Raw genomic sequence first — 72,089 nt, forward strand, 5'->3', positions numbered from 1 at the left:
CTACACTGTCCTTTATAAAACTCCTAAAACTGGCGCACATAAAGCGATGTACGCAATGAAACGTTAACAATATAAAATGATGATCACATGAAAAATAAATAATGAATGAGTTCCAGAACAATGTCTGTTACGCAGCCATCTTCTCTTGTTTTGTAGTCGCCTGTTATTCCTGTTATTCCATTGTTGATCTAGTAAGGCAATGTAAGCGGTTTTCTTACATTCCTGCGGGCAGTATCTTAAATTCCTTCTGAGGAAACCAAGGGTTGAACTTGCCTTTTTCGCAACATTTGTTATGTGCGTGCTCCACTTCAGGTCTTCTGATATCAGCACTCCTAGAAATGGGTTGTTCTGAACTTGTTGGAGTATCTGGCCGTTGAGTGTGTAGAATCTCTGGCTTTTGTTTTTTATGCTCAGGATGTAGTTATATATCTGCGTTATAGACTGAGGTAAATGATATTAAGTAAGTTGTGCCGAAAATTGCAAAATTTGGTTGAATAGATGGGATTGAGTTAATGGTGGTATGACAACCTGAAACGTTCGCTCACAGACAGAAAGAAAACAAAGTTTATCGGAAAATTGCGACATAGTGAACATAAGCCGTGTCTGAAGCGATTTTGATCATTAAAATGTTTACCAAAAAGTGTATAAATACAAATCCATATACAAATATTTTTATTGGCACACACTCATTAACAATAAATGATTAAGACCTATGGCATTGCATATAATTATATTAATTGACATGGTATAAGGAAAGGTTAAATGACAACATATGTTGTCGGGTTGTTGTCTCTTTGACACATTCCCCATTTCCATTCTCAATTTTATATATATATATATATGAATAAAGTATCCGGCACATCTGAAACATACTTCTCATCACACATACATACATACTTATGGTTTATTTAAGCTTAAATGTAATAAACTTCTGTCCAAATTAATGCAGTTCTATTTCACAAACGCATTTCGAACTGTCTTGGATCAAACTTTTGCAGACAGCATATGCCCTTGGTCTATTTTACAATATAATGGGACAAAGGAACATTATCTTAAACATCTCCTATTGATATCTCGAATATTGTTGAAAAGCACAACGTTATCAACAGGTCTCATGGCATACGTTTACCAATCAAATGAATTAACCAACGAATGGATCGTTATCTTGATGATATTTTTTTATAATCAAGATTAGAGTTTCTAATAATGCTGCCGAAATCTAACAAAAGCAACTTACTTTAAATATACCAAAAATGAACGGTAATAACTGTCCATTCTTAGATTTAGATATTAAAATTTTACGCAGGAAACTCTACACCAAAAAATGAACGATAATAACTGTCCATTCTGAGATTTAGCTATTACAATTTTAAACAGGAAACTATACACTAACTTTTACGACAAAAGGAACGATTTTTCTTTTTTCACAATTGTTAATTTTCCTTTTTGAAATGGTGATATATTTTTTGGCATTATCTTACGGTGTTTATTTTCCCACAAATAGTTCGCTATGTCCGTGTCTGTTGTGACGTTTTGGATTTCAATTAACGTAATCTATGTATTCCTTGTAAATGACTAATTAATTAAAATCTTTACTAAATTTTTCCATATTTTAAAAGATTTGGTTTCTAAGTTTGTCAGTACATTTAGAAAACTTATTTCCAATGAGAAAGCACATCCGAATGTGTACGGATACGTTGTTTATTCACCCCGGAAATTTAGATACGATCCTTGTAAACTAATCGATACGTTAAATTGTAGGACTCTAAAGTGCAATGGGGATGCTAAAGTACGATGGTCACGCTAAAGTGCGATGGTCTACGCCAAAGTCCGATGCCTCCATACGCCAAAGTGCGATGGTCCGCGAAAGTATAGACGTACCAAACTAAACGTGGTTTCATATTTTAAGATGAAAATGATGTTATTAATTTATTTTATTTTGTACGTTATGATTATTTACACTATTTTATTTTTTACGTTATGATTATTTGCCTTCAGAGCCTACGATTGCGCTAATCTTGAAAATTCGCACCTTTCTCGAAAATTTCAGGCACAAAACCATGTTGCAATGTTCCCTTCAGACTTTCAAGGAACATATTAATGAAAGTGATAGTGAAAATTCACAGGCACTTGTCTCAGAAAAAAAACTCTGAGACAAGTGCCTATGTGAACACTTTGTGATGACATCGTCCACGAAGTAGGATATAAACCAGTGGGATGAGTTGAGAACGTCACTAGAATAAAAATATGACAGAAGCTTGTTACGGTGATATCTTTAAAAAATTGTTAAACTATGTGGAAAATAATCGTACAAAAAGGACCGAACCAGATGTTGCCAAGGGCACGATGTCATGGTGAAACATCTTCCATTTACCCTTGATTTTAATATACTATACTATTAAGGCTTACGCACACTAGTTATCGCTTTATATTCTGTTTATTTACATGATATGTTCAATCTTTCATTTATGTCCTATCTGTAGCCCATACTGTCTGTTAACTGAATTGTTTCATTCAAACATGTAAAAAAAAAACCAAAACAAAACAACCTGGAAAGCAAAAATACATGCATATACAAATTTTATAACAAAGATGCTATTTAAGTCAGGAATTGAACCAGTAAATCAGCTAATAATGATAGGGATTATAGTTTGACCTTTGCAGTCTGCACATATATCGCTCATGAATCATGTAGGCTTATACTTTAAATACATTAACTCCATGGAAAGCTTACAAAAAATATTTTAATATGTATTGAAAACTCATGGAGATGAAAGCGTCTTAAAAATAAGTTATGCATGAATGTACAAGTATGTTGCTTGTAAATTTAAATTAAATTTGTCAAAATCAAACCATGAATAAATCATTTAACGAAAAAAACTCTTTATGATGTCAAATTAGCATTGATTTACATATAGAATGCTCTTAAGCTTGTTTTGTTATTTCACTATACTAACCATTGGGATATCTCATAAAATTTCGGAATACAACCAACATTTGAGGAAGTTCTGTGACATGACGTTTACCATTCTTAGATAAATGACAATACAAAGTAAGAAACTTATTCAAATGTGCATATATAGTCACTGTGGATTTATTATCATTAATACATTATAGACTGTGCAAAATTTCCTTCCCTAACAGTAACCGACAGAGAGAAAAACAATACGATAGTAGTATGTTTATGCACGTAAAGTTTATTGTGGAAATGATAATACTGATTTTGTGTTTAATTAGAACAACTGTTTACGGTTGTAGAAATTATAATTTTTTAGGATATAATACATTAAAAGACTGGACTAATTGTTCATATGATGAGTTGAACCAGATTAACACAACGGAACAGCTGCCTGTCAATCTAAATATGAGCAATGTGATCACTGAAGGGAATGGACAACAAAATAAACAGACTGGTGTAAGAGATATTCGGAGTATATGGGATATAGGGAAAGGAGACAGAGTACTACAGCAACTGTCGCATGGAAAACATCAGGACGGCCTGTCCCCGACAAAACACATTTGGTTAGAATGGGGTCCTTCATTCTGGGGTATAAGAAAAGGAACAGACACGTTTCGTCAGTGTGATGTACACAAATGTAATATACTGTCAAGAAACCACAATAATTCTCAGGTTAATGCTCGCTTATTTTCTGATGGTGTGAGTTTTCTTGATTTGCAAGCACTCAGGGCAATCAATAGGACGTCATCTGAAATCTGGATAATTCATACATTAGAAAGTCCAATGGCAGCAAATAATTTCCAAACTTTAGATAATATGTTTAACTGGACTGCTACATATAGAACAGATTCTACAATAGTAACACCTTATGCAAAGTGGACGTCTTTCAGGGACCATATCAATTCCGACTTCAGTAAAATCAATTATGCAGAAAACAAAACAAAGAAAGTAGCAATGTATGTTTCTAATTGTCACACTTCAAACAACAGACTGGTATATGCAGAGGAGTTGGCGAAACACATACACGTTGATATTTATGGCGAATGTGGTAATCTAAGTTGCTCTAAAAACGACAATAAACATTGTATGCACATTTTAAGAAAGGATTATAAATTTTACTTGGCATTTGAAAATAGCAATTGCCGGGACTACATTACTGAGAAATTTTACACGAATGCACTTCGGTAAGTAAATGGTACTAATGACATTAATTTAATTCATGAAAGTTAAGACAAACATAAAAAAAGATCTAAAATAATGCCCAAAATGGCCTTATATTTACAGGGTTGCATCTAAATTAATGACGGGTTTCAGTAGAGCAGGAGGATCTGCTTACCCTTCAGTAGCATCTGAGATAACCTCTGTGTTTATTGGAGGGCATTTTGTTCAGTCCATTTTTATTTGTGTTTTTTGTGAATATGTTCGTCTTTTTGGTGTCTTCCGTCTATTGCCTTGGCGTTCAAAGTCTTTTCTTGTTTACTTTTTTGTAAATGGAGCATAAAAACTAAATAAAACGATATTAGAACATAAAATATGGTACATAAACCTAAACCTAAACATGTTACTGTCATCGTATTGTTAAACATGTTACTGTCATCGTCTTGTTAAACATGTTACTGTCATCGTCTTGTTAAACATGTTACTGTCATCGTCTTGTTAAAATTTCGAATGCCTCATTAAATATGCTAAATTCTCATGTTCGAAATTGAGTGCCGATTTATTTTCATTTTCCGAAAAATAGATGTAACCTCTGTCCAATAATACGTTCTAACTAGATCAGATTTTCAGAACCTTATATATTTACTTTGCAAATGAATGTTTTTCAAAGAATAATTTTCCTATTTTTTTTTTTTTTAACTTTATGGTAAATCAAAGTTCAAACCTGCATGTGTGTCGTTACTTTTGTTGACTAGTATACATATAAAGGCTAACATGGAATAATTCGTGACAAATTGAAAAAAAAAATGTTAGATAACAAGAGTATCAGCAGTCAACAGCATAGTATAATATTTAGCAGGTTGAGTTTCCGATGAAGTGTGTAAAGTCATTAAAGATCAATTTGAATTTATTAGTTACATGATTTTTAGAAATGTTGTTCTATAGAAGGCTATGATTGTTTGACTGTTGGTCACTTTCACAGGAACCTTAATACTATAGTATTGTTCACTGGTATAAGTATCCTTGACATTCCTTAAATGATGCATGCTGTTGTCGCGCGAAATGTCAACACACAATTAATCAAAGAACCATAAAATAATAAATGTGTAAGTAAAGCACACAAAAAAGATGCACAATGCAGGGTTAAAACCCTACGGATAAAAGAATCCACATCTGTTGTTAAAATACTGGCGCTCAATAAATCAGAAAACATCGGAGACAACACCCCTATAACAGGTTTCGTGAAGTCTTGCCATAAAATTTAACTGCATTCGACATTATTTATGAGAGATTAGTAATAATTTTAATCATCAGTACATGTAGCCTATATGTAAGACTTTCGTTATTTTCCTGAATCTAAATAAATCATTTTTTCAAGGATATTGAGAAATATCGTGGAATATATTTGTTACAAGAATTATACAATAGTATTAAATTATGAGTACATTTATCTGTTTAGCTTGCTTATTAGTTTCATGCATTTGGGGAATTTTTTTTTATGAAATACAATTGCACGTGCATGGTACTCTACATTGCGTCTCGTAGTTTCGAGTTATTGGGGATACTATTAAATTGTACCCTTAAACTAAACAGAAACTTAAATGGCTGTAAGGCAACACGATTTACCAATTTGTTATATCAGAGTATATATCTGAAACAACTCCTGATAGTCGAATTAATCACATGATCACATATAATCCATAAAACTGGGAATCACACACCATCAACGATTGTGCAAGTGAATATGGTAACAGCTATTAAACCATTGTTTCCTGTTATCTATATCTCGTCTAGTTTTAGTATAAACAGATTTAACTAATTCTCCTATTAGTTAAGTTTTACTGGAGTCTAAGCTTTTTCCATTGATTGATATAAATGGTTTTCTGATGTTTTATCGTTTTATTCATTGTGCATAAGGTGAACTATTTATTGACAAAACTATATTTAGACAACTTTTTATCAATTTAAATTTCCGTCAACCTCGAACGAGTACCTTTACATTTTATCTGTGTACAAATTTTTATCAGCGCACCTGTGTGTGTAGGAATCGGAATGGAAAGGCTATATAGAGACTTTTTGTTGATAGTTCTCATATTTTTAGCAATTACTGTGGTGATCAACTTTTCTCCAAGTAACATTTTGGTTCGGAATGAACAGGATGTTGGTATGCAATGCAACGTGAAAGGGACCTTTGAACAACCAGTAAAATCGACTATTAAATCTCATTTGTCAACAAAAGTTAAAATACCTGATATTTACAATACAGACAAAGGTGACAGGATAGTTGAACAAATGAATTTTGTACCCAAAGGAGAAATTATTGGAACAAAATATATTCTAATACCCGACATAGGAAGTTTCGGTATTGATGAAGGACAAGTGCCATTCGAAAAAAGTGAATGTAAGGTAAAGAACTGTTTTGTGACATCAATGAGAAAATCCGGCGTCAGATACGATGCTCGTATTGTGTACCAGCAGATCTTTAATACAGACGTTCAGACAATGCAGGACGAAGTACAGCGACACCCAGAGCAAATTTGGATTTATTACAATTTAGAAAGTCCAGTTGTATCCCCGGATTATTTTATGATTGGTCAGGTTTTTAACTGGACGGCTACATACAGACATGATTCTACAATTGTCGCGCCTTACGAGAAATGGAGTGTAACTGATGATTCTCTGTTAATATCCAGGAATTATGCTTATGGGAAAACTAAAAAAGTAGCTATATTTGTATCAAACTGTGACACTACCAACCAGAGAATTCAATACGTTAATGAATTGTCTAAACACATTGTAGTAGATATTTATGGTGCTTGTGGGAATTATACATGTGGTAGAGAAATAGAACAGGAATGCTTTGATATACTTAAAAAGGACTATAAATTTTATTTAGCATTTGAGAATGCAAATTGTAGGGATTATATTACAGAAAAATTCTTCAGAAATGCCCTCTTGTAAGTTTTATATACACTTTGTTTTATCACAGTAGATAACATGAAGGAAAATCTCCAGGTATTATGAAAGATAATAGATAACCATATACATGTATTAGTCTAATGAATATATTTATCAGTTTAATACATGTAGGTTATAACGTGTCCTATTATTACCGGATTGCCTATGTAACATACATTGTCAAATATATATCATTGTTTACACTAACCACACTCGGTTTACATGTACTGTGCATACATCAGTCCTGTATATGGGTGAGGACTATATATTGCACTCTATATGTCATTAGGTCAATTATTGTCGTTGGGTTGCTGTGTAGCTGACGTATACCTTCGTCACAAAATCATTTTAAAATATATTCTACTATAGCTTTTCAAATGTTCCATCGGTTAGTCTAGTTGTCTAGAGCATGCATTTAAATAACACGAGAAATAACTATATATATATGCATTTCTGTACAAATTAACAAGTTACAAATGATATTTCCCTGCAGGATGTAACAATACATTAAGATTAATGCCTAAATTTGCACATACTCGTATATCAAATGCACTGTAACTGATATTTGCTACAGTATTAATGCATTACTGTGCAATTGACGTACGACACTCAAGGCATTATATAAATTTTATTTTATTATTTTACATGATAGAGGTTCCGTATAAATCCGGTTACAAAGCAGTAAATTGTAAAAATATACATGCATGTATATATATGTATACACATAAACCTTATTTTGTAAAAACAAACAAACAAGTTTAGGATGACACATATACAACAATCAAACAAAATTAATTCCATGCAATTGTCTTCAAGAACACCAAAGCTTCAAGACAAACACAAGCTGGAAAGAACAGTTGCACGTACGAGCACGTACGTGTATGCAGTGTTATGGTTGTTTTCATGAGTATTGAATACTATGATTTCAATGATGTGATGTACATACATGATCACTTATAGATTTTTTTCTAAAATTATCAGAATAGGGTATCATCAATTTATTTGAAACTTTTATAAAAGAGTTATGCATGTACAAGTCATTAGTTTTCTCGTTTTAATTGTTTACATTTGTCATTTCCGGGCCTTGTGCAGCTGAACTGCGGTTTGGGTTTTGCCAATTACCGTACGATGACCTATACAGTTGTTAATTTCTACGTCATTGGGTCTCTGTTGGAGAGTTGTCTAATTAGCTAATACCACACCTTCTTATTTTTATATTGAATTATGCAGGAATGAATTGCAAAAAAATAAAAATAAAAATTGACAGATACTGCAAAATGATTAAACTGGGATGAAATTCAAGACGTTTTTACTGCCAACAAATCATGATTAATTTAGATTAAAAAAAACCCAGCTAAATGGTAAAAAAAATAATTATCAGAGCCTTCATATCATTTCTTGATTTAAGAATACTGTCCTTTGGTCTTTACTTAATAACATTTCTATGTACATGTATGTAAATTCTGTCTTATCACCCAGTTTAAATCAATATTCATTTCCATTTGTACATAATAATTTCCATTTGTACATAATAATATATGTAAAATATTTGGATTACATAATGACCATATTAGTTTCATTGTAAGAGGTCTTTAATGTATTCTTTCTTTTTCAGGAATAATGTTTTGCCTGTTGTAATGGGAGCACATCCAGATGATTACAAAAGATCAGCTCCGCATCATTCATACATACATGTGGAAGATTTCCAATCTCCCAAACATTTAGCAGAATATTTACATACATTAGACAAAAATGACCAATTATATAATCAGTATTTCAAATGGAAGGGAACCGGATCGTTTATAGATACTAAGTTTTGGTGTAGGCTATGTGCAATGTTAAATGACCCTTATAAACCAAATTTAATAGTAAGTGAACTGGACAGATGGTGGCGCTCAGAACGAAGTTGTATACGTGCAGATCAAAAGTGGATTACATAATTCTTATAATAAACTATTTTAATTTTAATGTCTTCCTATCAAAATATTACAGCAATAGCATAATGGTATGGTTATTACTGTTGTGTAAAATAGAGCTGCATGCATCCCGAGCTTTACCTTTGAAGGCAACACACATATATATACCCGTGCATATATATGTGCAATATGTAATTTGGTCCAGCAATACTTTACATGCACACAATGGATTGAAAATTTTCGCACTTTTCTTATCGAGATTTTGAACCCATGTTTTTTCTGCAGATCCCATCACGGCAACTCCGCCTGTATGGCTTGGAGTGTCATTCGTTCTAATTCTAATTAATTTTAAACGAAATTGTCAAAATAAACCAAAAACTACATTTGGATTCATCGGAATCAACAGTAAATGGTCAAAATCGCAGTTATCATTTTATTAGTGTTGCCTTTCCTAAATCAACCCATTACCACGGCCGACACTCGGCTAACCGAGAGATTGGTCGGTTAATCTATATTGAGTATGCGGCTATATCGGCGGTTGGTCTGTTAATCGGGTTGGCTAAAGTCTGTTAATCAGGTGTTATCGAGAAAATCATTGAAAGTTCAGCATGTTTCATGGTATAACTTTCTAAATATATTTTCATCATAAAAAGTATTCATGTCTAACAAAACAATTCAATGTACTAAATTCAGTGGTGTAATTATTATTTTTCTAGCTTCGATGTACGATCTATAAAATGAAAAGGCGGGTTACTCATCAATAAATTTATACACATTTTACACACATAAAATGTACACAAAATGACACATTGGTTAAATTTACTTGCATTCAATATTTTGAACATCGAAAAAAGAAAGGCATTATGTTTGTTAACCATATTGATATCATTGTGTGAAAAATCTACACGAAAATCTGTATTTTGGTGACATAAATCAATCTTTATTTAAAACCTGGTCTGTTAATGGGTCGGATGTATAAAACTCGGTCTGTTAATTGGTCTGTTAAGAGTTATGAATGGCAATAAAAGTATAATTTTATTGATATATGGGGTGTTATTGGATCAAATGAGTAGGCTCAAGACGAGCGGCTAAAATATACGGAAACACCACATGAGCAATGAAACATAGCATATACGGAAACAACACATGAAATTGAAAATTGATAAAAATGTTTTCAAAAAGTGTAATATTAAAGTAATATTAATTTCATCCAAGAATGATCGCATATATCATGTTGATTCTGCTTAATTGTCATGCATGACACAAATTTGTCATCTAAATTGGTAACCAATATATATAAATCAGAGATAAACGTCGTAATGTAACTAAACATCAGTAAGTAAAATATATTGGGATGACAAAATATGAAAAGAAAGAAAGAATAATGAGAAAGATAAACAAAATGTAGGAAAACAATAACATAACAATTTAAAGAGTACAGAAATCAACAAAAAACCCAATCCGGACCCTCATGGTATACACGAGAATCTGGATGGAAACGCAGAATATAGAATAATATATAAGGACAGTAGAGAGTGATACATTGCTAAAAACGAGTTAAAAATAATACTTGTTTAAGAATACACACATGAAACACCGATGGCTGTTGAAACAGTAACGGATTGCGATGTACTTATATTGGTGACAAATTCTAGAGGTTTACATGCGGACAACTATGGTGGCAGGTTAATGCCATTTTGCGTTTTAGCGCTTTAGCGTTTTCGCCTTACATATTCTATATGGCGCACTCTATATCCTCTGCACTTATGTAGAAAGGAACTAAACGGAATAAAATTAATTGAAACTTAAAATAACCAAATGTAGCTGCATTCGCTCCTTTCCGTTTACTTCTTTAGAGTGATTTGTAAACAACATATGATTAAGTAATAGAAGAAAAGAACCAATTGGATGATGCTGACGAATTAGGGTTTAACGTCCAGTGACAAATATCATGTCATATGTGAACGAGAACACGTTATATGTACCCTGTGTTGTATTAGAAAGACACATTCAGTCGGAATTGAGAACGTGCTACTTCAAACAGACACAAAACTTAAGGCTGATTGAAAACGTCAATAAAAAATGCATGCATATCGAGAGGCCAATACATATCACGCTACATTGAAGTGACACACCCTTCAATAAAATGCAAAGAAAGTCAAAATAAAAATGCTCTTTCTAGGATACTGTGGCACCGTATTGTCATTTGTGTTTACTCAGGAACATCTCATCTTAAATTTGTCGTGGCTAAATAACTCTTAACTGACACAATTTCAATTGTCCAACCCATTAACAGACTTTATTCCCATAATTTTCACTAAAACGTGGTATTATTCACGTTATTCTACAATTATGAAATATTTAATAATGTCAATTTATTTTTAGAACCACAGTACTATTTTTTGTCCTTTAAATGATATCTAAATTTGTTTGTTTCGCCTTTTATTCAAAAAATTGCTATGCGTATAAGCATAAATACTACATACTTGCGCGACGCCTTTTAGTTTTACTGAAAACTGCGCAGACTAAGAAATGTTTTTACAAATGCAAAATGTTCTATGATAGATATCATTTTGTCAGACACTTTTCTTTTTTTGATTTGGTTCTTATAACATGCCAAAAATCTGTATATCTAATAGAGTTTAACATTAAATTAAGCGTTTTACTCTTAACAGACGTATAACCAACCCGATTAACAGACCAATCGCCCATATAGCCGCATACTCAATATAGATTAACCGACCAATCTCTCGGTTAGCCGAGTGTCGGCCGTGATTACTGTTCTACAAAATATACAGTAATGGACAAAAGCACAGTAACAAGTTATAAAGATGCATTTCCTAGTTCGATCATCAAATGTTCTACAAAATATCTATAATACTTACGACCACCAAATGTTCTACAAAATATCTATAATACTTACGACCACCAAATGTTCTACAAAATATCTATAATACTTACGACCACCAAATGTTCTACAAAATATCTATAATACTTACGACCACCAAATGTTCTACAATATATCTATAATACTTACGACCACCAAATGTTCTACAATATATCTATAATACTTACGACCACCAAATGTTCTACAAAATATCTATAATACTTACGACCACCAAATGTTCTACAAAATATCTATAATACTTACGACCACCAAATGTTCTACAAAATATCTATAATACTTACGACCACCAAATGTTCTACAATATATCTATAATACATACGACCACCAAATGTTCTACAAAATATCTATAATACTTACGACCACCAAATGTTCTACAATATATCTATAATACTTAAACAGATAGACAACTTATTTTGCGAGTTTCTATGGAACAATAAAAAATGATTACATAAAACGAAGTGGTTATAAATAGTTATATGTATTACATTGGAAAACTTTTATAAATGAACAAAATAGAAAGTTACTCGGAGGGAATCGAAAGTAACAAAATAACTCCTGAATAGTAATTTAAGTAAAAATCGTCAATATCGAACTTTACCTCCATTTTGACACCAGTCACAACCTTTAGAAAGAAAAAAAATATAAAGAGAATTGTTGTTTGAATGGGTTATAAGTTATTGGACAGAACCTTCAGGTAGACGCGCTCGACTGCCGTACTTTACTATTTTCATCATATTGGCATTTTCATCCAGAAAGGCTCGACAAATAACAAAGTTATCAATTTCCAATATGAAATCTAACTAAAGATTTTATACTCAAACACTTTTATACATGTGTAAACTGTTTGAAACATAATTTTGTAAAAACAAGTTTCTGTGACAAGGACTTATTCCTGCCTTCAAAATATTTTAAATACGTTGTTTGCACTGAATTGATATTCAATTTTCTATATACCAAATACTTTACAATTAGAAAGCTTGTTTTACTTTGATTTGAGCGAACTTATTCACTCAAATACAATCCCTTATGTTACTATCCATGCTTAAGAAAGGGACTATATTCAAGTGGTCAAATTCGCACAAAACAAGGGTTCATAAATTACACGTACTATTCTCCAGCAGTGAAAAGATAGAGACCAATATCTGTTTAAAAATAATATGACCAAAGGGGAGTAACACTATCTTATAAGATAATTTAATACAAATACATCATGAATGTGACCTATCGAATTAGACTATTTACCGGATTTGTAATCACATAAGCAACACGACGGGTGCCACATGTGGAGCAGGATCGGCTTACCCTTCCGGAGCACCTGACATCACCCCTAGTTTTTGGTGGGGTTCGTGTTGGTTATTCTTTAGTTTTCTATGTTGTGTCATGTGTACTATTGTTTTTCTGTTTGTCTTTTTCATTTTTAGCCATGGCGTTGTCAGTTTGTTTTAGATTTATGAGTTTGACTGTCCCTTTGGTATCTTTCGTCCCTCTTCTATATGCATCCATGACACATGATCAAGAACACACAAAAGGCAAAGGAACAACGCTTGCATTGATGCGGTATTGGTTTTGCTCATTGTTGCAGGCCTTACGGTGATTATAGGTGTCAGTCCACCTATTCACTCGCTCAAATTTAGAACGTAAAAATAGCACTACCGTTACCATGGTTACAAATAAAATAGTGCTTTTGATGTCATTAATTGTTTACTTCAACTAACCAACAAATTTGAAGAAATCAAACTTTTTTTAAAGAGAAGTATATGAAAAAAAATTGAGCCATAATTTACTTATCCACGAACTTGCATTTACAATTGAGGTTTAATCCTCTCCACATTTTTTTATTTCGAGCGTCACTGATGAGTCTTTTGTAGACGAAACACGCGTTTGGAGTAAATATAAAATTTTAATCCTGGTATCTATGATGAGTTTATCTCCATAGTATATTAAAGATTTCCAGAAATCCCAGTTTTTTTAGCAGTACTTGTCTAGTTATCACTTTCGTACAAGACTTTCAACAAAGGTTGAAAATAAGCATGTAGAAAGATGATTGAGTACAAAAAGAGGGACGAAAGATACATGAGGGACATTCAAACTCGTATGTCGAAATATACAGAAAAACCCATGGCAAAAAAGAAACGAAATGACCAATAGACAAACAATAGTACACAGAACACAACATAAAAAACTAAAGACAAAGCAACACAAACCCCACCTAAAAACTTGGAGTGAACTAAGGTGCTCGGGAAGGGTAAGCAGACCCTGTTCCACATATGGCACCTGTCGTGTTCCTCATGTTATTGGAAATCCGGTAATAAGTAAATTCGGTTGTTGACATTCGGGAGAAGTGTACGGGATTGTAGTAACGACGTTCGGAAATTTAGGGTACACATAGTTTCTATGAGGTTAAACTTCAGGTTAAATATTTAGAAAGCTTTGAAATTTGCAAAATTTGGTTTAACAGATTCTCAAAAAGTGTCCAACTTTCAGTATATATAATAGTATGCTAAAACTTTCTGGAGGAAAATGCAGTTGTAAGTGCTTAATGAAAGTTTGTAGAATTCTTGAGTCAGAATATTAATAATATTAAACACAATTTAAATTTATTGTGATAAGATTAAAATATATTATGGTCCGATTTATGCGTAATTAATGTGCGTACAGTGTCAGGGTAACACATTTTAAATGATTATATATATATATATATTATGCTGTTCCATAAGTATAGTGTTTTGTTTGAAAACCATAACGGAGGGGGTCGGTGACGACACTTCCCGGGACGTGTAGTGGCCAGTACTTCGTCCCTATTCGACCATCGGGATACCTGATATCAGATTATGGCTGAACAACAAACAATTAATCAAATGAAAACTATATTTTATTTACAAATGTACAATAATTGCATGAATTTAAACAAAGTCGGATAAAACAGGAGTCAGAAAACTTTCTTAAATGGAGTTCAAAAATAAAGTAATTTTAAATGTAAAATGAAAAATAGAGTGTTCCCAGAGTTAGTCTTTTAAGTAAAATAAGGTAAATTTGCTTCGCGTTGTGTTTTAATGTAGAAAATTGCACCAAAAAGGGGTGACTAACTCTGGCGAACTGCACCGAAGTGGTGACTAACTCTGAACTCGGATGGGCTGCTGAGTCCGGCGAGTATTTGGAGGCCTGTGCAAGGCCGACTCCGACTGAATATCAAATGATATCCTAAACTTGTCATTAATCAGGAGAACTTTAACATAAAAGGTACTGAAGAAAAGTTAAACAAATGATTACTCTTAAAACATGATAAAAGCATCAAAAGTTAAACAATGAAACAGTTAAATTAACATTCTTTACTTTTATCCTACTATATTTAAATCAAATTTAACTTAAAATAAACATTTTAAAATACTAAATAATTAATCTGTCCAAATTAAGGGGAATTAACCTAGGCATATCAAGGCACATCTATTACACTTGAAATGACCCAAATATTGATTATGAATTGATGATCAGACAACTATAGTCACTAACTTCTACATCATTTGGTCTCTTAGACTCTAGTAGAGAGCTGTATTATTGGCAATTGATACAAGAAGTCATTTCCAATAAAATTTAGACTTAATCAGAATGGTCGATAAATCAATACAATCGAGTAAACACACTGGCCATATGTAACTTTTCCTGGTTTTGTAGTGATTTATGATTGGACATTTACTATGGAAAGCCAACGGGGTCAAAATTCTTAATTCGTAACTTGTAACTGTGCAATTTCTAAATTGTTAATTCGTAAATTGTTAATTTGTAACTTGTTATTGTGAAATTCATAATGCTTAATTCGTAAATTGTCAATTTGTAACTTGCACCTTTGTAGTTTCAACATTCTTAATCGGTAAATTGTCAGTTTGTTACTTGTAACTGTGCAATTTCATCATAATGCTTCATTCGTAAATTGTCGATTTGTAACATGTATCTTTGTATCAAAATTCAACATTCTTCATTTGTTAATTGTCAATTTGTAACTTGTAGATTTCAAAATTCTTTATTTGTCGATACCTGTATCTTGGTATTGCATAATGTCATTCTTTTCATAGAATAAATGACGTATTTAACTAAATCTATTGGATGTGTATTGACAGATATTTTAGTCTTCGGTGCATCATTTTTCTTATAAGTTGTGATTGGGTTTTTTTACTACTATCAGATCTGTACTTAAGTGTTTTTTTTTGGTTTGTTTTGGGAATGAACATGTTCCCTGTGATGTCCACTCTGTGTTTTTGTCAAATTTATTTCTGCTTTGTGTCTATCTGATGAGTTAATTTTGATTTTTTTTTCTTTTTCTATGTTGCAACAATCCAGCATGCATATGTTCCACTGTTGTTGAGATAAATGGTCACGAAGATGTTTCACTGTCTTTGTGACATATGTCCATGCATATGTTCCACTCGTTGTGACAGATGATCACGTATATGTTTCACTGTCTGTGACACATGACCATGCATATGTTCCACTCGTTGTGACAGATGGTCACGTATATGTTTCACTGTCTTTGTGACATATGACCATGCATATGTTCCAGTGTTGTTGAGACAAATGGTCACGTATATGTTTCACTGTCTTTGTGACATATGACCATGCATATGTTCCAGTGTTGTTGAGACAAATGGTCACGTATATGTTTCACTGTTGTTGTGACATATGACCATCCATATGTTCCAGTGTTGTTGAGACAAATGGTCACGTATATGTTTCACTGTCTATGTGACATATGACCATCCATATGTTCCAGTGTTGTTGAGACAAATGGTCACGTATATGTTTCACTGTCTTTGTGACATATGACCATGCATATGTTCCAGTGTTGTTGAGACAAATGGTCACGTATATGTTTCACTGTTGTTGTGACATATGACCATCCATATGTTCCAGTGTTGTTGTGACTGACGAACATGTATATGTTCCACTGTTGTTGTGACAGATTACCACGTATATGTTTAACTGTCCTTGTGACATATGACCATGCATATGTTCCAGTGTTGTTGAGATAAATGGTCACGTATATGTTTCACTGTCTTTGTGACATATGACCATGCATATGTTCCACCGTCTTTGTGACAGATGATCACGTATATGTTTCACTGTCTGTGACACATGACCATGCATATGTTTCACTGTCTTTGTGACATATGACCATCCATATGTTCCAGTGTCGTTGTGACAAATGGTCACGTATATGTTTTACTGTCTTTGTGACATATGACCATCCATATGTTCCAGTGTTGTTGTGACTGACGAACATGTATATGTTCCACTGTTGTTGTGACAGATTACCACGTATATGTTCAAGTGTTGTTGTGACTGACGAACACGTATATGTTCCACTGTCGTTGTGACAGATAAACACGCATATGTTCCACTGTTGTGACAGATAATCATGTATATGTTCCACTATCGTTGTGACAGATAACCACTCATTTGCTCCACTATTGCAGTGACAGACGACTACATATATGTTCTACTGCTGTTGTGACAGATTGTAAGGTAGAAAATGTATATGTTCTATAGTCGTTGTGACAGATAACCAAGTATATGTTCCACTGTTGTTGTGACATATACTTACTCATATGTTCCAATTTGTGACAGGCGAGCATGCACATGATCTACTGTCGTTGTGATGGATGATCACGCATAAGTTACATAATGAAAGTTAAATAGTGAAATAATACTTCGCTTTTAGCGGCCAGTTTGGTTCAATTTTGTCAAAATAAGCTTAGAAACAGTGAAGATGAATATTTTAATCTATTATATGAAATAAAAAATAGCTAGAAAAATCAAATTGCACGACTTCACTTCATATTTATCTTTATTATTTTTGTATCGCTCATATGACTATCGGAGGTCTTCGAAGGTCAACTGGATAGTTAATAAGATGGCGTCTAGACTAAATATACACGAAACAAAGCTACATATTCTCGAAACCTATAGACTGACTTTTATGCCACCAACTTTGTCCTAAATGAAACAATAACAACTGATTGTAGAAGCATGTAATGATTTTGTAACAGCAAGTTCAAAGTAAACATGAACTACCTCAGGCGGGAGAGTTAGCTATAGTCTTCGGGTAGTGCACACATCAATAATCATATATTCCAAAAAAATAATATTATTTACTGAATGTGTACCAGGTAAATTTCCAGAAAAGTAATAAATACCAATAATCTTGAAATGTATACCTTAAGTTTCCGGAACCGTAGTATTGGAACAAATATAAGCGGGAACGCAATACTGGAAACTTCAGAGTCACATGAAACGAGTGACTGGTGAAAAATAATGTTTATCTAATTCTTGAACCAATGCATGTACATATCATAAACTTAGTCTTCTGTGCACGATTTTTTCATTTCTTATGCAAAAATATCGTATAATCGTCATTTTTTTTTAAGTCTGTTTGTTATGATATAACACATATGGCAGCTCATTAATTTCCGTGTTTTGGAGCCACAATTTACCGATTGTCACCTTATAGTAAAACAATCAACAAAGAAGCATGGATATTAAGCACGTGCAGAACATGTACAATCAGATAATAGTTTATTTAAAGACAGATCCAGTCGTGTTGCGATCACCGGAATTTTACGAGAAGGGTGACGCTTAGGTTACTTGCATACGGAAAATATTTCGGGTTCCTGGAAGCAAGCAATTAAAAAATAGTAAATTTCTTCTAATTGTGGACAAATTAAAGAATTTTCTTTAAAAAAATACATCTACATAAGTTTTATAATTAAAACTATCCATTTAGTTATAAAAAACATATGCAATTTTTTTTTATTTGAGGTTTCATATGACTAAATAAGATGAGTTTATTTTTTTTAAACAAATTCTTTCGTAACGTCGATTAGGTATATGCTTCAATCAAACTATGTTTGTTCGATGCCCCACTTATCGTTAAAAGATAAGCAAGATATCTTATTCTAACAGTGGAAATTAAAGGACAGTTAGTTAGACTTTCTTTAAAGCTTGAGCACGTGACTTCATTGTATTGTTATCTCGTCTAAGACAAAAATCAGAATGTCATCAAAAGGTACGTACACAATATAAATGTATTAATTAGTAATCTATTTATATTAAAACAATAACTATTTATTTTTGTACACTTTCAAATGAACCAACTTAAAATGCCACATATAAAAATAAGGACTTGTGGTATGATTGGCAATTAAACAACTATCAATGAAATAAGACAAAGAGGGAAGCAAATTACATGGTACCATATACCCATCAACAATAATCAAAACAATTACCTCATAGTAATTTATGAAAAACCCTAGCATGAAACAGTTCAAAAGAAAAATAAACCCAACGGCATAATTTATGCTTAAACAACTATAATAAAAAAAAAAAAAAATAATTTGACCTGTTGATACTATTTGTAATGCTTTTTTGATATCTAATGTTAACATAAAAAATTATATCTGGTCCATATACAAGCTTTGATTGTTTGGAATTACTATAAATTGTTACTTCTTCGTACTATGAACATCAAAATTATTTCCTTTTTTTCTTAAATTCTGGTCCAGAACCTGTGCATAAGAACACAAAGATTTATCTATTGTATATATTCACCCAACATATAGCAAGTTTTAGATTAGTTTTATTAACATACAAGAAATTTCTTGTTATTCCTAAGCGGAATATTATATAGACAGAAGAAGTATACTTAATAACAACATTATTTCATTTACCTTTGTATCAGAACGTAGAAAGAAACTTTTTAGGCTTCAAACTGGAAATATTTTTGTCGGTATACTCCTACATGCACTGATGACATGGCTTTTATTGAAACCAATAGAGACAATCTCCAAATTATGCTCAACGTTTCGGAAAGATATTCTAATCAACATCACTACAAAATTCATCCTACAAAAACAAAAATTGTCACATGTGGAAAGGTCATAAACAAAGATTGGACTCTATATAATACGCTCGGAAATCTCTTGTAATTGTCACATGTGGAAAGGTCATAAACACTGATTGGACTCTATATGATACGCTCGGAAATCTCTTGTAATTGTTACATGTGGAAAGGTCATAAACACTGATTGGACTCTATATGATACGCTCGGAAATCTCTTGTAACGAAGTAATTGAACACCTACTGGCTAAATACTTTAAGGGACGATGCTGAATTTAAATCAACTCCAAGATATATGGAAACTATAACATCTTCTTATTAGCAAAAATCATCCAGTTTGGTCTATATTTGACAAAACATAAGCCGAAGTTCGGAAAGCTATTTTTAAAACTAAAATAGTTTCAGGAACATTTATCTTAAATTCTGATAGAGCGAAATTTAATCAATCACCTTCTCCACTATGTCAATTATGTAATCCCTTTGAGAAAAAAATATCACATTTTCTCCTGGAGTGTCCACTGTTATCCAAAAACTAGAATTCCATATTTTGAACCGACCAAGGACTATGTTACTCAACATACAACAGAAGAAGTCTGGCATTTTGTCTTTCAATTCATACCAAACATTATCAGGCTAATTATAGATTGAATTACAGGCTCTTGAATCAGAAATCAAAATAACAACCTTAGTTATGAGCATCAGAAGCGCTTTCTGCATCTTCCTATATGAGAAACGCTAAAAACCTAAACATTATCATTTATAAACCAGTGACGTATAAGACCTTTTAAACACGTGAAGATCTATATGACCTAAAGGGGCGTGAACAATGCCATACCCATCTAAGGTCAACTTTGCATGAGTGAGTTGAAATCTTAGTTTCTTAATAATGTCTTAATATTATAGTTATCAACGGTGATTTCAGGTAACGTTTTTTTTTACACGTCTGTAAAGAAGCAAAGACTTCTGAGTTATTGCGTTACATGCACATATATAATGTGGTTGGGTTTAAAATGAATGTGAGCAATCAATTTACTCCCAACATTGGTTTAACAGCACAACTGAAATGAAAGCTCAGAACAAGTTTGTTAATGTACATTTAAACACTTTTGAAAATAAATTGTATCTATAATACTAAAATTACGAGGTCCAATTTGTTAGCCGTCATCACGTAAAAACGATGAATCAAAGAATTCAACTTTATATATAACTAATATAGTACAATGGTGTTGATTAAAAATTACACCACTCTAGGCCCGTTTGTTTTCCACGTAATTAATATTGCCAATAATTAAGAAGTTCCGGATCGAGTCCGACACCGATACCAATAGTATATTCACCTGTTGCCTATTACCTTATATGTACGTTCCGCATCTGACAGGCGCACCAACAAACAGTGTATTTAGAATTTTGCTGTATACTGTTGAGTAAAAAATACTCCATTCCAGGCCCTTTTGTTTTCCAAATTATTAATATTACCAATAATTGATAGGTTCCAGGTCGACGGGTTCAAACAGAAAGATTTTGAAAGCAGAGAAAACTGTGCACCTTATACATGTTATAATCGGCATGACTTTATCAGATCTAAAATAAGGCATATGCATAGTTATATATCAGTCACGGACCCGCGATATCACGGGTGTGTTCTAGTGTTATTTAAATATCAGACAAGGCTAAACATTAAAAAAAATCAGCTCTGGTAAAACAAAATGTTTTCCTCCACTGCCTGAACTTTTGTTTAACTATCATATCATAAAAGCATATGCAACAACAATTATGTATGAGGGCTATCATTTGATTGGTAAAAGGGGGAGGCTGCTAGGATGAAATTTGAAAAAAAAGTGCTAGGATAGAATATGAAAAAAGACTGAACAGGAGTTTTGAGTTAAAAAAAAATTAAAAAAGTCAAAATAAGCTTTTTGAAAAAGGCAGTACCGAAAACTAGATAAAAAAGCAGGACAGAGATACCAACTTAAAAAAAAAGCAGTTCAAAATTTTTTCATCCTAGCCCCCCATAACAATAAACTGGTAGTTCCCTTAGATAACTATATTGATGTAAAATGTTATGATACCTACAACTACAGTGTTGTATTTAGATATCAGAAGTATTCTACAAAATGGAGGAACAATACTGAATACAAAGGGGTACATGTGGGAGTTCGGTCGACGGGGTTATCTTAAATATGGCGCATATACACCGGAAGTTGTTCTCGAACATCCCAATCTTGTAGAGAGTATGTACAGGGAATTTGTTCATGCAGGATCGGATGTTGTACAAGCATTCACTGTAAGATATTATTCTGTTTAATTAAATGTACTTTATTTGGAATCATTTGAATATTTATAAAACATTTATCACCAGCTTCATTGCAATTGTTTTTTACATTGTAACTTTCATCAAGGAATGTTATGAGCCAAACTTTTGAGAAGTATTATGCTTAAAATAAGCACAAGTCTAAAATATAAATCAGTTCACCACGTCACAGGCAGAGAATGATATTCTGCTATTCAAACCTGAAATATTTGTAATAAAGAACCAATAGCTTACACTAATTAAAATATTGTTGATATTAAAAGCAGTCTAAGAAATACCATGAAATTTAAAATTAAAAAAAAAATATCCGTAAGCTTACATCAATTACAAGAAGTGTATTTTTAATATTGAATACACAGACAGGGACTGTATTACAATGAGGTTATTTTCTGAAGTATCTATGTTTTCTTTATTTTATTTTGTTAAAAAGTATAAATTGGGATGCAACAATTTTAACACTACCGAAACAATTTCCGCGGTGTTGTAAGGGTCATAGTGGTCAAAAATCAGAAAAAAATAGAAATAAGACCTTGTTGGAAATGCAAAATCGCGTATGCCAGACTTTCAAATAGTTATAAAAAACAGATACATGTCTACAATATTTCGGTGTTTTGAGGATTGTAGGATATCTTGGAATACTTTTCATCAAGTGATCCATGTAATTACTACTACAAGTTTTCACAGTTATGTAAATTCATTCTTCAGTATTTTGGACATCGGGAAAAGTTAAAGAGTGTAGGTAGAGAGGAAGATCTTGAAACATTGAACAGAACTGCCTTAAGACTTGCGAGAAAAGTGGCAGATGACACAGACAAAATAATGGCAGCCGGAATATGTAATACTGGAGTTTGGGATCCCGATAACGAAACTACAAAAATACTTGCAAGAAAAATGTTCAAGGTTATATTCGTTTAAGTGATGAAAAACAAAACTTATTTTTGCTATTATACCACACGATTTCCTTAATTCCACGCGGTCTCTGAAAAAAAAAGATACCACGTTTATAATGTTGTACACCAGATGCGCGCATGACCTACAAAAGACTCATCAGTGATGATCGAATTTTAAGGTTAATGAAATGTTTGCCATACATAATGGCCAATAACTAATTATTTTGTCTGTAATAAATACTGACATACTAGTATGTATCTTGTACATAGCGAATACTGACATACTAGTATGTATCTTGTACATAGCGAATACTGACATACTAGTATGTATTTTGTACATAGCGAATACTGACATACTAGTATGTATTTTGTACATAGCGAATACTGACATACTAGTATGTATTTTGTACATAGCGAAGTATCGTATCATTCATTTAAATGAAATACACGTAGCTAAAATGAATGCCAACTGTCCTTTGGCAAAATGTTATCTACCGATATACTCACTGAGTAAAACTGGAAAAAACGTATCGGCATAATCCTCTCTTTATTCGACAAATTATTGTTTGATATAACATTAGAAGATGTGGTATAATTTCCAATGAGACATCTCTCCAACATAGACTAAATGACATAGAAATTAACATTTATAGATCACTGTATGGCTTTTAACAATGAGCAAAACACATACCGCATAGTCACCTATACGATGCAACAAAATAACAAATGTAAAATACTTCAAACGAAGAAACTAACGGCCTGATTTTTGTGAAATAAATTGAACGAAATACAGATATCATATACAACAATGATGGACAACCACTGAAGTATAGGCTCCTGACTAGGTACTGGCAAACGCAGTTGGGTTAAACATGTTAACGGGCTCACAACCCTTCCTTAACCTGGGACAGTTGTGTAAAAATAAAACATACAGTATGAACAAACTATAAAAAGGCTTGTACTCATTTGACGATTGCCTGACGCAGTAGCAGCAAATACCAGTGTTACTGGTTTTTTTTTATTCATCCCCAGGACCGTGCATTAGACCTCACATGTACACAGCATGATACCGTGAAACAACGTTTGAACTACGTCATATACTATTTAGCGTTTCTGATTGCACTAAATAATTCCAACAAAATTTAGAAAGTATTATTTTCATTGAAATGCATATATCAACGTTAAACTATTTTTTATGCTATATTTTTATTGTATGAATTTAAGACTACAAACTACAATTGTATAATGCGCTCTTTATGTTTTTACTTTAAGTTAATTAACATAATAGTATTCAAAACTTGAGTAGTGTCTTTACTAAACAACAGACCCGTTTGAACGTGATACACCCCTGTTTGACTTACATATTTTGTTTTATTCTTTGTATGTAATAGGAACAGGTAGAGTGGGCGGTTGAAGAAAAGGCCGATTATATCATTGGTGAAACCTACAATGATTCAGGGGAAGCCATGGCAGCGTTAGAGACAATAAAGGAATATGGGAAAGGTGAAATAAAATATGGCAATGATAATGTGATTGTTTAAAGAGGTTTGAAAAAAAAATTACATTTAAATCAAATTTAAATTATAGAAATATCCCACATGATTTTCTGATTAGTAAGTAGATTTTAATATTGTTTTTCAATATTTTATTTATATATTAGATTTCAGTTATGCTCCAAACAATACAAATGGCTGATTTTCCTGTTTGAATGGTTTTACACTAGTTATTTTAGGGCCCTTTATAGCTTGTTGTTCCATGTGAGCCAAGGCTCCGTGATTGAAACCTTACTTTGACCTGTAATGGTTTGACTATTACAAATTGTTACTTGGATGAAGCGTTGTCTCACTGGCACTCATACCACATATTCTTATATCTATAAAAGAGGGACGAAAGATACCAGAGGGACAGTCAAACTCATAAATCGAAAATAAACTGACAACGCCATGGCTAAAAAAGGGTAAGCAGATCCTACTCCACACGTGGCACCGTCGTGTTGCTTATTTTATAACACATCCGGTAAATAGTCTTATTCGGTAGGTCGCATTCGTTTAAAAGGAAAAGTATTGTAGTAACGACATATGGAAAATATCCGATATCATCTGTGAAACGGTTATTCCATAACGGTCAACCATCTCGTGATGGCGTCCGTAAAATTTACGAAAAGATGATTTCAACTTCAGCAGCAATCCTCTATCAAGGAAATCCTGATAGGAAATACAAACCCGTGAATATCGTATTAATTGGGAGATATATACTCCGTATGCAGGCGCTGCTTGAATGTTGCTACATAGAAATGGAAAGTTTACAATTGGGAAGCTGAAATCATCTCTTTTGTCGTAAAGTTTTGTTTTGAAATTTCAACCGACCATCATTGTCAATTTCTAGATGTAAGTCAAGATATACGACAGACCTAACTGTATCTGTAGTATCCTTTATCTCTAGTTCGATGGGATAGATTCGGTCAACATAGTCACCAAATTTTGTATGATTTAGTGAGAGAACAGCATCTATATAGCGGATGGTAAAGTGAAAGGTTAAGTACTTATCTTTTTCCCTAAGAAAACTATAAACGCTTGCCTATGTTTTCTAGGTTTACCTGCGGTAATAACGATGGCTGCTTATTTCCCGGACATAACTGTAGATGATATACCATTCCCACAAGCTCTGAGAAAGCTGGAAGAAGCAGGTGCTGCTGTGGTGGGGCTTAACTGCGCAAGAGGTCCAAAAACCATGTTACCTTTAATCAAAGAGATCAGAAAAGTCTGCAAGGTTAACGCATTATATATTTAAGAGACCACATAATCTAAATGGTTCTATTTAGTTTGTTTTACTCTTATGGTCAGCATAAAAAAACCAAATAAACACACTATTTACCAATCAAGGGCCCATACACATGTAAACACGAAACTTTATTAACCAGAAAAAAACTTGAAAAACATAAAAATGTAACCCGTTTTAAAGATTACAAAAAGATGTTCATTTATATTAATACTCTTATACATTTTGGCAAATTCTTGCTATGTTAATATTTAAATATACTGCATATATTCTGAAAATTGCACATGTAATTTTAAATAGGGTCCTATTGCTGCCATTCCTGTACCATTTCGTTGCACAGACGAATTCCGTACGTTCCAGTCACTTAAAGATCCAGAAACAGGTATGTAACACTGGAATATGTATAGATATACTTAAACAATCCAACGTACATATTTCATTCGCATCAAATTATAAAATACTCCGACAAACATATTTCTATTGGTCCGAGTACACAGTTATCGTCCTTTGATTTTCATAGTCCTTAGTGTGGACAATTTTTTTGATACCCCTTCAAAATTTATTTCTTCATGTTTTATGCCTCATATAGCAAGTAGGGGGTGAAATGACACTGTAAAATAATTTGGGTCATAAATATCAATGTAAAGTAGTCATTAGGTCCAGCTGAAAAAGGTAAAAAAATTAGCACTTCGGAAGCTGTTAAAAGATTTCAAGACCCCCTTAACATAAAATTATGGATATTTTGAGAATTAGAGCTAATGAAGTTTTCTATAATTGTGATATAATTTGTCCCAAAAGAAGTACAAAACACTGAAAAAATATTTTTGAGAAAGCGCAGGTGGGATTTTTTTAATTTTCCTTTATTGTCTAAAAGAAATGCACTACGAAATAACTGTGTACTCGGACCTATTGGCATCAAATTATAAAATACTCCGACAAACATATTTCTATTGGCATCAAAATATAAAATGCTCCGACATACATATTTCTTTTTGCATCAAATTATAAAATACTTCAACATACATATTTCTATTGGCATCAAATTATAAAATGCTCCAACATACATATTTCTATTGGCATCAAATTATAAAATGCTCCGACATACATATTTCTATTGGCATCAAATATAAAATGCTCCGACATACATATTTCTATTGGCATCAAATGGTATACATACATTTAGCTTGATAATCTTATTAAAAATTTCGTTGATGTTTGATGAGTGTGTACTGCTCAAACGAAAAAATACCGTTCTGTTCGTGTACGTGATAACAATTGAAAAATAATTATCATCCGGGTGTTTTCATATTATTTAATCAATCTAAATACGTCAAAAACACTTATGAATGAGTATATTAACTGGGGAAAACACAAAGAAAATAAAACTGTAATTATATCAGTAGAGGCTAGGATCATACTGGTTAAAACTACTGTAATGTTTATTGGTCGATATGCTTAATTGTAACATTGCACGTTTTACGCTTGCGAAAGAGTTGGACAGATTTAGACGTTTGACGGGAAAATAAGTGGCTTGGTTGAAGGTTATATAGGGGTGATCGTAAGGGACTCTCTATGTTTTGTAAGGGTAAAATTTAGAGAACAGCCCTATTAAGGGAATAATGTATTCGACCACGGGTATATAAGAGACTGAGAAACGGCACTGGATGCTGTCGGTTGGCTGTCGACGAGCCGTCTTAAGTCAACAGGTAGTCCTAGATTACTCTGACGTCCAACGGCTGTTTTGCCAGACAAGCTGGGGCCGTGGGACGTCAGAGCTCGTCCCATATCAAAAAGTGGATATTTGCCCACCCAAAATAGATGCGCTGCTTCGTCGCTTCTGATGCCGACTGACGGCCTTGGTATTATATAAATCGGGCATCAATCTGTTCATTTTTCATTTATCTCTTCATTTATGTAAGTTTCACCTACCTGCCAACCTTTATTTTCTGATCATTAGACAGTTTTCACAGTGACCCATCGATTTCGGCATTTTGCCTTTCATTTTCAAAGATTATCACGTGTCCACGAGAAAACAGTGATGATTTATGCACATGACTATAATGTAACACCTCGTTCATTTACGATGCAAGTTATCTAAATGTCCGAGAGCTTCCGATTGTAACGTGGTCGGAACTAAATGCCTTCATACCTATCTCCTGTAAAGGAGGGGAAAAATCATGGTTGGCTACTAAATGTTAATCATCGATCTCCTATAAAGGAGGTGAAAAAATATAAATATTTGCATATTTTGAGTCTCGAGACCACGAACTCTCTCGTAACTTGACGTCCATTTGAAAGTGAAAGTCAAAATGCCGAAATCGATGGGTCACTGTGAAAACTGTCTAATGATGAGAAAATAAAGGTTGGCAGGTATGTGAAACTTACATAAATGAAGAGATAAATGAAAAATGAACAGATTGGTGCCCGATTTATATAATTCTAAGGCCGTCAGTCGGCAGAAGAAGCGACGAAGCAGCGCATCTATTTTGGGTGGGCAAATATCCACTTTTTGATATGGGACGAGCTCTGACGTCCCACGGCCCCAGCTTGTTTGGCAAAACAGCCGTTGGACGTCAGAATAATCTCGGACTAGTCAACAGGGTGTACGTCGGTTATATTAAGTGCTAGAAGAGCTTTAATACTCAAAGGACACTTTGTACTGGGTACAAATTAAACGTACACGAACACATTGAGCAGATTGACAAGGCAGACTGTCCCACTCGGAAGACAAGCTGTACCAGCCCGCACTGTCTGGTAGTGACAGACTGTCCCTCTCGGAGGACAAGTTGTACCAGTCCGTACTGTCTAGTAGTGACAGACTGTCCCATTCGGAGGACAAGCTGTACCAGCCACATTGTCTTATAGTGACATACCGTCCCATTAGGAGGACAATCTGTTATATTGTATAGTACTTGTATATATTAGAGCTGATGGCTACTTTATATCGACAAAGAGTCAGTGTGTATATTTTAGTTCATTGTGCATAACATAGATAGAACTTTGTAGTTTTTAGTACTGTTGTATTGTTTATTTCAAGCCGGATTCAGACCAGATTACCGTACAACTTATCCATAGCCAGATTTTAGTAGTGGTTTTGCTAATTAATATTCATAATATGTAAATGAGAATTGTACCACGTGATAGTAGTTTGAACTAGACTGGCTTGATAGGGCTTGATATCATTAAAATCTTTAAAACACGGATATTATAAGTTGCCCGTCACAGAGTCCTTATTTACAATCACTTTGATATTTCCGTAAAGTTGTCAGGCGGTCAAAATCAAAACAATGAACGCGAATTTAGTGATTTTTTCGTGCTTTCGTGAGTTTATTCTTCTTGAAATAGTGTCATTTTAATTTTACGTGGGAACCTAGAGTTCAACGACTACACATACAAGGTTTGGACTTGCTTATTCTTTGGAAATTCAAGTTTCAAATTTCACCCCGGCAACCTGTTTTTGTAATGATATTGTAAGCCAATTTTCAACACGAAGTTTGCAAATTTGACGTTTCAGCGATTTTAGCCTGTATTTTACACTGCAATGTTAAAAGCCTCTCGCTTCGATTTTTAAAATAGCTCAGGAACCTGTATTTTTGAAACAACAGTCACAATGTTTCGTTTAAATGGTGTATATTGTTGTGTATATTCATTTTCTGCCCCGGCAACCTGTCTATCACTTAAATTAAAATTAAAAAGGACATTTTTTTAAAAATTCCCTATCATTTTAATGTAATTTCCGTGAACCGTATCCGATTTCTTTAGTATAATATTCAAATAAGCAAAGCGGCGTTGATTTCTGATATGCATATAATTACAAAAAAGACAATACTGAACAAATAAAATTGAGAATGGGATATATCTTTAAACGCAAAAACAGATGTATGCCTGTTTTGTAGACTTTTCCAAGCCATTTGATTCAATTTGGCATGATGGGTTATTTGAAAAACTTTTAAAACTGGGAGTCAAAGGACATTTTTTCCAATTACTTCACCATATTATGTATAATAATTTAAAATTTGTTGTAAAAAAAGATAACACTATTACTGAGCCAGCTAAATTGGAAAAGGTGTTCGACAAGGCGATATGCCGATAGGTTAAGCCCCCTCTTATTTAGTATATATGTCAATGACATTGATTCAACCCCCCCAAAGAATCATGTTTTCCAGTGCAGCTTATAGACACTAGAATGAATTGCTTATTATATGCTGATGATTTACTATTACTATCTGAAAATAAAGAAGGTCTTCAATCCTGTTTAAATTCTCTAAAACATACTGTGATAGATGGAAGCTGAATGTCAATTTAAATAATACAACAATTTATCTTCAGTAAATTTATTTTTGTAATAACAAAGAAATTGAAATTGTTGAGAAAAATAAATATCTGGGTATTATCATTTACGTTAATGGAAATTTTAAACATGCTGCAGAACACTTATACAAACAAAGCCTAAAGGCACATTTTCTCTGCATTCTAAGACATTTGGATTCAATACTATAGATCATAAACTAAAATTAAAACTATTTGATACTCTTATAAGACCCATATAAGTACTTAAAAGAGCTTTTCAAAAAATCATAATAAATTCTGTAAAAATATTTTAGGAGTTCACAAGAGAAGTTCAAATATGGCAGCGAAGTGTGAATTAGGAAGACAACCTACTTTGAATCATATACTTATCCTAGCCCTTAAATATTATGACTGACATAAACAGCTTTCCATCTGGCAGATTGCTTAGTGAAATATATAAATTAGATCATTCATTATATACTGATGGACACATATCTTGGCACAAATTCATCTCGAACTCTATTGAAAAATATAATCTAATAGACAATAATCTCAATTTAAAGAACTTAAAGGAAAATATTAATAAACAACATTCTAATAACACTTTGCATAATCTAGAAAAATTACGAGCTATTGAACAAGACAATAAATTACACTTCTATGCCAATATTTATTCAGAAGAATTTAAATTGAAAAATTATCTATCGTATAAATGTTCTAATATAACAAGAAATCTTACAAAATTAAGAATTAGTTCCCACCCTCTTTTGATTGAAAAGGGTAGATATTTCAGACAAAAACTTAAGAGAGAAAACAGAATATGCTTGAACTGCAATCAAATAGAGGATGAAAAACATTTCCTTATTTATTGCAAAAAATTTGAAAATTATAGAAAACAACTATTTAATAAACTAAATATTAATTCACAAGATCTGTGCCCTGAAAAAGTTATGAAAACCATTATTAGTTTACTTAACCCATAAAATATTGATGATACAAAAAATATATGCCATTACATACAATTATGCTTTGTATCTTTGTAATTTTATTCATTTAACCTTGATTTGATATTTTGTCATACATAATATATATTTATTTATGTGATGTAATATCATGTTAATGTGGGGGAAGACATCATTATACTTGTATTGATTTTCCTGATTTAATAAAAACTTGAAAACTTGAAAAACTTGTTTCTGATCCAAGTATGTGCTGGAACGTTCGTTTGATATATAAACGCCTGGTTACACGTTACACTAGGTACCATTGGATCAATTGACGCCAGGTTCATGCTGGTTTTAAATGTCATCAGATCAATCGAGGCCAGGTTCATACTGGTTTAAACTCATCAGATCAGTAGAGGTTAGGATCATACTGGTTTAAACTACCATTAAATCAATTGACGCCAGGTTCATGAAACTAATTTAAAGCCAGGTTCATGCCTGTTTTAGCTGTCATCAGATCTATAGAGGCCAGGATCATGCTGGTTTAATTGTTTAGATCAGTTGACGCCAGGATCATTCTGGCATAAAACTGATAAACGTTTAATTTATTTTCCCTTTAGAAATATTTGTACGGTGACAATATATCAATGAATTTGTTTTTAGGTAAACACCTTTACCCAAATAATTTAGAAAGCGTAAGATGTAATTCGGAGGACATACGGGAGTTTGCAGAAGAAGCCAAGAGAATTGGTGTTCAGTATATTGGTCTGTGTTGTGGAAATTGTTCAGCTTTATTCCGAGAGCTGGCTGAAAGTTACGAGCGAAAACCACCAGCATCTAAATATGCTCCTGATATATCTCTTAGTAGTGTGTTTGGGGAACCATCTGGCAAGAAATATGGACGTGCTGACAAAATTAGGGCGTTTATGCTAAATTTGAAATATTAAAAAAAAAATCGTCAATTATGACGTCATAGCATTGAGTTTGTTTGAAATATGAGTGTTATCCTGAATAATACAGTGAAAGTATACTTTCTTTAAGATACTCTTACAACTTTTAGCTCTCCTTCTAGTACTGTGACAACATGCATTTTTTCGAATATTATTTTAATTATAGTTCGGGATATCTATTTTTCCTGTTTTAATCAACCAGTAGTACGGGGTTTTGTAAGATTCAAAATGTAAGGAAACTGGTAACACACATCACCATTCAATAATGTAAAATGAAATGACACAAAAAGAAGTGAATGCTGTATCACTAAACGTGATTTTCATCGTATGTTCTCCAACAAGACAATGGATACATTTGTTTATATGCAATTTGGCTATCAATAGTAAAGCTCAAATGTTATTCCACTGTATGTATATAAGGACTACCACTTAAAACAATTGTTACAGTAGTACAATTTTTAGTTTTATGTGGACAAACCCCAGTAGGAAATGACCACCCTAAAGCAAAATAAATAGAACCATACAAATGTTACATGCATGCAGATTATCGGACACCATCTCGTAAACTACAATTACATGTACATCATGCAAAAATGCATCTTATGTGGTCCTTTTCTACTATTAAGTTTTTGCAGCTATCCAGATTCAAATTTTGTGTTCCTTTAACAGATTATTTAAAATTTATAATGTATTCACATAGAAGTTATTTCAAAGTTAAATTTTTGAAAGGAAATCCTACCATGTAACGTTGAACGTGCACACAATTTATTTACAGGAATGTACATAGTATATACAGGAAGCACTCGAGTACGTTGGCAAGCCAATATGATGATTTGATATTAAAAACAATGTCTAGTTAAATAAAATCTATGAACGGTCAGCACTGATTGAAAGTAGGGTCTCCTCCATAATAAATCGGGACTTGGACGGAGAGTTGTCTCACTGGCACTCATTCCACAGTCCTATATATATTAAACATTAAAACTCAATATTAAATAAAAGACACTGCTATTTTCAGTGCTTGGTACAGACTGGCCGTCACTGGGCACAACAGCTCAACATAGAACCCTATGGGGAATAACCAGAGAACTTTTATCAGAAAACACTGTCAAACATCCAAACATACTATCCACACCGATCTGTGTCCACACTTGTCGCAGTAGTAAAATACAAAAATTACACATAATTACTGCACATTTCTCCTGAATATCAATTCAAGTGTTAAACAAATAATGGTCTGTCTAATTTGTATGATGTTGAAACATAAATTTCAGTTTTAGTTATTTAAAATGAAAAAAAGGGTAAACGACTTCCATTTTACGGTAGAAATTATCCAGAGTGGTGTTCTATATGAAAAAAAAAAAATAACCACAAAAACGTCGAAATAAGCGTAACATCCTCGTGTTGCAAGCCGTGAATCGACGAAATTTTAAGTTTTGTTTTCACTAATAACTAGGTAACAGATTGATTAATAAATAAAAAACGAAGTGACACTAAGTAATATTATTTTATATCATACCAAACGGGAATCTATGTTTTAATAAGGTCTTTGCATCGGAACTAAACACATTATTTTTTTTTAAAAACAGTTGTTGGCATGACACGGGTTATGTTCTTCTCATATATGTTATGATGGTATGATACTAAACCCCTAACGGGAAGGATTGTGCCTGATGTTCATATGATGAAATCATAATCTTTCAGTCAGTTTAATTGAAGTCTGGAGCTGGCATGTCAGTTAACTGCTAGTAGTCTGTTGTTATTTATGTATTTTTGTCAGTTTGTTTATTTTCTTTGGTTACATCTTCTGACATCAGACTCGGATTTCTCTTGAACTGAATTTTAATGTGCGTATTGTTATGCGTTTACTTTACTACATTGGTTAGAGGTATAGGGGGAGGGTTGAGATCTCACAAACATGTTTAACCCCGTAGCATTTTTGCGCCTGTCCCAAGTCAGGAGCCTCTGGCCTTTGTTAGTCTTGTATTATTTTAATTTTAGTTTCTTGTGTACAATTTGGAAATTAGTATGGCGTTCATTATCACTGGACTAGTATATATTTGTTTAGGGGCCAGCTGAAGGACGCCTCCGGGTGCGGGAATTTCTCGCTACATTGAAGACCTGTTGGTGACCCTCTGCTGTTGTTTTTTATTTGGTCGGGTTGTTGTCTCTTTTACACATTCCCCATTTCCATTCTCAATTTTATTTAACAACACATCAGTTTTAAAGAAAAGTATATGGATGTGAAATTGCAGATTTAATGATTTTACATGTAAGGCAAATTTAAGAATGAATGGTGTTAGTCGTTTTTCAGTTATGGTTCAACATGTTCAAGTTGTATACATAGTCTGTTTGCTGTACCTCGACATTGCACTCTTAGATACGATATGTAGCATGGAAAAGTTTTGCCCCTGATCAACATATCATGTTTCCCTAATGGCGAACTAAATGCCAATTTCAATTGTTATCTAAAAATAGCAAGTTATCCTATCAACGCCTTATTGATAATTCTGATCATTACTTTTTTATGTCCAATTTATGGGCATTATGTTTTTTGGTCTGCGTTCGTTCGTGCGTCCTTTCGTGCGTCCGTTCGTCAGTCCGTCCGTCTGTCCCGCTTCAGGTTACAGTGTTTTGGTTAAAATTTTTGATAAAGTCCAATCGACTTGAAACTTAGTACGCGGTCTCCTATGATATGATCCTTCTTATTCTAATGCCAAATTAGAGTTTTGACCCTAATTTCATCTAAATTATAAAAAAGTCTTGGTAGATGCAAATTCCAATAAAAGAAGAGTAAGGATTACTAAAAATTTCCTTTCTATGGAATTTTGATGGGAATAACAATCTAATATTATTAATGGAGTTTTATGTTAATGACAGTTTTTTTTTATTTATTCAATCCCTTTTTCAAAATATAGGACAATTAAGACTATGGTGAATTGAATTGACTTTTGTATAATGTCGCAGATAGTTCAGTCACCTCTAGTTGTCTCTTGGTTATATGCTGTTTGGTTACACACCTAACGAATGGCAAACAAGACTTATTGTCATATTCCAGACTTGGTACAGGCATTTCCTCATGTAGAAACTGATGGATTAAACCTGGTTTTATAGCTAGCTAAACTTCTCACGTGTATTACAATCGCATGCGATGAGTTGAAACCCTTGTAAAAGTTTAAAGAGGTTCCATCGGAACCACAGGCACTTGCCTCAGAATCCCCCCTATATACCTTAGTATAATATATTACGGTATTATATTTAGGATTTTTTATTCCGAGACAAGTGCCTGTGCTCGGAACGACTGAAATAAAGGCGCTATCGTTGTAACAACAAAACGATGACTAACGAACGCTAAACCGGGGATAACAATCATCCCAGTCACAACTTCGTTACATTGGATACAGTTAGTTTGTTAAATATACAAATATAAAACATGCAGATATCATGCGTTGGTATTCAATATCTTAGGGGAGGTAATTTATGAAGTACACACGTACTTTAACATGTTACACTAGAAGTTATTAAAGTCGAAAAGGAGTACACAATTCACGAGATAAAACGTTGATAAATCGACATCTGGATAGATTTACCTTCACCCTTAGTACAACATGTCTTCTACAGGTAAGTACTATATCTATTTATATGAAAACTACAGATTAATACATGCGTACTAAATTGCAACTTCAGCGAAAAGTAATAATTAATCTTTGCAAATTACTATTTATCCGGCATATGTTTACGTTATCTTCAATTTTACACTTGAATAAACAAAGACTGGACAACTGACCAGTAATAAGTTTCACAGGCCGGTTACAGTCGATTTATGACAACAGAATATATTAGAATAAACTTTTTCATTCAATCATTGTGCGAAAAAAGCATCATGTGCGTTTAGAATCACTAATTCGCATGGTATGACCATATATTAAAAACAAACAATTATCATGACCAAAATGAACAAGACAAAAGACAAGTCCACATATTTAAAGCACTACACTGAATTTAAGATTGATCAACAGCATACCCTCACAAATCCAGGGTGAAATTAGTCACTTTGAATACTTCTATTTGATAACAAATATTGTTTGATGTCCAAATTCGTAGTATTTTTTTTTAATTGTATGTCAAATTATTAATCAAATAGAGGGAGATAGTTAAATAGAAGGAGATAGTTGGTAGAAATAATGATTAGTTTTTATCCGCAGATATTATCCAACGGTTAAAAAATGGAGAGACAATTCTTGTTGCCGAAGGCTACATGTGGGAATTTGGTCGTAGAGGCTATCTCAAATATGGTGGATTCATACCGGAAGTTGTTTTAGAACATCCGGATCTAGTAGAGAGTATGCACGAAGAATTTGTTCATGCTGGTACAGATGTAGTAGAGGCTTTTACGGTAAAAATTACCTGAAGACTTTATAATGTTGAAAATTTAAAAAAAAATAAATGATAATTCAACTATTATGACAATGTTAACTACATATAATTGATCTTGTACCGGCCAAGATCATCTGAGTAATGCTGCATTCAAAAGAAGCAATAATAGAAATAAAAACACTATAGTGTATGTAACCCTCTTTCAATCTAACCAAGCAACCATGTGTCTGGCTATAGCAATTCATGAAAAAACGATTCACTGATCAGTTTTGTATCGAAATGGTAAATAATTGTCGGGCGTAATGCAGCAAGAGGGATACTATAAGACTAAGATATCACAGCGGTTTCATGAGACAACTATCCATTCAACACGAAAGAACAAAAAAAAACTACTAATATCCAATAAATACAAAAGGACAAAAAAAATAAACAAAACTCATCTTGTTTCATAGTCTTAAAAAATTGTAAAGACCACATGAACATTGTACAATCTTACAGCATTTAACCTATGTACATTGTATTTATGATATAATTTCAGTCATATTGTTCTGACAATAACGTCGATGTTATGCACTTGTTGATGGTAAATTCACTTTTGAGTAATGGGTATTATTATTTGCAATGTACATTTTCCACTTGTTTGTTTTACATATTTGTGTCTCTTGTAATTGTTATTATTAACAATGTTTGTAGTGAAAAAATCTATTCAAAGATGTACTGCACACGGTTTATATTATCCAATGTACAATAAAAACAAATGTTTCAGTATTACGCCAACAGAGAGAAGCTTCGGTCTATAGGAAGGGAGGATGAACTGGAGAAACTTAACAGAACGGCTCTAAAGATAGCAAAAAAAGTTGCTGTACGCCACAATAAACTAACGGCAGCAGGTCTCTGTAATACACCTTTATATGTTCCAGGCGATGATACGTGTACTGCTAAAGTTAAGGAAATGTTCAAGGTGTGTATGATGTGTAGAAATATGACATTTATACTCGGTCAGGAAGCATATATTACCATCCACTTCTTTTTGAAAGTGGTTCATACATACACACTTTTTTACCTGCGCAAGAACTATATTGTTTAACAGAAAAAAATGAAGGGAAAATGCTTTTAATTTTATCAAAGGGTTTCACTGCTATAACAAACAAAAAAAGAAACAAAAGGAAATTAAACAAAAACCCGACAATGAAGAATTACCTACACCACCATGTAAATAAAAAGAGACCAAGAATGACCTACACCACCATGTAAATAAAAAGAGACCAAGAATGACCTACACCACCATGTAAATAAAAAGAGACCAAGAATGACCTACACCACCATGTAAATAAAAAGAGACCAAGAATGACCTACACCACCATGTAAATAAAAAGAGACCAAGAATTACCTACACCACCATGTAAATAAAAAGAGACCAAGAATTACCTACACCACCATGTAAATAAAAAGAGACCAAACTAAAGATTGAGCAACACAAACCCTATCAAAATTTTAATATTGAATGTAAGATAAAATGATCCGGAAAGGTACACTTTATATTGAATGTAAGCTATTAAAATGATCCGGAAAGGTACACTTTATATTGAATGTAAGATAAAATGATCCGGAAAGGTACACTTTATATTGAATGTAAGCTAAAATGGTCCGGAAAGGTACACTTTATATTGAATGTAAGATTAAATGATCCGGAAAGGTACACTTTATATTGAATGTAAGATAAAATGATCCGGAAAGGTACACTTTATATTGAATGTAAGCTAAAATGATCCGGAAAGGTACACTTTATATTGAATGTAAGATTAAATGATCCGGAAAGGTACACTTTATATTGAATGTAAGATTAAATGATCCGGAAAGGTACACTTTATATTGAATGTAAGATTAAATGATCCGGAAAGGTACACTTTATATTGAATGTAAGATTAAATGATCCGGAAAGGTACACTTTATATTGAATGTAAGATAAACGGTACACTTTTTACCATCTATGATTAGCAAAACACAATCAGTAAACTGTATGTCATTTCCTCACATGTTTACATTTGCTATTGTTTTTCATTCCGAACCATTTAATTTAATCATGTCCCACAGCACCAAGTCATACAAATTGCAGTAACAAACGCTCCATGGTCGTTACCGCATATGTTTTATAGGTATAGTTAACTATGGCAAGCCGTTCTCGTCAAAACTATGTTTAAACCCTTTTTTCGAAAAAAATACACACTGAGATTTAAAAACCTAAAATAACACACTGAGAAATCAAAATTACACACAGAGATTTAAAAAAATAAAAAACACACACTGAGAATTCAAAATTACACACTGAGATTTTAAAAAGACACACTGAGATGAAATAAATTGAAAAACACACACTGAGAATTGTTAATTACACACTGAGATTTCAAAATTACACACTGAGATTAATATGCAAATTACTAATGAATATTCATGAGATGAATAATTCAACACAATAATATCTTGATCTGAAGAACTCTTGTCATTATAATGAAATGCGATTCCTTCAACCAACATTCGTAATAAATTTCAAGACTTAACATCGCTCATATTCATAAGTTTGTTGCCTATAATTCAGATCATTACTACCAGTAATTAAACATGTGTCCCTTTTCAAAAGTCTTCCAACTGTTTCCCTGATTTTGCTAGTTAATCTTTTATATTTTTGTTACGTTTATATGCTATAATAGACACTTGAGTAAAAATTTCACTGCATTCTTTTGCAGATTGTTCCAATGTTTTATTATAATTTTAATAAAGTTTTTCACCATTTGGTTATATTTTGTAATAAGAGTAAGTGGGTATTTTTCTTGTTCTTGTATTTCTAAAGTTTTTTTTATTAATATTTTGGAACCAAATCGAAGGACTAACGAGTTCTGTCCCCTTGTTGTTTTAAGCTTGTAACAGATTCAGATTAAGTATGCTTATTAGATATGTGCGCATAAAAAGTGCGCACAAATCTCAGTGTGTAATTTTAAATTCTCAGTGTGTAATTTCAAATTCTCAGTGTGTGTTTTCAGTTTATTTATTCTCAGTGTGTCTTTTTGAAATCTCAGTGTGTAATTTTCAATTGTCAGTGTGCGTTTTTGTTTTTGTAATCTCAGTGCGTCTTTATGAAATCTCAGTGTGTAATTTTTAATTCTCAGTGTGTAATTTTCAATTCTCAGTGTGTAATTTTCAATTCTCAGTGTGTAATTTTCAATTCTCAGTGTGCGTTTTGAAGATTTTAAATCTCAGTGTGCTTTGTTGTAATTCTCAGTATGTAAATTTTTTCGAAAAATGGTTTAAACATAGTTTTGACGAGAACGGCTTGCCATAGTTAACGCATGATAACATACCATTGATCACAAATTAAGCTAATATTAAAGATCTTTATTTTTAAGATAAGTCTATTTCAATAGTTAGCAATTTGCAGCTACACACATGTTTTCTTACTATTGTCAGTAATTCATTTTTATTATGTATAAAATTAGAATAAAAGTACGATAATCATTTGTGTCTGTAGGAACAAATAAAATGGGCAACGGAAGAAAAAGTAGACTATATAATAGCAGAAACGTTCAATGATTTGGGAGAGGCATTGCTGGCTTTAGAATGCATCAAAGAATTTGGAAACGGTAAGAATATAAATGTATCCTTTATAATTAAAGAGTTTTTCCCTGGTAAGTTGATATCTCATTGTTTTATTATACTTGACATGGCTGCTAATTCATACATCGCTCACAGCCAAACGATTGTTCCGACTTATCAAGGGTGTTACTTTCTATACCCAATTAAAACCTTTGGACACATTCTCGTTAGCCTGAATCCTCAGTATTTTTTAAATGATATATACAATGAGTTCGAATCCCGGCGCGTGAAGAACAAAATTGGATTCCGCAAATTTGAGGATTAAATAGTGTTGTGCTGATATTTAGAGAACATAATATTTATTCCAACAAAAGAAAATCCTTTTTGGCAACTGCATGTATTCAAACATTATAATTATAGTCATGATTTATATAACGAATTGAGAGACAGTGTATTTATAGGTTTACCAGCTGTTATAACACTGACCCCCTATGGACCAGATATTACCACGGATGATGTGCCAATACCTGAGGCTTGTAGACGTCTGGAGGAGGCTGGGGCTGCAGTTGTTGGTCTTAACTGTGGCAGGGGTCCTGAGACTATGTTACCTCTCCTCAGAGAAGTCAGGAAAGTTTGTAAGGTAACTACAGCCATAATGAAATAATATATAATATATTTGCAATGTCCAAAATGAAATTGATTAACATGTATAAATTTATTAATTAATCTGATAGTATGTGAGCAAAGTGAAAATATTATGCAAAATGTACAATATAGTATGGGTTTTACTCATTCAGGAATATGTCAGTGGCTATCAAATACTAGTAGTCCGTTTCTATGTTTGTTGTCGTTTATTTTTGTGGCAGTTCTGTATTTCTGTTGTTTGTTTTTTCCTCTTATAGTTGATGTCTTTCCCTCAGTTGTAGTTTGTAACCCTACTTTGTTTCGGTTAACTAGATTTATGGCTATTAACAGCGGTATACTTCTATTGACTTTATTTAAAGGCCTTATGATTACCTATTTTGTTAATTTCTTTGTCATTTGGTCTCTGGTGGAGAGATGTTTCATTTGCAGTCATAACACAAAGTCCTATTTTTATATTTCAGCTGTATTGTTTTACGATATCATAATTTTCCAAAAGATGTAGATCTAGTTATTTCTGAAAGTTGAGGAATGTTCTAAAATCTTATTCTCAATAATTACAGGGTCCAATAGCAGCATTACCAGTGGCCTTCCGTTGTACGGAGGATAGTAAAACTTTCCAGTCCCTCAAAGATCCCAAAACAGGTACATTGTTAAAAGACTTCAACACTCATTGTAATAATTACTGACCTGCAAACACGCTTCTATTACTGAATTGGTCCGACTTACTGCAGGCTAAGGACAACAATCGTATCAAACTTTTTTTTCTCTTTTACGTTACAATAAGAAACAAACATATTCAGATATATCATGATCTTTTGAATATTTACGATATGAATAGAAATATCTTAAAGTAGTAACGCCATGATTCCTTTTTGTTACAATACCCCATCTATCGTAAAATCTCAGCAGATGATAAAGATACAATATTTCAAACATAAACCGTTAAAGTTAAAAAAAAAAGAAAAAAAAATACTGTGCTACATTTATTTGGTATGTAGTTACGGTAAAATCATTTTTATATTTAAGACTATACCCACCTATTCTAAATTCTAACAAACTATACTCGCCTATTCTAAATTATAATCAACTATACACGCCTATTCTAAATTATAATCAACTATACACGCCTATTCTAAATTCTAATCAACTATACACGCCTATTCTAAATTCTGACCACCTATACACGCCTATTTTAAATCTAACCAACTTCGTTCGACTTAATTTATTATATAATGATATATATATAATATATGTTACAGTAAATAGGTGAAATTAGGAATTACATGTAATCCCCGATGCACCTAGTAAATACTAGTAATTCCTGAAATGGCCTAGTTTTTACCAGTTATTACTAATTTTAAAATGAATTTTACACCTATTTACTAACTGTTAAAAAAATGTTGTAATATGGTCAGCTGATCAAAAGTTAGGGTAATACTAACTATAGAAGATCAGTGAGCAGTCTTTTAAAAAGTGATTAGCCTAAAATGTATCTTTTTTATAGGAGCATTAGCTACGAGATGTAAAAAAAATATTTTTGTTTGTTAAATCATTAATGAAAATGATATAGTGAAATTATAATTCACTTTTAGCAGTCAATCTGCATCTATTTTACTAAAAATAAGCTGAGAAACCTGCTTGATGAGTTGTGCACTTGCAAGTGAATAAATGGACCTCATTAAATACTTATTCATGTGACCTTCAACCCCTAGCTGTAGATAGATTACCGATGGATTCAGATTTAAAATTGTAAGGGTTTCATGGAACCCAGTATATCGCCTATATTTGCTGTTAGTCGCAGGCTCAACAAAAATGGGAAAAAAATATTAAAATTTTCCTCCATATACTATCTTTTGTCTAGGACTGTAAGAAGCTTTTGTCCAAATTTGGTTAAAATCCAGGATGGTTTATGAAATATAATAAATGTTTAAGAAAAACTTTTATTGGAGAGTGTATGTAATGTTAACTGGAGAAAAAAAAGTCCATTTATAAGGAATATACGAAAAAGGATATTTTTTCCATCTTTACTTCTGGATATTATCTCATGATCATAAACAAGCTTCTGTCCAAGTTTGGTAGAAATCCAGGATATTTTCAGAAAGTTATTAAAATTTTAAAAACTTTACCACAGGGTGATTGTAATGTTAACTGGCATAAAACTAGATTTATAAGTAAAATACGGAAAAACTTAACTTTGTTTTTACAAAATTTACTTCTTGAAAATTATCTTATTATCATAAGCAAGCTTCTGTTCAAGTTTGGGAGAAATCTAGGATAATTTAAGAAAGTTATCAAAATTTGAAGAACTTTAAGGGGTAGGCCTTGGTAACACCAAAATTTTCCTCTCGTTTAATTTTTCTTATATTTACATCATTGAAAAGGTAGGGCTCCATGCACCATCTGCCAAAGTCTAACGGAAATTCACCGTTATATTTTATGTTTAGGGTATATTGAATATGACCAGTTTTGGGGTACCCTACAAAACGGTCGAAAACGCTAGTAGGTAAAAATCATTGAGTGTTTTTGCACATGTTGTCATTAGAAATACCCCTGACTGTCAAATTGCATAGAAGAAACATACAGATCTAACATTGTTGGGTTGATGTACAGACGAGTTGTATATCTGTAAATTTGCTTTCGCAAATTTTTGCAATATATATATATATAAGTACGTCTGAGCCAGTGACAACTCTACAACAGATTTATCCATCAGATCACCAGCAGTGATGGTGATACATGGCTGTGTACATTATGTATATACAACTCGTCTAGACATCAACCCAACAATGTTAGATCTGTAAATTTGCTTTCGCAAATTTTTTGTTCTTCCCTCGCCGGGATTCGAACCCATGCTACTGAGATATCGTGACACTAAATCGCCTGCACTGTAGCCGTCCCGCTAGACCACACGACAACCTGGGCTCAATAAAAATGAAGCTTCCGGTGACCTTTCCACGTCAGTTTTAATCTAGTATAGTACTACAGTACATGATATATATGGCATGGAGATGTAATTTTTACAGATCAGCTAAATTAATATCTATAGTAAATGATCCTACAAATTAATTTAAGATACAGTCACAGAAAATAAATATATTTAGAAGTACGTCTGAGCCAGTGACAACTCTACAACAGATTTATCCATCTGATCACCAGCAGTGATGGTGATACATGGCTGTGTACATTATGTATATACCACTCGTCTAAAGATCAACCCAACAATGTTAGATCTGTAAATTTGCTTTCGCAAATTTTTTGTTCATCCCTCGCCGGTATTCGAACCCATGCTACTCAGATATCGTGACACCAAATCGCCTGCACTGTATCCGTCCCGCTAGACCACACGACCACCTGGGCTTCATAAAAATGAAACTTTCGGTGTCCGGGTGTTACCTTTCCACGTCAGTTACAATCTAGCGTCGTACTACAGAACATGATATATAAGGCATGGAGATATAACTTTTACAGATCAGTTAAATTATCTATAGTAAAGGATCCTACACATTAATGTAAGATACAGTCACACAAAATATTTATATTCATAAGTACGTCTGAGCTAGTGACAACTCTACAACAGATTTATCCATTGGATCACCAGCAGTGATGGTGATACATGGCTGTGTACATTATGTATATATAAAAGTCACATTTTGACATTGTTCGTTTTACACATAGTTAAGTTGTTAATGGTGTTTTCATTTTTTTTCTCAGGAAACAAACATTTAATCGTTTATTTTTGTTTCTGTTTGAAGGTGAATACCTATACCCAGTTGACTTAGATAGTGCTAGATGTAATTCGTCTGACTTTGAGAAGTTTACAAAGGAAGCATTGGAGATAGGAGTAACATATCTTGGAATTTGCTGTGGAAACTGTGCCACCTATTTCCGTGCAATGGCAGAAGCTTGTGGAAAAACACCACCTAGTTCTAAATATACATATGAGTCTTCACTTAGTCATGTATTTGGGGCACCAGAAGGGCAAAAGTACACAAGAGCAGATAAAATCCGCGAATTTATGTTAGACATTAAAAAGAATTAAAAATTGCTTGTTTAAATTAAAAAAAAAATTAGTAAATTACTTTGTATGTGTTTAGATATAGGAAGATGTGGTGTGAGTGCCAATGAGACAACTCTCCATACAAATAACAATTTAAAAAGTAAACCATTATAGGTTAAAGTACGGCCTGTCTATTTAATATCCCAACAAATACCAGTTTGCGAAAAAAACTTTTTCTTGTGTTTTTTCATTTCCCATCAAAACTTGTTGTTTGTTTACTTTTGCATGAACTTGTATATTTTACATTTCACCATATCCTGGGTTGTTTCATTACTTTTATGCTCATGTATATCCCATATCAAACCAAATCCTAGATTGTTTACCTTCTTGTCTGTTGTTTGTTCAATTACTTTTATGCTCTTGTCCATTTTAGATTCTATCATGTCTTTTGCTGTTTTATTATTAGTATTTTCCCAATCTCCAATCATATCATGTGTTGGTCGTTTACCTAGCTGTATCTTGTTTTCAATACCATAAACCATTATTTACGTTTTTATACTCTGTTATGATATTGTAATTATTATGTTTATTTATGTTGGCCTAATTTGTGTTGTATGGCCTGATAGTTGTTTACCAAATAATCTTATAACTGTGCAGTTTAAGAATCACTGGAACAATCACAGAATGATTGGAACTTTCTAGAATGATCCTTATAAAAGATGCGTAATTTAAACTTCTACGTTATTCCAGAAACTTCCGTTGTAACTTTCCAGGATTTTCCACAATGTTCCATTATAGAGTGTTCTAGAATTTACCATGACAACACTATATATACAGACACTAAAGTTAAACTCTCATAATTAAACTTGGACATAGACATTGATAGACATTAGTATTCACAGTATTTGGATTGACACTTTTATTCTACAAACAACATCATACTGGATTGTGACATTAGTAGTGAACGTAATATTCAAATTGGATTCCGAAAGATTTCCGGATACAGATAAAGATAACTGATTGGACTCATATTTTGACAGTTAAGTTAACAGTAATATTTGTGTAATACCTTTTGTAAACTTTTGTATATTAAATATTGTTAAATTTTACTATTGATTTGTGTCTTTTGTTGGCTACAATTTAAAGGCGATTTCTGGCCGTAACAACTCAAATCTCATTTCATAACTTACTAAATTTTATTTCAATTTCCCCCAAAATCATAAAGGGACAATTTAAAATACATTGGCTCGTTATAATATATCAACATTTGTGTGATTTAAGAATATGCGCCATCTAATTGACCATCGAGATGATCTCTGCAGAATTCGATAGGTCATAAACTTTTTGATCGACAATATTTTTGTTGACTTTGGAGGATTGATATTTCAACAGACAGTCGGAATTCAAGTGGATACTTACTGTGCATTCGTATTAGGCGATTTGTTTTTCTACTAGTATGAAGCAAAATTTATCCAGATTCCTCTAAAAGATAAAAAGAAAAAAATAATCTTGCGAAATTGGGGATTCACCATACTTGGGAGATTCTGCAGGAAATTGAATACAATGCCATTAATTGAATAATCTCAGGTCCTTGATATAACACTATTAAAGACAATTTTGTGGTTGCATGCAATCTTTTTCATTATGGTTCTAAGAGATTATATTTTGTAGAAATTTCATCTGCAAAACATGCACGCACGAGTAACGATATTTAGTTTACATGCAGTGAAACATATCAACTATTTTGTAGTTTGCTTCCCAAATATTTGTTCTTGAAATTATCTGGTGGTATATTTTTCTAAAAAAATTGCATTCATTTTGTATCCTCCAATCTTGATTTTTCAGTCTATCTACATTTTACTAAATAAAGGCAACAGTAGTATACCGCTGTTAGAAAGTCATAAATCGATTGAGACAAAAACAGATCCGGGCTACAAACTAAAACCGGGGGAAACACATCAACTATAAAAGGAAAACAATAAAACAACAGAAACAATGAAAAAACAAACGACAATGCAACACACACATAAATGAACTATTAGATAACAACTGCCATTTACTAACACTAGTATTTTTTTTATGTTATATACAATTACTTGATTGTACTGTATACATGCGCTTGATAAATTGATGTGTTTTACTGTTCGTCCTTCTATAATTGTTATCCCAACGGTCGATACAAAAGGGGAGGAAGGTTAAACTAAGGCATCTGACGTTAGTTCGTCTTTACAGGTTGCACTTTGTAAAGACAGCGGTTTTTCAAACCACGCCTTTTTTGGGGAGATATAGAATATTCATATTTATTACATAGGTTGCAATGAATTACATTGATTTCCCAGTTGAATACAAACCGATAATTTCACATGTGAAATAAACGTGGTTATTTCAGTTTCTGACGTCATACAACAATAGGCGTTGTCAAGACGTTGATAACGGCGTATCAACACAAATTGTGAATGCGTAGAAAAAAGATACAGTTCCTTAAAGGTTTTACATTAATTTCTTTAAAAAAAGCCATTTGCCAATGTAATAAACAGAATAACTAATTAAAGAATTCAAATATCGAAAAATATTCAACTCGTGACCGAACAACACTGATAATTAATTAACTCATGCGCTACGCGCATTCGTAAATTAATGCGTTGAAGATTTTTCTCTATTTGAATTCTTCGATTAGTTATTCTATAAATAGTTAATTTTGTTTACATACTGGTTCCAAGTTATGATCTCCATGTGTCATCTCATAGAGACATAACTTGGAATGTTACCACTAAATATACATATGCATATTGTTCATGTTGTTTATATTGAAATCTGTGGTGATCCTAAAGTAAGGTTTGGGTAGTAAGAAATTAAGTGTTAGTTTAAACGTTGAAAATATGCTGCATAGCCCTATATTTTGACCTTTGAAAAAATAGTAGTGCATATGTACTTTCCATTCTAGGATATGATTTTTTCCAAACTTCATAGTAAAAGGAGTACAGTTTTAGCCGTAAAAGGAGATCCTATGGGAAATTGCATTGTTCATATTTACTTGTTAGTTTTATTTATAACATTAACCTACCACGACATGACATGGGATAGACAAGAATTTAACCTAAGATAGTATGATTTTTAGATAAAGCTCAACGAGCCAATTTTCGTAGATGTGAGAAAATTTTTACCTTAATCTGAGACACAGCCTATTTACTGAATCTTGACCTTAAATAGATGAGGATTATACCTTATGTAACACGAAAAGGTCATGGATAGGTAAATTTATGCCGATAAATGAAAGATAACACGTTTTATAAACAAATTACACACTTTCACAGATTTTTAACTCCATGTCAATGTCTACTTCAGGTAAGAAATGTTCTTATTAAATCAACCTTTAACTTCGTGAAAATTATCAATCTTTACAACAAATCTGTAGACGAAATATGCATAACCATTTGTCATGAAGTGTGTACTCACCCTTCTAAATGCATTTTTAACAAAGACGAAATAGTTTTGAATTTCCTTCTCGTATATTTCGCCCCTCTTTTGAAAACAAAAGTGTAAAATAATACAGTAGAACACAAAAGTGGACTTAAATTACAGATACATAAGTTTATCACAGTTGTATTATTGATGTTGCATTTGCGCTGTTTCTATTTTTGATTAAAAAAAAAACCAAAAAAAAAAAAACCAGCATTTCATTTGAGCCAAAAGGTTATATTTCATTTGCGTCAAAAATAAGTTCAGCTGCGGAGTAATATAAGGTAAATTATAACGGAAACGTTTTAATGAAAAAGTTAAATAACAAAAATACTGAAAGGTGTATCTTGAAAACTTAGTGTAGGGGATTTCCTCTGGATAAGTAAGTGAGTCAATATTCATTTCTCATACTAAACTGTAGTGTTCACATCTATGAGATGATTAGATGGACCTTTGGAGACAAACATAAGAGGCATTATGTTTGTATGTTTTATGACGACATATATAAAAGATATCTGAAACACGCATATAAATCGTGTATCAAAAAAATTGCAAACCAAAAATCACAATAGATTTAGACAACAAAAGATTGCATGAAAATAACGCTTTAGACTAGTAGGAAGTACTATCTCAGCAAAACAAACAATAATCAGTGTTAAATGTTTTCAATTTTGTTTTGGTTTTAACGATGAAGAATGTGTTTTATTATGCTATATTGTACTTTTTTTTTTTTTTTTTTATTAAAATCTCTTTTAAATAATTATCTTATAATCATGCTATATACCTGAATAATTCCCTTAATATATATTAATTCACGAGTTTCGTTATGTATTTAGGACAATAAATCCCATTTACCTAGTATTATAATTTACAGATTTTATTCAGAGATTAAAGAATGGTGAAAACATACTCATCGCAGAAGGTTATCTTTTCGAATTCGGTCGAAGAGGATACCTGAAATATGGTGCTAATACACCGGAAGTAGTCGTCGAACATCCAGAACTGGTTGAAGTGATGCACGAGGAGTTTGTTCATGCAGGATCCGATGTTGTTGAAGCTTTCACTGTAGGTTCAACTATTTTGTTTTGCTTGTTTCACTGTAGGTTCAGTCCTTTTGTTTTGCCTGTTTCCTTTTTTTCTATCACCCAGATCTGTTCATTATGAGTCCTATCAAAATCATTGTGAATGACTTTAGAGTTTAAAGCATTTGAAAATCATAGAGAAGGAAAAGTAAAAATATATAAAACGCTATGCTGTATAATCTTATATTGTATATTAAATATTATAGCGTGAGAAAATTTTAACGGTCAAACTTCCAAAAAGATTTTATTTTAATGCAACTGTTTATTTTCTTCTGATGCTATAAAAACTAGACAATCTCACTCCGTTTACTTTTAGACTATTTTTCAATCGCCTTTATTATTCATGAAACAACATTGCGAGCACCTTATAAATTTCCTGTTTAAAAAACTTAGAATTTTTCGAAAAACTAAGGATTTTCTTATGCCAGGTAAAGATTACCTTAGCCGTATTCGGCACAACTTTTTTGGAATTTGGGTCCTCAATGCTCTTCAACTTTGTACTAGTTTGGCGTTATAAATATTTTGATATGAGCGTCACTGATGAGGCTTATGAAGACGAACGCGCGTTTGGCGTACTAAATTGTAATACTGGTATCTTTGATAACTATTAAATATTTACATTAATAATATGCTTAATTTTAAAACAGTATTATGGTCACAGAGAAAAACTAAAAATAATAGGAAGAGAAGATGACTTGGAAAAGCTTAATAAAACTGCCCTACGGATAGCTAGGAAAGTAGCAAGAAAACACAACAGACTTTTTGCCTTTGGATTGTGTAATTCTACTGTGTTTGTTCCGGGAGATGAAAAGGCTAATGCTAAAGTCAGAGATATGTTTAAGGTAAACTGATATGTTTACGATAAAGAGATCTGCTTATATCTATGCTACAAAAACCGATGGCCTCTTAATTGCGTATTACATCAATGGATGTGTAAAGATAACAACTTTTATTATAAATTAATTTAGATTTTCGTCTCCGAGGTATCGCCAGCCTAGTAGTTAGCACTTCGGTGTTGACATGAATGTCAATGTATGGTTATTCTTATAAATTTACTGTTTGCAAAAGTATGAATTTTTAGATCTACTAAGGATTGCCTTGTCCCAGGCATATAGCCATATATATAACCATAGCCGCATTTGACACAGTTTTTCTGGAATTTTTGGGTACTCAATGCTTAAATTTGATACTTGTTTCGGCTTTCTAGCTATTTTGATCTGAGTGAGTGACTGGTGAGTCTTATGAAGACGAATCAAGTTATTAGCCTTATACCTTTGCTAATTATTTATCACAGTGGATAAGTATAAATATTGACTGAAACGCTGAAAATGACTTAAAACATATTGTTCAGTCTTTCCAGAGCTGTGAAAATCAAAATGACCGTTTTAGATCAAAACTGGCGTGTCAAAGTATAAGCCTGATACCTTTGATAACTATTTACCATAGTGGACTATAAGTAAAATATTGACTGAAACGTTGAAAATTACTTTAAAATAATACATTTCAGTCATTTTAGATTTGTTTAGATCAAAATGACCATTTCAGATTAAAACGGGTTTACTAGTGAGAATTATTAAGTAAGGCCAACTTAACTTGATTTTTGTTAAGGCAGGACCAGTTTTAAACACCTTACAATTTCTACTTACATTGATTAGATTGGGTTTTCTTGTTAAAATGTGAACAATTATTTGAATAGAAAGAATTCTAGTAATGAATAATTTTCTTACTTAACATATGCATTTACAACAGGAACAAATAGAATGGGCCGTAGAGGAAGGCGTTGATTATATCATAGGAGAAACTTTCAATGCACTTGGTGAAGCCATGCTGGCATTGGAATGCATTAAAGAATATGGAAAAGGTATCGTAAATAATCAATGAAAGTTGTTATACTCATTGTTGATTCATTAGTTATCATTATTATAACAATCTTTCTACAACTCACGAAATACATAAACCACTGTGGATTCATTTATTTTCGTGGGTACCAATTTTCGTTGATAAATGAACAAAACAAAAATATTTTTCATGTTCATGGATATTTAATTACCTGGTTAAAGAAACCTAAAGAAAATTTGTCATTCGTTTAACATTAAATTTCGTGGTTTATCTTTATCCACAAAATCCACGAAAATTGGTATCCAACAAATAATAATGTATCTTCAGTATTTGGTTCAGCATAAGAATATGTCAAAATATACATTTTTTCCATTCAAAGTAAAGTTCTCTAGATGAACTGTAATATGATTTATCTTGCTGTATCTTTAAGCCCATCGTTTTTTTTTATCGTATCTAAGAGTTTCATGAACTATTTGATGGTAAAAAGTGTTGTTGTTTCTAATTAACTAGGGGTACCAGCAGTTATAACAATCGCTGCATATTTCCCAGATATAACCACAGACGATGTACCTATACCAAAGGCATGTAGAATTTTAGAAGAAAACGGAGCGGCTGTTGTAGGCCTTAATTGTGCAAGAGGTCCAGAAACAATGCTTCCTTTACTAAGAGAAATAAGAAAAACATGTAAAGTAAGTAACTTGGTACTCCATTAGCTACAGAACTTCATTTCAGTAATATAATCCCCTTTATGTGAGCTATTATTATTATTATTTTTTGAATATTAAACATATTTTATTAACAATCACCTGTTACATCAACCCTCAGTTGCCCAGGGAAGCAACTAAGGGGGTCCCACTTTTATATGTGAGCTATTAATATATTTGTGTTGCCCGATTCTTCTTGTTCTTGTTCTTGTTCTTCTTTACCGTGGAGGTACATGTAGCTGTTGGTTCACTAACCCTGTCATCCCTTTCCCTATTTATTGGATTATCTGGGTCAACAACTTTCATCATCCAATCAAATTCCGCCTAACATTGAGGAGTTTCAAATCAAAAGTTTTATACAATAATACAAACATCAGAATTTTCCAAGTTATATTGAGTAAAAATGAGACGAAAACGTTTCAAAACAATAAATGCATACCAATTTAACATATGATGACACAGTGTTCACGTACCCTAGAGGAACAAGTAACAGTTTGTTTTGTTTCAAGAGGTGCTCGTAACAGTACATTCATATTCCCTGGATATACGCCCAACTATTTGTTCTGGCAGCTAATCGCAGCAGAAAACATTCCATCCCTTGCATACATTTGCATTATCTAGGTCTCGACGAAGACAATTGAGATAAAAACGTTTCAAAACGAATGCATACCAATATCTAGTCCTTTAAACATCAGGGTAATGGAATGCTATCTGTTATTTAATGGTCCTATCGACTGTGCTATGGACGTGACGCATGATTCTTTTTCAAAATGTCCAGTTTGCAGGATGCTTTAATTAGTTTGAAAGGAGAAAACTGATGACAGTTGTTATGACATAGTATGCAAATCTGTCCTTCTAAAGTTAAACCTTTTATTACTGTCCAACATATCTAATTGAAAAAATATGCATATGCTACCACCGTGTTAAGTCTGATACGATAATAATTCACTCAGGGCAGTTAAATTTCAAATATCAAACACGAGTCTCGCCGAGCTTTTTAAATATGTAGGATTAAACTATGGAGAGTTGTAAAAAAATCCAATTGCACGAACTGTATTGGTGGAATTGGTTTCTCTAATGATTTTAAGAAGATATAAACAATTGTTTTCCTTCTTTTCGTATCGTCTGCATAACGATGTGTTCGTTCTATTTGACGTTATCTGGCTTGGTCGCTCTTTTTCATGACATCACAATAGAGAATTTAGAAAAGAACAAGAAAATTTGACGTCATAATCAAATCTTGACCAATGAAGAACTGATATCAGACGAACCACACGTTGATTGAAAAAAAAATAATCTTAACGTCGGAAAGGATAAACGGGTAAAAAGTAGAAAAATAGATATATCTTGTAGGAATTAAAGAACTGATTTATTTGGTCAATTAGTATTTCCAGCAGACGAGTTCATTCCGCATAGGGGATAAAGGTTCTTTCACATACGTTATTAATCAGTGACGTGTACCTCTATGGTACGTGAATAAATAGTAACCTTAGGGAACTTAAACAAATTGTTACGTGTACTTCTAGTGTACGGGAACGAACTGTTATGCATCCCTCTGGAGCACATGTACAACAATTTATCATTATACGACACTTCATATGTACTGATACATGTATTATACATCTGATTTACAACTCTACACATTTATTGTAGGGTCCAATTGCTGCACTGCCGGTTCCGTTCCGTTGTACTGATGAATGCAGAACATTTCAGTCTCTGAAAGATCCCAAAACAGGTAAGACCATACAAAAAAGAGGCGTGGTAATGTTTTGTTGTATTTTAACCTATCATTTATTAAATCAAATTAAATCGATGAAAATGATGCTATACCCAAAAACTGTCTAACTTGGCTGAAATTGAATATGCTAAATTTTCACTCTTTTGCTGTCGACGCCCCAGGTCTCTCTTCTTTTGCATGCGATTCTGTCAGTTTTTAGTTTTAACCTAAATTTATATTCTATAAAATCTATTTCAATTGGTAACAACTGTTGCCTAAATGTTTCAATTCATGTTTTTTTTATTCTAGAAAATCCATATATTGTGATTTAAGAATATTCCAACTTAATATTTATATGCATAGGTATTGAACAAGACATTTAAACAGCCTACCACAATTTTTACGTTTTGGAAAGTGTTTTTCATATATGCCTTCGTAAATACAGTTTATTAACATTCATGGTTTGGTAAATGGTCAGAAATACAACATAGTGCCGTCAATCTATCACAGTAAATTTAGGAGCTTTAATAATGTGATATTTTGTAAAGGTTCTCATACCTTTCACACATGATCATGCTAGGGAAATAAACGCATTGGAAATTTAAAGGCCTACCTCAATATCCGTTTAATTAGTCAGGAAGACTTTTTGAATTTTTAAATGGAAATCAGAATTGATATCAAGCCGAAAATTAAACCAAAGATATAATGTTTTGAGTAATTGGAAATAATTTAAATGAACTAGTAATGGCCCGTAAAAGATGAATAATAATACGCCTATTTATTAATACAGTTTGCAATTAAATTGATCTTATACATTCATATTAACAAAAGACAATTTCGGAGTTGCTCAGACAAGAGAATATAGTACACTGAAAACACTCCAAATTTCAGGAGAACTGTTTCATATAAAAGTGAAGAAAACAAAATGTATTGAGACTACGAACTTTGTAACTGAAGGCATGTTGAAAACAAAACATTACGACAAAAGAGATAATTTCAGCTTTCCAATTGTGAACTTTCCATTTCTAAGTAGCAACATTCCAGCAGCACCTGCATACGGGGTATATATCTCCCAATTGATACGACATTCCCGTGCTTACATTTCCTATCATGATTTTCTTGATAGAGGGTTGCTGCTCACAAGGAAGCTATTAAACCAAGAGTTCCAAATGGTGAAGTTGAAATCATCCCTTCGTAAATTTTACGGACGCCATCACGAGTTGGTTAACCGTTATGGAATAACCGTTTCACAAATGATATCGTATATGTTCCTTACGCCGTAACTACAATCCCCTTCCTTTTCATGAATGTGATCTACCGAATTAGACTATTTACCGGATTTGTTATCACATAAGCAACACGACGGGTGCCACATCTGGAGCAGGATCTGCTTTCCCTTTCAGGAGCACCTGAGATCACCCCTAGTTTTTTGGTGGGGTTCGTGTTGTTTATTCTTTAGTTTTCTATGTTGTGTCATGTGTGCTGTTGTTTGTTTGTCTTTTTCATTTTTAGCCATTGCGATGTCAGTTTGTTTTAGATTTATGAGTTTGACTGTCCCTTGGGTATCTTTCGTCCCTCTTTTACACATGCTATCTCATGTACGATGACAAATCTTAGAAGCATGTTTATGTCTAGAGATCTAAAATAAACTTTGTAAATAGAATAAATGTAAACAAAACATATCAAAGAACGCAACAATTCACTATAAAAACAAAACCAAACTATAGTCTTTGTACGAACACCAAAATAATATCTTAAACTAGAACACACCCGTGATATCGCGGGTCCGTGGCTGAATTAATTTTAAAAGTATATAACTATGCGCAAGCCTTATTTTGATATTAGTATTGTCATCTGAAAAAGTCATGCCAATCAGTAAAAGATACGCAGTTTTCTCTGCTTTCAAATCTTTCTGTTTGAATCCGTCGAACTGGAACTTATCAATTTTTGGTAGTATTAGTTAGTTTGAAAACAAAAGGTCCTGGAATGGAATATTTTTTAATCAACAGCATTGTCCCATATTTGTTATAAAGTTGAATTCTTTGATTCGATGTTTTACGTCATGCCCGCTAACAAATTGAAAACTGTACCTATACGCCTTATTTTAATCCAGATTTTTAGTATTCGTATTGTTATCTTAGAAAGTTTTACTGATTAAAATGCTACAATAGGTAACAGTTTGACAATCTAGTAGTGTCAGCTCTGTGAAAATGACCCGTGTATATAGCATATTAATCCTGAATACACCGTTTGGTGGTGCGCCTGTCAGATGCGGAACGTACAAATAAGGTAATAGGTAACAGGTGAATATACTATTGGTATCGGTGTCGGACTCAACCCGGAACTTCTTAATTATTGGCAATATTAATTACGAGGAAAACAAAAGGGCCTGGAGTGGTGTAATTTTTAATCTACACCTTTGTACTATATTAGTTATATATAAAGTTGAATTCTTTGATTCGTCGTTTTTACGTGATGACGGCTGACAAATTGGACCTCGTAATTTTAGTTTTATAAATTCAGTCGCACATTAGTATGTTCTTATTTTATTTAAAGATTTGACATCTTATTTTATAGTACAGTAAAGCTGGAGGACTTTTGTGATTTTGTGTTATTTGTTTGCAGGTAAACACCTTTACTTAAATGATTTAGAAAGCGTCAGATGTAGTTCTGCCGACATACGTCACTTTGCTCATGAGGCCAAACAGATAGGTGTGCAATACATTGGTTTATGCTGTGGAAACTTTGCCTCCTACTTTCGTGAATTAGCAGAGGTTTATGATAGAACGCCCCCTGCATCCCATTATTCACCGGATATGTCTATGAACTCCGTTTTTGGGGATGAGGAAACTGGAGTAACTAATGCCTTAGCTGTTAAGATGAAGGAATTCTCGCTAGGTATCAAGAAATAATCAAAACTAAAGTCGATCTTTAGAAATAAATAATGTATGTGTGTTCAAAACAACATTATCGACAATATTGATAAGGAGAAAGTGCACCAATTTTCTGAAATTAGGACACTAATGCATGGTCATTCTCCTCTTATTTCATGCGTTTCCCTCGATTTTAGTTTGTGACCCGGATTTTTTTCCTTCGATTTATGAGTTTTGAACATCGGTATACTACTGTTGCCTTCATTTAAGTTAAGGCTTACTTTCAGAAAATTTTCTTAAATTTGTCGGTATGCATCAATTTAAAATGTGTTCGAACTGAATAGCGTCTGAATAGTCGTAATGCAATCGTATAAAACATCGATTTTGTATTTACGTTTTTCACTACCAACTAGGCCACATATTGGATAACAGAACAAAAACGAAATCGTGTGGCTATATGATTATGTTTTATCATTAAAACATTTATGCATCAAAAACATATATTTTTATTGATTTAACACTTAACGACAAATTTAATAACGTTTTTGCCGATACAATGTCCTCTCTTTACAAACATTTGACTTACATTGTATATGACAAGATTCAATCAGAAATAATTCAGAAAATAAAAGAGATAAATTCATTATGTGACAATTGTCAGTTATATTAGTTCAGGAGCCAAAATTGTATTCAAAATTTTACCAAAATCTGTGACAAAAGCCAATTGCTGTTATTTTACCTTAACATGTTTGTGATAACCCAGTCCTCTACTGACATGAGTATACCAACACACACACAAGAATGAACTGTAAACACCATCAGTTAGAAGAGGAGTTCACCAAATCCTATCGGTTCTGAACTTAAAACAAATAACAACAAAAAAAATACACAAAGAACTGTTTTATTTGTATTGTAGTCCTGTCATGTAATGTTGTCATTTTAATGTTATAATTGAAATTGCCATTAGAGCGGGAGGTTTGGCATGCCACAAAACCAGGTTCAGTCAACCATTTTTTTTCTTAAAATGCCCCGTACCAAGTCAGGAAAACAGAAATGACTCATCGAAACAACATCTGATACACAAATTTAATAATATTTTAAGATATTTGGATGATATTTTGGCTCTCAATAATGACGACTTAAGTATGTATACTTGAGAAATTTATCCTGTTACCTTACTTTAAATAAAGCTTATATTAACAATGGCCACTGCCCTTTCCTCGATCTTAATATCTATTTCATTAACGGAAAGCTTAATACTAAAATTTATGATAAAAGAGATGATTTTTCATTTCCTATCGTTAATTATCCATTTTAAGATGGTGACGTTCCCTTGTCACCAACTTACAGTGTTTATATATCTCAACACGTACGATTCGCTCGTGTATGAAACAACGTTTTAGATTTTAACGAGAGAAATTTATGAAAAACTGAAAAATTATTACACCAGGGTTTTTGATATCACAAACTAGTCAAAACATTTACAAAATTTTATCATCGGTATAAGGACATCAGTCGTAAATATAGCTCAACATGCAGACTTCTTATACGTTCAGGTATTTCACATTTAATCTTTTATGGAAATATTCTTTATAAAGCACACAAATGTCAGTATTCAACTGAGAAGCTAACAAAACCTTTAAATAGACTTATTTAAAAGAAGGGATATAGTTACGATACTGTTATCAGGTCATTAAAGATTGCAGAGTGTAATATTGATTCACTTATAGGGTCTTTGCATCGGAACTAAACACATTTATTTAAAAAACAGTTGTTGGCATGACACGGGTTATGTTCTTCTTATACATATTATGATGGTATGATACTAAACCCCTAACGGGAAGGGTTGTGCTTGATATTCATATGACGAAGACATAATCTTTCTATCGGTTTATTTGAAGTCTGGAGCTGGCATGTCAGTTAACTGCTAGTAGTCTGTTGTTATTTATGTATTATTGTCATTTTGTTTATTTTCTTTGGTTACATCTTTTGATATCAGACTCGGACTTATCTTGAACTGAATTTTTATGTGCGTATTGTTATGCGTTTACTTATCTACATTGGCTAGAGGTATAGGGGGGTTGCGATCTCATAAGCATGTTTAACCCTGCCGCATTTTTACGCTTGTCCCAAGTCAGGAGCCTCTGGCCTTTGTAGTCTTGTATCATTTTTAATTTTTGTTTCTTGTGTACAATTTAGAGTTTAGTATGGCGTTCATTATCACTGACAAATGCCCCATTTCCATTCTCAAATTTATTGTTATATTATAGTTCGTTTCTGTGTGTGTTACATTTTAATGTTGTGTTTCTGTTGTGACGTAGTTCTCTTATATTTGATACATTTCCCTCATTTTTATTTTGTAACCCGGATTTGTTCTTTTTCTATTGATTTATGAATTGCGAACAGCGGTATACTACTGTTGCCTTTATTTAATAGTTTTCACAGTTATTGAAAAAAATATGTTTCAAGCATGTAGATGCGTCTACATACAAACACACAAAAAGCAACACAAAAAGCTGTTATCTATTATCGAGTACAAGCATTTGTAATGGTTTTTTAAAAACTTAATGTAATATAAGTTTTAGTATGTTCTAAATTCAGTATGAGAATGTGATTCAAATAGGTGAACATGAAAGTGACAGTTACATTTAATATCCACTTGAAGTCTTAATCTGCCAGATATTTGATTAAGGAAATTCGTGTGGTGCGACAGCAATCCTTGAAATTCTATATTAAATTTGTTTTAACATATTCTAAATCATGACATTTTTAAACTGAGTGACATTTAAATCCTAACATCTGAATACAGTCTAGTTAAGTATTTCTAAAATACAAATAAAAACTGAGCATGTTTATTAACTTCAAGATAATCATGTTAATATATTTATACACATGACTTTTTAGTGATGTAATACATTAATTAAATTGATATATTTCATTGGTTCTTATATATACAAAACCCTAATCATTTGACTGAGATCCAATTACATGAGATCACTTAAAGGTACTTTTTGTAGCCTTTTTTGTAGAATTCTGTAAAATTATATGTATGAGATCCTGACTTTGAATACAGATTTCTTACTTTAAAAACATCTAGACAAATAGTGCTAATATGTAATAGACGAAAGTAATGTGGCAGTGTTTGTGTTTTTTCATTTTATGTATCAAGATTTCAATGCATTTCTACGCAATTCTTTGCTTGTTATGGGTTGTACTTTTTGACTTGTTTTACTTTGAAATTGAAGACTTGTTGCATCAGATAAATTACCTTATAGAGGGTGACAAAAAATGAAAGAATACGAATAACGAATACGTAAGTTTCATTTTGATTCGGTTCACATATAATAATACAAACATAAGCTCTTAAGAGTTTTTGTACCCAATATAAATAACTTATACATAGCATCAAAACACAGAATATGTAGATAAGAAATATAAGCAGCAATTATAATTTTAAATGCATAGAAAGCGTACAATAGAGACATGACTTTTTATTGATTCGTTTATATACTTCTTTATTTATCATCAAATGACAGTGTATTTTATGGTTTCTTTTGTTTAAAAGTATGTGATTGTGTCCTGCACAGCTTCTTCTATTGACTGATTTGACTGTATCGAAATGGAATGTTGTAAAGAAGGACCACTTCTAAACGAACCAATACTATGCGTATAGCGATTTGAACTACATACACTCATTGTACGTCTGCCTGAGAAACTTGTATATGAACCGATCGATCCATCACTTAGTCTGCCTTTAGTGAAAGATAAAGATCCATCACTTAGTCTGCCTTTAGAGAAAGATAAAGATCCATCACTTAGTCTGCCTTTAGAGAAAGATAAAGATCCATCACTAAGTCTGCCTTTTGAGAAAGATAAAGATCCATCACTAAGTCTGCCTTTTGAGGATTTCTCATGCAGTTTTTGTCTTGTTTCAAACGTAGTCGGACATGTGATGTTCGAGAGAAAAACTTCACATCTGTCGTCATACGGGTATCCATTGTAGACGGACAAGGTGTCAATTTCAAGATCTGTTTCAACGAAGGGGAAATCAGATGTACAATATAACGGATCGATTGTAGAAAATATGCTTTGTCGACTTATAACTGAACAGTGCTCACTTGTTGGTGTTTTTCTGCATGAAATATCTTTGGATCTTTTTTTCTCAATGTATATATTTATGTCCTCTGGGACTATTTGTAGTTCTTGTGATTCGGGGATAGGTTCCAGAGATAGTGGTCTCTCTGTTGATATTTGAATTGCTTTCCAAAATAATAGTAAAGACTTTCTATATTTCTTTAGAAAAATTCCCAATGAGATCGGATTGAGAATTGGAAGAATAATCCAAGAATAATGGTATATAAGTTTTTGATTGGTTAAGATGTAACCGTTAGTTAACCAGTTACCAACGCAAATATCCATTATTACAACATAGCTATATGGCAGTGCCATAAAAACAATGTGATAAAGAAGAGAGTAGACAGCTTGTTGAAGAAGTTTTCGTGTTACGCTTTGTTGAGATTTATGTATACTGTTTGTTGTTTCCAAACATTGACCTATCATATTTTGACTTTTATACACTACTTTTAAAGTATAAAAAACAAGCAAAGTGGTGAGAATCACAAAGCTTAGCATTGGAAGTCCAATAATGGCTACTTGCAAAAAGTATAATGTAGCATATCTTGAAAAATCTGGTATTTCCAATGTGATCATGAGTAGAAAGATACATGAAGCAACTAAGACGATTGGAATTGGCAACCACTGTCTAATATTTGATCTCCGTACCTTAAGGTTGTTATTTGGAATTTTTATTTTCTTAAGGACGACATATCGGGCTGTGGATAATGACAGTGACAGCCAGATGTATAGTCCACGGAACAGGAAATCAAATGGTTCTGTAAAAGTTAAAATTACATATTAACGAATGATATTTAGATTCCTGCGTTACTTTATATACCCGCTGTGAACTTTTTCATAACCTAAATATTGTTGTTGTTAATTTATTATAAAACGTACCAGAATGTTGTTTTAATACGACTAGTGGCATATCTATCCAGCCGTCTAGAGGTGCTCGCTGACATGTTTATGTAAACGTTTTAAGTTTCATTTGTATTTTCTGCCTAAACGTTCTTTTCTCTACGTTTACACTAAATAGGAAAATCACAAAAATACTCCAAGGAAAATTCAAAATGGAAAGTCCTCAATCAAAAGGCAAATCAAATGCTTAAATACATTAAACGAAAAGGTAACAACTGTCATACTCTTGACTTGTTACAGGCATTGTTTTTATGTAGAAAATGGTGGATTGAACCTTAAGTCATGCTTTTTTGTTTCATTTTGCCCTTTGACACATCCAGCTCTAATTTTTCTGCTTTGAACTGAACTCTGATAAATTGATTTTCGATCATAAATGAATATATTGAAAAAGAAGATAGTTATAGAACAATACATTAATTAATATAAATATAGATGCAGTTAGTGTTTTAATCGTTTGAGAACAGTTGTTTCTTCCTTAGGCATGTAAATTTGTTTTTGTAAAACTGAAAAGGTCGGGTATAAAATAAAGAAGAGAAAGATTACTTACCAAAGATAAAGTACCATTGTAATGCTATGTTATCATCTTCGCAAACCAGCACAAACATAAACTTTACAAGCGTAACCAACGCCTGACCTATCTGTGTACTACAAGCCAGTAGCAGTGTAACGTCGGTACGTTTGTCAGTACCCTTACGGGATATGTGGATAAAAGCTGCATTAAATATGACACCGATAACCTGTAGAATAACTGTCGTAACAGAAATAGATATATTGCTGATAGGTGTTGAAATTACAACGGATACGTTTGAAAAGTTTGCCATGATTGTCTGTCGTAAAATAAAAACATTGACTTTTATACAACAACTACTAATATGGTGCTAATGGAACAACGTGCCTCTTGTTGTTAATTTAAAAAAAAAGTCTTTGGTTTGCTTAAAGGTCATTTGTTTATAATGTTTATATTAATAGAGGTTATAAGATAGACAAAACTATTATTCAGTGTGAGATAACTTGTATCAAATGTTAATGACAGAAAAGAAAATGTCAAAAGTTAACCTTAAATTCGCCTTTCTTTATATTAAACATATTGTCACACGTATCAAAACGTGAGTTTAAACGCGTTTCTTCATTGAGCTGTAATCATTTCCGGTAGGACACTAGTAATGTCGCAAAAGAAGGCCGATAGATACCAGAGAGACAGTCAAACTCATAGATCGAAAATAAATTGACAACGCTATGACTAAAACGAAAAGGACAAACAGACAAACAATAGAACATAAGACACAACATAGAAAGCTAGCCGATGATTGCTATGGATGATAATTAAACTGACCAATCAAAAACATTAATAGTATTTCATAATAAATACAGTGTATATCAAGTTAAATTATCATCCAAATCGACAGACACGTATAGCTTATACGAAAGTTGCCAAAATATATGGTTGATAATTGTATTGTGTGACAATCCTAAATAAAGCCGACAAAGACAGGCATTTCGAGACTTACTAAACGGAAGTTATATTTAAGTATAGCATATTTGGTACCAGGAGCTCGGGCGTTCAAAGTACAGGTGAGCAGAGCATTCAAATTCACAGAGGTGCTTGCAAAAAATTGTTAACCGTTGAAAATTTCTTATCGCTGGGCTAAATGTGAGACGAAGCTACATGTTATCCGATGGAGGAGTTTTTCGTAAAAATGATCTTTCTTTTGGAGGCGTCGGATAATAATGATGTGAAATGAACATTATCAATCTACATGTATATTGATTTTCAAATTAAAATAAACTTGAATGAAATACACACTAAAACGACGAAACATATTTGTATTGTTCTGAAATGTGGACATTCATGCATATCAAATATTTACAAATAAGGCTGTGTATGTATGAGTCCAATCTTTTTAAACTAATATATCCAACTGCAGTGTTTAGCTCTGCACTATTTGGATTTAGCTTTTCATTGATCCCAATCGGTGCCATCGTTTACATCATTCACCCTAGTGATTCTCTCCTCCTCAGACCAACACGTGTTATGGTAGATGATAGTAATAATCAGTCAAATTAGATCTATCGTAGTTTAGTCATGATATATCCAATGTTGATTCGAGAAAGGTCTGGCTTACATTCATAGTCAATACAATGGCCGTTATTACTATTTACCACATTTAAATTGTAGAAGATACACACTATGTGCGGTCTTGCAGTTAACAATTCAAACAGCGGCTACTTCGTACAATTGGAATGACCGTTAAAAATCTAGGTATGCACTTTTTGCTTGCAAGTCAGAAATCGTTTGTATCAACACACCGTGCTAAAGCCTGTTGACGAAGAGTATGGCTTAGAAGATAATGCAGCATTCACCAGACAGTCTTAAAAATTTCGGAAAGTCATTACGAGGGTATCGGTGAAGATCTTGGATATTTGAGGATGTTTTCAATTTTTTCCAATATTTATGGAAAAGATTTTAAAAAGTTTGTCAAGTTACAACAAATGAAACTCTATTGTTGGCCATTTTCTAGATACTGTATAAGTTCGTATCGGCTGATCTTGTTAGCACGAGAGAAACCTCCCATGTTTTTAGTCTGTAGCTCCAGTTTTTAAGATGACTGAAACAATCTTGTTCACTTTGTCACAATATTGTAAGGTACTGAAAAATGTTACATAAAAACAAATAGGTTTAAATTGTGCGGTGTAATTTATAAGTAAATACTTAATCTGTGGCAAGATTGACAAATATTTTATAATGATTCTTTACAATTGTGGCAGTCATCCACTATACTTATTACTATGGTCACAAGTCAAAATTCAAGTTTTTGCCAAATAAAAAGGGGGGAAGCATTTCATCAGCTATGATATAAATTTCTATTTCATGTTTGTATATAGGTTCGAGATGATCAAGTTAATCAAATCTTTAATGTGTAAAACACTGGAAGTGAAATGAATTTTTCATTTGTTTACATTTTGTTGTACATGTGTTACGGCAGGGAATGTATGTAATTACTCATGGCTTACCTTCTACATGCTATATATCATGTAATTCCCGAATTAAGGATCATTTCTTGTAACCAAATATTCATATTTAAACGTCTAATATGCCTGATATACATAGGAAAATACTTCAACTGCAATTGTTTATTTACGGAGACTTTGTCGTCTGCCATTTTGTGGGGACAGAAACATGTGTTTTTATATCTTTAAATACCAATTCGTCCCCTGGACATTTGATCTAATATTGTATTTTTAATACTACAGATAAGATATTTTATAATTTGCCGGACGCAAAGATATTTTAAATATTTAGATGGTTGAAATGAACTATGTTGTATGATTTGCTTATTATGTACTAAAGCAGATCGTCTGCTAAATCAATGCTCGCGCAGTGGTGTCCGATTGTTTATTTCATCCTTCTTTATCGATATTTTAGATGCTATAGCTTAATTTGTTTTAATATTTTACGTATAGGGACAATGTTCGGACAACTTAAGATGATATGTATATTATGTTTTACATTATCTGAAATTTTTATAGTTCCGGCTTTCCGGAAAGGACAAGTTTCCATTGGATTAGTATGTCCCGTGACAATTATAATTTAGTATATAAACGCGCGAGCACTCAACAATGGCAGATAGCCCAAAGTTTTGCTGGCGGCAAGTTCAAACCTTGAAAAACAAATGAAGTAGGTGAGAATTAGGATAACATAATGAAGTTTAACGATAGAGATATATTAGCCGACTTTTGTACAGTAAGCTATCTCCCACCACGTCGGACACCACGAATATGTATTTAAGGATTTATGATTCAGTACACTTGAACGCAACTGTTTATTTATATAGGTTTACGATATTATAATGTTACATACTTTTAACAGAAAACAAATAAAAACTGTTAACATTGGAGAGATAACTTTATTTTATTGAACTTGGACACATACAAAAAGCACATGAATTTACACTGATGAAAACAATAGATGTTGGAGGACGCTCGTTCAAACATAAAAACTATAGAAAGCCGTTAGGAACAAAATTAGCTCAGTAACACTCGAATTCAAGGGATCGCTCAATACATACATATTAAACATTCCGAAGACCATACCTGACAAGTAATTTGGGAAGTTTAATACAAATGTAGAGTAGCTACATGAGTCACATACTGTATTTAAGTGTTATTAAAGTAAACTACCGAGTATAGGACAGGATGCTCTCGGGTGGCTTACGATATCATTGGTGAAGCAAATCCGCTTTATTCTGATGGCCTATGTGAAGGGAACGATCTAAGTGCATCGATTTAGATGATAACTCGCAATATCTACCATTTAATTTAATTCCAACCTTAAGTTGTGTAGTTACATATATTTATAACTTTTTTTTATAAAATTTGGTACAATATATGCTAAGAATTCACAATTCATAAATATTAAATTTTCCTTACAATTGATTAAAAAAATAAAGGTAAAAGTAGTATACCGCTGTTATACAAACCAATTACATGTTACAGACAAAGTATAAATATCAAATAATGAAGACTCACGTATACATATCATGCACGTGTAAGGGACACATGTTATGTGTATAGAATAAGGAGGTGTGAATCTGTTTTATTGTCATATTAAAATATTTTTTCAAAAGAAATAATTGTTTTGTTTAAATTGATCAAAGGCAAATGAATGAAAGTAGGATGTATTCTGATAGTGATTCAGTTAAACTACATGTAATATTGTATAGCCAGTTATCGCTTTTTTCGATTTCCTTCTCTTGGAAAATATGTCGAAACCTACCAGAATTTATACATCAAGAAGTGTGCATGATTTTCATAAAGGGAAATTAGTATGATTATATAGAATCTCGACAATGGATTAAATATGATTTTATTTTTGTTTGAAATATTATAATATTGGAACTGTGAAGTAATATATTGTTTCGAGCAGTCAATTTGGTTTAATTTGTAAAACTACGCTCAATACATCGCTAATATATTAATAACATGCAAGTCAATAATTCAACCTCAATTGAATACGTATTAGTTTCTAGTAAACGTTTACATAGATTAGACGTGTGCTTAGCATGTTAAGTTTTTTTAAACGGAAAGAATTTCAACATTGAAAATGCAAAACAAGGGAACTAGATATATGGAGATGTGGTATGAATACCAAAAAAACAACTGTCTAGAATAACAATTTCGTCAACGCATCAACCAACAAATCTGTATTATACAGTAAAACTGAGATTTTTATTTATATTTTATCTTAGTAACGAAAACAAACAGACTTAAACAATCCTCATTTCACGATTCCACATGCATGTTCGTTATGAATGTTCTACCGGGTGATTTTTACGATTGCCATTCTTCGGCTGTTATCTAGATGTTATATTAGACGGCATGTAGTCAAAACAACACACGAAATGATGATACATATTAAACCAAGAGTTCCAAATGGTGAAGTTGAAATCATCCCTTCGTAAATGTTACAGACGCCATCACGAGTTGGTTGACCGTTATGGGATAACCGTTTCAGAAATGATATCGGATATGTTCCTTACGTCGTAACTACAATCCCCTTCCCTTTCATAAACGTGACCTTCCTAATTAGACTATTTACAGGAGTAGTTATAACATGGGCAACACGACGGGTGCTACATGTGGAGCAGGATCTGCTTTCCCTACCGGATTAGCTGAGATCACCCCTAGTTTTTGGTGAGGTTCGTGTTGCTCAGTCTTTAGTTTTCTATGTTGTGTCATGTGTACTATTGTTTGTCTGTTTGTCCTTTTCATTTTTAGCCATGGCGTTGTCAGTTTATTTTCGATTCATGAACATTTCACTGTCCCTCTGGTAACGTTCGTCCCTCTTTTTTTAACGTGATCATGCATTGTTGTTTGTTTAATTTGTCGACTTCTTGTGTGATTCGGTATGTTATAAATCAAGTATGAGAATTTGGTCCAAATAGATGAGCTTTTGACTGATAATGGCCTTTACAATGATTTATTTGTAAATTTCGAAAATATCTTTAAAACTCAATAGACGATTTCAAATAATATTGTTTAATATCATTTTAATAAAACCTTACATCTACGAACATTTCTGTCTTTCTAAAACTGTTTTAATTTGCATTTAGTAAAATTAAGTTTTACCTCCTATACTTATTTTTTGGAAGAATGGTGATGTTCTTGAAATGAAGTTTGTAATTTGTATTAAAATTTGCAAAAATCCATCAAAATTTCTGTTTGATCTTCTTTAAGTTATTTATAATTAGAATTGGACAACATGCTAAAACTACAACTATTTTAGAATTCATACATCAAGCCGTAGACACTGTCAATTGAAGAAAAGGTGTGAAATATATTAAACGGAAGTCTGAACTTTATTAATAAACATTCAAAAATAATCTTGCAATGACGTCAACTTTGAACAAATAAAAGTTATGGTGATTAATAAACCGGTTTCCTGATTAATGAACTACGAGGAGGTAAAAAAAAAACGTCATACAAGTTCTTTCAATCGTAAAAGCTGATTTTATTTAAAATCAAAGAATTGAAATCATAACCAATTAAACATTGTATACACGGAAGACGGAAGCAATTGTAAGCTAGTGATATTTTTGTCGAAGAAATTTTGAAAAGAACAAAATTTTTTTTTTTATTAACTTTTTTTTTAAATTGACCAGTTAACATTGTATGACTGAACATTGCATTTTTCATGATTAAGTGTTAATCTACCTCATACAGAGAATAGATAAAATGTCATATGTATAATGTGGTGTGAGTGGACTAAACAACATATACCATTTTACAAATGTCACACATTTACCATTCGGTTTATATGTATACGACATAGAGATGTTAAATCGTTTTACATTTGCGATAACTAATGCACGCACACAACTGGTTGTTTTGGATTTATATTGTGTTAAACATGTAAGGGTAAGGGTTAACATCCTAGAAATAAACTCAGATGCATAATTGCCTCAAAAGCAATAATACAACATATAGTAATTAGTTATATTAAGCATAAGCAACAGTAGTTTACAATGCTAACATCTAAAAAAAAACGATTAAGAAGACAAAAAAAATTAGTCTAGAATTGTGTTCCGTATTTTGTATGGGAGTTTCAACTTTAAAAAACCTCCTCAAACCAGCTTTAAAAAAATGGAAAGTCCATAAAACATTGCAACATCAAACGCTCACAAATATCAATCAATCAACCACTGGACAACATGCGACATATTCCTTACTTTGAACTTTCTTAACCGGGTTTAATTGCTAGCTAGAAGCTGCAACATAAACACAAACGCATGAATTGAGGACGTCAAACAGTTCGATGACATATCTAACAATAGAATCTATGTTTTTTTTGTGCTTCTTTGGTAAATATTTGTCTGTTTTTGTTCTAATTGAGATTATGACACAGTGGTTACTGCTGTACCCCTATTTTGACAATTTTATCTATTATAGAATTAAGAATTGAAATGGCGAATGTGTCAAAGAGAAAACAACCCGACCATAGAACAGACAACAGCAGAAGGTCACAAATAGTTCCTCAATGCAACGAGGAATTACAGCACCCGGAGGGGTCTTCAAGTTGGCCCCTAAATAAATATATATATATACTAGTTCAGTGATAATGAACGCCATACTAAACATCCAAATTATACACAAGAAACTAAAATTAAAGATAACACAAGACTAACAAAGACCAGAGGCTTCTGACTTGGGACAGGCGCAAAAATGTCTTGTCGAATTGCACACGTAAGGACAAAAGTACAAATGAGTGATCAGTCTAATTCGATAGGTCACAATCTGGTAAAACGGGACGTTTCCCTTTTTATATTTATGTTCCATACCATGTGCTAGCTCAATTTTGATAAAGGCAAATTAAAGCTAGTCTTCACCCTATCGTCCAGTTGGTTTGTAAGTGAAAAAACTTTTTCCCCAGTGTGATATTCCAAATACGAATTTAGAATTTAGAATTTAGTAAACTTCTGTTACTGTTAGATCATAAAAAAATATAAAAATACAAAAGACTCTTCAATGCAATATGTCACGGTGAGTTTAACAGATGTCTCTTAGAAAAAAAACAACAGCAGAAGGTCACCAACAGGTCTTCAATGTAGCGAGAAATTCCCGCACCCGGAGGCGTCCTTCAACTGGCCCCTAAACAAATATATACTAGTTCAGTGATAATGAACGCCATACTAATTTCCAAATTGTACACAAGAAACTAAAATTAAAATAATACAAGACTAACAAAGGCCAGAGGCTCCTGACTTGGGACAGGCGCAAAAATGCGGCGGGGTTAAACATGTTTGTGAGATCTCAACCCTCCCCCTATACCTCTAACCAATGTAGAAAAGTAAACGCATAACAATACGCACATTAAAATTCAGTTCAAGAGAAGTCCGAGTCTGATGTCAGAAGATGTAACCAAAGAAAATAAACAAAATGACAATAATACATAAATAACAACAGACTACTAGCAGTTAACTGACATGCCAGCTCCAAGACTAACTTTTATATTACAAAAGACATACAAATACGTCATAATGGAGTCTCAATTCAATAAATATTTAGTATTGTATGTATGTATACTTCACATCTAAACGTTTAACATGAGAGAAGATATGCATGAATATGTTGTGCGTTATCATGTCTAATACACAACGAACTTAACCTAAAAAGAAATGACATGAACTAAGAAAGGTAAGAAAATTATAAATAAACTATAGATTCTATTCCATATATAAGAAAGGGAGTTAACAAGGTAAATTGTTTATTAAAGCGATGAGTCTAATACATAATCTGACAAAAAAAACAACAAAAAAACAACAAAAAAACAATCCGACCCATCTAACATTGTTTCACTCTTTACTTCAGTTTAATTATCATATCATATCACGTATTAAGGGGCATATACTGTCAAATTCATATTCACCGATTTGACTCAAATTCAAATTATTGGTATTTTAAATACTTAAACGTATATCAAACTGAAAAGAGTTTGAAATACACAATTTACAATACATGGGCTCAATAGGATGTATCAACATTGCATGTCTATTTTAGACTAGACGCAATCTTCTTAACCATAAAGGTGACCTCCGAAGGCTATCACCAGTCTTATAAAACGTCATATACATAAATATAGATTTAAATACATGTATATAGATAGGAAACTCGGCAATTGGATTATTCTAGGTCAGCTAAAATTTTATGTTATGGTTTAGAAATATATGTTAATCGTCGATTTTACTTGTTTTCAGTCCATCAAACGGTTAACAGTTGTTTCTTTTTCAATGTTGACGTTCGTTTCCTTTTTATAACTAAACACGCCTAATTTATTTTTAACCCATCTCTAACTTAGAGGTCATTTTGAAGGTAGCATAAATACGGATTCAAAACTGTCGAATTATTTACTTGAACGTTAATAGTTCTTTTGCAATGTTTCTTATCTTATTTTGACAAAAAATTGAACTAAACTAGCTGCTATAAGCGAATAATTATTTCGATACTTCACTTCCTTTAAAGACTGAACAAACAAAAATCATATTTTATTCATTTTATATCTCTTTTCATTTAAGTTTGAATTCAACAGAAATTTACTTATAGTTGAAAAAATTAACATGCAAGCGTTCAGATCTGGTCTTTATTTTTTAAAATATTTTAAAATTGGTTTGTTCACGGTAAGATGACGATCCAAAATATTTTAGTTACTTTTCTTCGAGCATTTCCTGTTGTTTTCTATGTGAATATAGTCACTCACCATTAAAATCTCTATAAAAAAATGTATTTCTGATATCGTTAGTCACAATTAAGAAATGTAGTTCGGTTCAACATTTCGTGAAGTACAAAATTGACAAAGTCTATCATTTGTCGGTTCCCAGCAATATCATCGGTCTATTCTGATCGCTAATATCATCCACTTTAACTGACATATAATATATAATCGTTTGCTCTTTGCAAGATTTAGTTTGCATAATGTTCCAATTCGTTGTTTGTTTTAAAGTGAGATTGTATTTATTTTTCATATTGATAAAGGACTCTCAAAAATAATTTCCATATACAAAAATAATAATTGCGTATAATTTGTTTAAAAGATTTGATTTTGCACTTTCTTTAAAAACTACTTAATATTTGTTTCAAATATCAAACTGTCTGTTATTGAAAAAAATGTACTTTTAGCAAAATGATCTGGTATTGGTGTCATCTTGGAAAGAAAATCACTACACCAATGTAATATACAACGTTTCTAATCCATGTCAAGCATTATTTTCGTTATTCAATCGTTTCTACATTAGCCAATGACTACTAAGTCAGTAACATGACAGTTGTATGATGTTCAATTAATTTGTTAATAGACTAACAGAGGCTAGAGGATCCTGACTTAAAAATGCTGCAGGGTTAAACATGTTTTGTGAGATCCAAACCCTACCCTAAACAAATGTATACAAACACACAGCAATACATACAGTAAAAGTCAGCGCAAACGAAGTCTGAGACCAATATCAGAATAGGTAACAAAAGATACTAAGCAAACTGACAATGATGAATAAATGTACAACAGACTTCTAGCAGAAACTGACAGCCCAACTCGAGACCTCAATTAAACTGGATTGAAAGAAATCCAAGCTCCTTCGGAATCTGGATTTTTTAAATTATTTTTCCTCGAGCACTTCCTACATCTTTTATAGTATCTGTTTTGTCTTTTGCCTTTTTACTATACAGAGATATAGTTAGTTTCATAATATTAACAGATTTCAAAACGGCTTTGGAAAATTGAGATACAATTCTGGTTGCGAAGGGATATGTTAGAGAATTCGGAAGAAGGGGACATCT

General features: G+C 32.6%; 4 protein-coding genes across 5 annotated transcripts; all 4 read left to right on the plus strand.

Moving 5' to 3' along the window:
• The first annotated feature begins 2,937 nt into the window (after positions 1 to 2,937).
• Positions 2,938 to 9,043, plus strand: LOC139517984 (glycoprotein 3-alpha-L-fucosyltransferase A-like). 2 transcript variants are annotated; one of them, XM_071309569.1, is made up of 2 exons: positions 2,938 to 4,143; positions 8,691 to 9,043. In XM_071309569.1, the coding sequence occupies exons 1-2, from the start codon at positions 3,179 to 3,181 to the stop codon at positions 9,013 to 9,015; spliced, it is 1,290 nt and encodes a 429-aa protein (XP_071165670.1). In that variant the 5' UTR covers positions 2,938 to 3,178; the 3' UTR covers positions 9,016 to 9,043. The 2 variants fall into 2 exon arrangements, with proteins under 2 accessions (XP_071165670.1, XP_071165671.1); XM_071309570.1 differs by lacking the exon at positions 2,938 to 4,143 and adding an exon at positions 6,088 to 7,074.
• Positions 9,044 to 18,859: 9,816 nt separating this feature from the next.
• LOC139517961 (betaine--homocysteine S-methyltransferase 1-like) lies at positions 18,860 to 31,968 on the plus strand. The gene is made up of 7 exons (XM_071309522.1): positions 18,860 to 18,956; positions 21,881 to 22,071; positions 22,804 to 22,998; positions 24,380 to 24,491; positions 25,579 to 25,757; positions 26,067 to 26,148; positions 31,664 to 31,968. The coding sequence occupies exons 1-7, from the start codon at positions 18,944 to 18,946 to the stop codon at positions 31,945 to 31,947; spliced, it is 1,056 nt and encodes a 351-aa protein (XP_071165623.1). The 5' UTR covers positions 18,860 to 18,943; the 3' UTR covers positions 31,948 to 31,968.
• Positions 31,969 to 35,333: 3,365 nt separating this feature from the next.
• LOC139517963 (S-methylmethionine--homocysteine S-methyltransferase BHMT2-like) lies at positions 35,334 to 44,641 on the plus strand. Its single transcript, XM_071309525.1, has 7 exons — positions 35,334 to 35,571; positions 36,156 to 36,346; positions 37,094 to 37,288; positions 39,851 to 39,962; positions 40,377 to 40,555; positions 41,121 to 41,202; positions 44,313 to 44,641. Exons 1-7 carry the CDS (start codon positions 35,559 to 35,561, stop codon positions 44,597 to 44,599), a joined length of 1,059 nt encoding a protein of 352 aa, XP_071165626.1. The 5' UTR covers positions 35,334 to 35,558; the 3' UTR covers positions 44,600 to 44,641.
• Positions 44,642 to 47,774: 3,133 nt separating this feature from the next.
• Positions 47,775 to 57,133, plus strand: LOC139517962 (betaine--homocysteine S-methyltransferase 1-like). Its single transcript, XM_071309524.1, has 7 exons — positions 47,775 to 47,902; positions 48,891 to 49,081; positions 49,746 to 49,940; positions 50,848 to 50,959; positions 51,448 to 51,626; positions 53,295 to 53,376; positions 55,984 to 57,133. Exons 1-7 carry the CDS (start codon positions 47,884 to 47,886, stop codon positions 56,268 to 56,270), a joined length of 1,065 nt encoding a protein of 354 aa, XP_071165625.1. The 5' UTR covers positions 47,775 to 47,883; the 3' UTR covers positions 56,271 to 57,133.
• Positions 57,134 to 72,089: the final 14,956 nt, after the last annotated feature.

This window comes from Mytilus edulis, chromosome 3 (genome assembly GCF_963676685.1).
Source record: "Mytilus edulis chromosome 3, xbMytEdul2.2, whole genome shotgun sequence".
Taxonomy (NCBI): Eukaryota; Metazoa; Mollusca; class Bivalvia; order Mytilida; family Mytilidae; genus Mytilus; species Mytilus edulis.

Coding starts and splice junctions, on each gene's coding strand:
- LOC139517984 (XM_071309569.1), top strand. CDS start 3,179: ATGTTTATGCACGTAAAGTTTATTGTGGAAATGATAATACTGATTTTG. Junction 4,144..8,690: donor TTTTACACGAATGCACTTCG/GTAAGTAAATGG, acceptor TTTCTTTTTCAG/GAATAATGTTTTGCCTGTTG.
- LOC139517961 (XM_071309522.1), top strand. Junction 25,758..26,066: donor AGATCAGAAAAGTCTGCAAG/GTTAACGCATTA, acceptor AATTTTAAATAG/GGTCCTATTGCTGCCATTCC. Junction 26,149..31,663: donor ACTTAAAGATCCAGAAACAG/GTATGTAACACT, acceptor ATTTGTTTTTAG/GTAAACACCTTTACCCAAAT.
- LOC139517963 (XM_071309525.1), top strand. Junction 37,289..39,850: donor AAGTTAAGGAAATGTTCAAG/GTGTGTATGATG, acceptor TTGTGTCTGTAG/GAACAAATAAAATGGGCAAC. Junction 39,963..40,376: donor CATCAAAGAATTTGGAAACG/GTAAGAATATAA, acceptor GTGTATTTATAG/GTTTACCAGCTGTTATAACA.
- LOC139517962 (XM_071309524.1), top strand. Junction 50,960..51,447: donor CATTAAAGAATATGGAAAAG/GTATCGTAAATA, acceptor CTAATTAACTAG/GGGTACCAGCAGTTATAACA. Junction 53,377..55,983: donor TCTGAAAGATCCCAAAACAG/GTAAGACCATAC, acceptor ATTTGTTTGCAG/GTAAACACCTTTACTTAAAT.